This window comes from Bos mutus, chromosome 13 (assembly GCF_027580195.1).
Source record: "Bos mutus isolate GX-2022 chromosome 13, NWIPB_WYAK_1.1, whole genome shotgun sequence".
Taxonomy (NCBI): Eukaryota; Metazoa; Chordata; class Mammalia; order Artiodactyla; family Bovidae; genus Bos; species Bos mutus.
In genome coordinates, this window is record NC_091629.1 from 39185123 (window position 1) to 39254970 (window position 69848).

At 57.0% G+C, this 69848-nt stretch overlaps 4 long non-coding RNA genes across 5 annotated transcripts; 1 reads left to right on the top strand and 3 right to left on the bottom strand.

Moving 5' to 3' along the window:
- Nucleotides 1-1314: 1314 nt before the first annotated feature.
- Nucleotides 1315-6212, bottom strand: LOC138990530 (uncharacterized). Its single transcript, XR_011466667.1, has 3 exons — nt 5879-6212; nt 2050-2265; nt 1315-1520 (listed from the first exon to the last, which is right to left on the bottom strand). It is a non-coding gene; the product is annotated as an uncharacterized lncRNA (long non-coding RNA).
- Nucleotides 6213-6683: 471 nt separating this feature from the next.
- Nucleotides 6684-18954, bottom strand: LOC138990436 (uncharacterized). Of its 2 annotated transcripts, XR_011466541.1 has the most exons (4): nt 16160-18954; nt 11425-12519; nt 9149-9549; nt 6684-7174 (listed from the first exon to the last, which is right to left on the bottom strand). It is a non-coding gene; the product is annotated as an uncharacterized lncRNA (long non-coding RNA). The 2 variants fall into 2 exon arrangements; XR_011466540.1 differs by lacking the exon at nt 11425-12519 and having other exon boundaries at nt 6689-7174.
- A 17619-nt stretch (nt 18955-36573) lies between these two features.
- Nucleotides 36574-51698, bottom strand: LOC138990434 (uncharacterized). Its single transcript, XR_011466538.1, has 2 exons — nt 51489-51698; nt 36574-49260 (listed from the first exon to the last, which is right to left on the bottom strand). It is a non-coding gene; the product is annotated as an uncharacterized lncRNA (long non-coding RNA).
- LOC138990435 (uncharacterized) lies at nt 49481-56887 on the top strand. Its single transcript, XR_011466539.1, has 3 exons — nt 49481-49893; nt 51158-51448; nt 56001-56887. It is a non-coding gene; the product is annotated as an uncharacterized lncRNA (long non-coding RNA).
- The last annotated feature ends 12961 nt before the right edge of the window (nt 56888-69848 follow it).

Below are 69848 nucleotides of genomic sequence, written 5' to 3' on the forward strand. Positions count from 1 at the left end.
CTGGTGATGTCCCCAGGGCTAGTGGCTGCCTCCTAGCCTCCACTCCTGGAAGCCGGGGAAAGGTCCAGCTCCTCCTGGAACACTGGCCTCCATTCCTGGTGCTGCTCTTTAAGAGAAAAAACCACCAACTGTTGTTCCTGGGTGGCAAGGTTCCCTCCAAGAGGAAGTGGAACTGCTGCCCAGTTGGCTGTTTTACCTGGCAGAGCAGGCTGCGGGTGTAAACGAGTGCCCACTATACAGAGATGTCCCCGTGAGGATGGAGAGTCGAGTTGCCCTGTAGACCTGGGCTCAGCACTGCCCTGGAAAGCTAAATAGGGCTGCCTGCCTTTTGTATGTAGTGAGCTCCCCATCACAGGAGGTGTGTGAGCAGAACTAGCCCCTGTTCTGATGGGGATGCTATGAAAGCCTTTCAGATGTCAGAGGCAGGATCAGATTCAGTGTTTCCAAACTTCATTGTAGATTTTATTCCTTGAAACCATTATTTACACATTTTTTTTCTTTGAACAAGACATGTATTTTACTAAAAGAGTGAATTTATTTTTAAAAAGATAAATATGTGTCATTACCATGAAGAGGTTACCATAAAAAAATAGATAAAGACAGAAAATGGTATTAGATCATGGCCAGGAGTCATGTATGGATGTGAGATTTGAACCATGAAGAAGGCTGAGTGAAGAAGAATTGATGCTTTCGAACTGTGGTGCTGGAGAAGACTCCCGACAGTTCCTTGGACAGCAAGGAGATCAGACCAGTCAATCCTAAGGAAATCAACCCTGAATATTCATTGGAAGGACTGATACTGAAGTTCCAATACTTGGGCCACAGAGCTGACTCTTTGGAAAAGACCCTGATGCTAGGAAAGATTGAGAGCATGAGGAAAAGGGGATGACAGAGGATGAGATGGTTGGATGGCCTCACTGACTCAATGGACATGTGTTTGATTGAAATCAGGGAGATGGTGAAGGACAAGGTTAGCCTGAGCTCAGGCACCCCAAAGGCCCTGGGAGCACCTGCTTGTCCTGGGACCCTGTGCCATGCAGCCTGCCACAGGGCAGCAGCTGCCTGGGGTGTCAAGGGGTCCAAGATCTAGCTCAGATCCTGGCCACCAGCACTGGGGGGTCAGGTGACCCTATCTTCCCCTGGAAGAATTAGGAGGGGCTGGAGGAGGCCCAAAAGGTTGCCCACAGAGCCCAGCAACTTTTGAGAATAAGGGTAGCCTGGTAGAATGCCCTGGAACTTTCTGAACTTGGTAAGTTCTGTCCTGGTGGGGCTTTGTCTGCAGAGGAAGTCATTCAAAGTGAAAGAAAGCACAAACCAGGTTCCACTGCTATCTGGGCAGCTCTAGGAACTGCATAGATTTTCACATTTTTATGGTCAATCATTGTCCTCTGGCATTGTGTTTGGAGCACCACCCCTCGACAAGGAACTGAAATTGGGGTGCTGGTGTGGACACTCGCCTCTCTCTATGGACTTCAGCTGGCTTCAGCTGGACATCTCACTTCGGGGAAGTGTGTCTCCTCCTAAGATCGGAAGAAAAAGACAGAAATTTTCTCTGGGTCATGGAATGGGTTCATGGACAAACAGGAAGCCCCTCCTCCCCACTCCAAGAGTCTTGGCATCGGGGGTTCTGGCCTGGAAAAGGGAACACTAGGCGTGGTACCCAAAAATGAACTGGCACAGCTAGCACATTTTATTTGCAGAACACAAAATCCTACGTTAGTAGAGCGTTTTGTGGTCACTTGTGTTTGGGGGAACTTTGCATAATATAATTTGAATCATTAAAAACTGTCTTCTGTTCTTCCTTTTTGATTCCTAAGTTGTTCATTTCCATCTAGTGACAACTGACACCATGTCTCAGAAATGATGAGAACATGTTGAAACAAAGTGGGCTGATTTAACTGTGTTGCATGAAAAACAGTTTTGCTGAAGGTTAAGAGCGTTGGCTGTGTGACAGAGCAAGCCTGCATGAGCTGTTGTGATCTGTTAGATGTTGCGTCCAGGCGAGGGTTATTATTCAGTGCGATTCAGGTGTGGGCCAACAGTGCGTACCTGGCTTACCCATGAAGACGATCATGTGGTCAGGGGAAAAGAGTCAACCCAGAGTTGTCCAAACATCCTGAAAGGCAGAGCTTCATGGGGATTAAGTTTCTTTGGTGAGGGGAGGGCACAGGTCTCTGGAAGGATCTTTGGTAGCAAGAGTCCATGGATGGTAAAAAGTGTTTTATCTCCTCAAAGTTGTTATTCCAGCTTAGGCAGGGAGAGCACCTTTGGAACAGAGCAGACAGCTTTGGAGTCTGTGTGGCCACTTGCTGACCTCTCCCGGGGCCCTTTGTCAGCCTCCTGTCCCCCTCAACAGGGCTCAGCGCCTGCTGGGCATGCCCAGGCCCTCCAAGTGAGCTGCCATCATCATGGCAGGATCTCTGTGTTCCAGTCGCCCTGCTTTACTGACCTCTGATGTGAACTGAGATGTCGGCCTTGCTGGGCTGGGCTGCTGTCCAGCTCAGCGCAGATGCCTGCTGGCTGGTATGGACAAATTGAGAAGGGCTGACTCGGGGCCACAACACCCCTGCTCTTCCTCGCTCTTTGTGAGTCCCCAGCAAGGTGACTCTCCCAAGTCAGAGTTTCAGTTCCAACTCTGTCTTTTTTAGAGTATCTGTGGCCTTTGAAAGCAGCTGCCAGAGAATCTGATTTCCTTGCACAGGTCCTGGGCATTCTCCCAAAATGCTGGCAGACAGGGAGGCTCTCCCTAGGCTTATGAATGCGCAGATAAATCACATGGAGGAACGTGCTTTGGCCCTTCTAGCAGTGGTGATGGGAACAGAGATCCCTATTCACAAGCATTTTCTTGGGTCTGGCTTATTCTGCTGGTGATAGGCATCTGGGCTGGCAGATGCCATGGTGTCCAGTTCTCTTTAGAAGCCACCAGCTGGATATAGCTTAGAGAACCTGGGTGAGAGATTAGGTTTTGGGCAGAAGAAGATGGAGTCTGGATTCCCTGCCGTCCCTCTGAGCCCTGACATCTGAGGAAACCCCGGGCACCCTCCGTTCTAGGGAAGGCCGGCAGCAGAATGGGGAGAAGGCACCTCCATGCCAGCAGCTCCAGGACACAGGGGCTGCTGGAAGCTCAGGAAGAGACATGCCGGGCCCCCGGCGCCAGCAGAGCCCAGTGTTGTCCAGACCCCGGGCCTCGGCTGCCTGGCATCTGCCTGTAAAAACCATTTGAATTTCATTGTGAACCCACGTGTGCGATCTTTCTGCATCCGCCTCCATAAAGAGGCAAATGTCTTGACAGGCGGAGGACATGGGAGCCGCCCGGGCCTGCCCAGTGCCTGCCTGCCAGTCTGGGGGTGGATGAGGGGTCAGAAGGTCCACTTGGCAGAGACCTCTCATTCTTGAAAGCCCTTGCTTCAGGTGAGTCATTACGTCAGCTTCAACCACAGCTATGCCTGCACCGCAGGGTCCACTGACACGTGGAGAGAAACCCGCCAAGCCTCCCACCTGGCTTGCATGCCAGCCCGCCCACCTGTAATACCCGGTGTTAATCTTTAATCCTGTAACTGCCTGGTGACGAGGAAGAGTATGTTGCACGGAGGAGGTTTTGTGTTAAAGACGTGAAATGCAAACATTCAGTTACTAACTGCTCTTGGCAGCCTCTCTTCTTGTTGCATCTGATTGAGAATCTCAGCAAACTGAGGGGCTGGGACCTCTCCGTGCTGTGAGACCCTGCCCTTGGCATCTACACCGCCAAGCTTCTACCTCCTGGGAGCAAATGTCCTGCCACTCATGACCACCAACAAAAAGGAGCGATGGCCCAGGGATGGAGGGACAGAGTTAGGCCACCAAGGGACTGGAGCCTCTGCTTTTTCAGTGGATCAGGATGTGTCATCCTGCTCTCAGCCTCTGGATTCCCCTGTGCCTTTCCTTCCCTATCCTTCTCTTGTCCAGTGGCCTTGTCCTGTGTCCCCCACAGTCCTGCCTGCTCTTGGCTCCCTGTCCTGCCTGCCCACTGCCTCACCCTCCCAGGGCTCTACCCATCGTGTCCACTGCTTATTCCACAAATGCCTCATGAGCTGTTCCTCAACCCCCATTCCTCTCCCCTTTTAATGTTCTTTAAATTTCCTTCTTTGTTGACTATGCAAATCTCTATCTCACCTCCTCCAGGAAGTCCTCCAGAACCACACCTCCTGTCTTCCCTCTTCTTTACCCCTGGAAGCTGACGTATTGCTGGGTTCTGTTACAAGGCCCCCAGTGTCCTCTCTGCTCAGGATGGTCTTATCAGAGTCCCAGAACCATGACCAGAGATGGCCACTTCCTGCCAACTGCTCACTGAGTCACCAGGACTGGCCAAGCCAGGGCAAATAGTGGCCTGAGCCCTTGACACATCTTCCTCCCCAATCTAGGACCTTTCCAACCATCAGAGGATCAGCTGCAGCCAGATATCCTAGATTGCCCTGCTGCATCTGACTGACAGGTGCCAAGGCCTGACAGTCACCCCTCCCATCACCAGAAGATGAGAGACCAATTACCCCCTGAGAAGCCCACCACCCTGGGCTCCAGCTCAGCGATGGAGCTGAGACAGTGCAGTAGCCAATGCCCTGCAGCCATTCTCAGGGTGCTGGGGGGTTGCTGGGTGGGAGACGCCCCCTCCGGGAGGACTGCCTCCAGGGTCCTGACAAGTCCGTGGGTTGTGGCCTTGAAGAGGACGTGACATGGCTCTGCAGCCGCCAGAAAGGAGGGCCAACCGTGGCTCTGGGACAGCAGGGGCAGATGAGTCTGCCGGTGGAGGTGGAGAGCCGGGCGGGTGCTGTGGATGCCACAGCAGGTCTGCCAGGCCCTGGTGGGGTCTGACTCCTTGGAGGGGCCAAGGTGCACTGGAGGAGAGAAGGGTCTGACTGCCATCAGGGAGGAGACCCTTGGACCTGTGAGTGTGATCCTCCTGGCAACCAGATGGGACTCTGGGGTTTGCCTGAGGTGTGTGGGGTCCCTGAGGAGCCTCACTTGGGGGTAGAGTGACCAGCCCGGCCCTCTCCAAGCTCCTGGGGCCTGGCTGAGGCCACTGAAAGGGCTACTGGGGGGTGTGGAATCAGGAGACAGTGCCCTGGGCATACAAGGGGGATGCCTCCTGGTCCTGAGCTTCCTTCCGGGGAGGTGTCTGCCGTCTGTGGGGCCCAGGAAGCCTGGCAGCCACCTGGACCCTGTTCGGCTTGTACCGACTTGCTCAGATCTGAACGGCCCATCCAGTGGGCAGGCGGGTTCAAGTCAGTTCTCAGGGAGAGTGAACGACATCTAAAGCCCCTTAGTGGTGAGGTCTGTCCAACCCTCGGCAGCTGTGTGGCCCGTGGCCAATGCCCTGCAGAGGAGCTGGCCCTCTCCCACCTAGGAGAACGTTTTCTCCTTCCAGGGTACAAATGCGATTTTCTGGCTCACTGAGAGGCCTGAATGTTCTATTAAACCCCAGGAACACGGAGCCCCTCAGGGGATTCGAAGAGCCTGGTCAATTTCTGGATCCCAGATGGCCTGATCCACAGCAGGAAGTGGGGCGACTTGTGGCTCTGGGGGCCCCGGGGGCCCTATGGGTCTCCTCCAGGCTCAGCAAGGCCTGCAGAGGCACCCCTGCCTCCCACCTGTCTTCCCCCGCTGCAGCCTCCCCCTCCGCTCAGGTGGAGGCCAGGCCTGCCGGACCCCCCTCTGCAGCCACGCCTCTCAACCCCCCTAACCCTTCCAGCTGCTCCTGGCTGGGCTAATGAGGTTACCTCTGAACCTGAACACCTCGGCGACTGTGGCTGGGTCACCCCATCCTCCTCCTGTGCAGACCCCTCCCCGACACTGCCCCTGCTGCCCTCAGCTCCATCCAGCCCCCCAGCCCCCAACCACTCACCTGGTTCCGGCGAGGCCCCTCTGGCAGCATCTCTGGGGAACGCGTCCCCCGCCCTACAAGGCCTCACCACTGGGTGTCCTCTGTCGTACCTCTCTGCCTCAGGCCCTGGCACTACCAGGGCTTCTTCCCTCTGTCCCCCTGCTCCAACCCCGTTTCCCCACCAGGCTTCCTCCAGCTTCTCCCCACGAGCCCTGTGGTCCTGGGAGGCATCCTCGTGGGCCTCTCCCATTGTTCCCCAGACAGGGTCATGGCCCAGGACCCCCTCCTGGGGCCCTCACCTGCTCCCTCCCCGAGTCCTCATCTCACTCAGTGAATCTGCTCGAGACAGCTGAGCCCCTCTGCCCACACCCACTTCTCAGAACCATTTCTTGAGTCACTCTCTCTTCCTGTTCCCTGTTCTGCACCTGGCCCGTCATCTCTGCCGCTGTCCCCATGGGTCCCTGGGCCAGGCCGGTGTGTCTTTGTGAGGTGCCAGCTCAGGGGCCGTGCCGGGCACCAGTGCACACGGGCCCCTGCGTTTCATCAAGATTATCCACTGCCGCTTCTGCTCGCTGTCTACACCCTGTGCATTGTCCTGCCCTGTCCTTCCCAGCGTCCAACTGCCAGGGCTCCCAGGGACCCCAGACCCTGGGCCAGGATGTCCCGTGTCCCTTCTGAGGCCCAACTCCTTTTGCTCCCTCCCCAGCCTCACTGACTTTCTGCCCCTACCCCCCAGGCTTTATTCCCGCCTCAGCTCTCTGGGTCTCTGTGTCTATCGCTCCCTCTGCCTCCTCTGTTTGTCACAGGAATTTTATTTATTGCAAGATTGACATTATAACAATATCAAAGGATGTTTAAGACATGTATTTATTGGCTGTGGTGGGTCTTTGTTGCTTCGCGTGGGCTCTTCTCTCGTTGTGGTGCGCAGGCCTCTCAGCGGTGGCTTCTCTTGTTGCAGAGCACTGGCTCTTAGGGCGCACAGGCTTCAGTAGTTGTGGCTCGCGGGCTTAGCTGCTCTGCCACATGTGGGATCTTCCCAGACCAGGGACTGAACCAGCGTCCTCTGCTTTGCAACGTGGACTCTTAACCATTGAACCACGAGGGAGCTCTGTTACAGGATATTTTTAAAAGAGAACCATTCGCTCTTGGCTTGAGCATGGTGGTATGTTCCTGCGTCCATGGTCTCTCCGGTCCTGGCTGGTGACGGCCACTTCCAGTGTCACATGGGGAGCGAGGTCCTCGTCACCAGACAACGTCCATGCTGCCCAGATGCCGCAGAGTGAGGTACCCGCTGGCTACACCGCTGCGGCCTAGCACCTGTTTTAGCAAAAGGTAGGGAAGGACACCCACTGTCAGCCCTGGGTGGTGGGGGCAAGGGGTGCTGACTTCCTAGACACCCCCACCCTCATCTACTGGGAGTGCTGGGTCCTCAGAGGGGGCCCAGGCACCTCCAGCTCAGCACTCAGGAAGCCACAGGGGAAAGGAGTCAGTGCAGGAGGGCTCCGCCCAGGCCCCGGACACCATGTTTTCGAGGTGGGGGTGTCTCCCCAAGGCAGTGCCAGCTCCCTGGATGGCCCCAGCTCCTCCCATGCAGGCCTCAGTCACAGGCGAGGTCCAGCTGTGGGCACAGTCAGTCCACACACCACCCACTGAGGCAGGAGCTGGGCTCCTTCCAGCCCTTGGTCCTCACACCCACAGCCCGTCTCCCCTGCCTCCCCATCCCTCCTTTGCTCTGGAAGGACCCTTTTTCTGGCTGCTCCCCTGTGCTGGGCTGAGGGTGCCTAGGCTGCTCTGAGGATGCAGCCCTGAGTCAGCCCTCCTCCCCCACCACTAGGCCAAGCCATTCTCTGCCCCTGGAAGCCCCCCACCCCCACCACCAGCTGTGAACTTGGTTCAGACTGTTTCCTGCTCCTGTCCCTTGCGTGTTTGCAAGCAACTTGGGACCCAGGCTCCCGTGTGGGTCGGGGCTGCAGGGGGAGGCCCCAGGACAGCATTTCCAGGGAATTCATGTCAGCTTTTCTCAAGAGCACACCCGCCTCCTTCTCTACCCTCCGGGGGCTTTTCAAAAAGTCCGAGGGCATGCATCACTGGTGGGAATGTAAAATGGTGCAGCTGTGAAAAACAGGCTGGCAATTGTGCAAAAAAAACCTCTTAAAACAGAATTACCATATGATCCTGCAATTCTCCTGGGGATATTATCCCCAAGAGAACTGAAAGCAGAGGTTGGAGAAGATATTTGTACACTCACATTCACAGCAGCACTGTTCACAACTGCAAGAGATGGAAGCAACCGAGTGCTCACCAGTGGGTGAAGCATAGACAACTGTGCCTGTCCATGGGATGGAGCCGGTGTGCGACAGCTGTGCAGGCCAGGGCCCCAGAGGGCAGGCTCCACAGTTGGCTGAGCGAGGTGGGGGCTGCCCAGTCTGATTAACTCAAATACGGATGACAAGTGACTCATAGCCGGTTGTCTCAAATCAGGGAAATGGAAAAAACCAAGTGTTCAATAAATATTTTCCTCATAACCTTCATTAATTATGCTTCTACATGGCCTGGGAGGTGTTAATTGCCTTCTGTCCAGGCTCTGCTTACAGTGACAGGAGCACTGTCTGGGGGTGTCCTTGCCTTCTGGGTCTCACTCCTAAGCAGACTCCCCCCGGCTCTGGCAAACTGTGGTGAGTGATATGTGGTCAATGGTGGTGTTGGTATTGCTCTGGGTTTCAGAAACAGTGAGGCCTGAATGCGAGAAATGGGCCCTCATTTGTGGAAATTAGGTGGCACGTATGTGGGGCCTGGGCCCCCTGGGCCCCCTCAGCTGGGAGGGGCCTGGGAGGGAGCTGCCAACAGAAGAGAGGGGCACAGAGGAGGAGGGGGCATCGAGAACCCCACGTGAAGGCCTCTGACCTCTCCCTACGTGTCCTTCTATCCAGAGAACCCTGCCCCTGGTCTGAGGCCTCAGTGGGCCCCGAGCTGACTTGAGCAAGGAGAGGAGGGCACCCAGAAAAGACCAGGCTGTAGGGAGCAGGGCCGCTTACTGCTCACTGAGTCACCTGCCATCCCATCCTCCCCTGGGCTCCTCATCCCACACCCTGGGCCCAGCTCTGAGCTGTACCCATGCCCCCCCAGCCCGGCCCCAGCCCCCACCCTGGCACATGAACTGCCTCACTGTGCAAAGCCCTGGGGGTATGAAGTGTGGGCTGTGGGGACCCAGCCCAGGGGGCAGCTAGGTACTTCCAGTGAAGCTCCACCACCTCCTGCAGGTGAGGTTGCTCCCATGTCATGGAGACCCACCTGTCTGTCTTCTGACCCTGGGTGGGCTTTGGGCCAGCCTATGGGCAGCCGGCCCCACTCCTGTCCTTGGCACTGCTCTCCCAAGCAGGAAATGGATCCCGGCAGCTGCGGTCCTACAGGGCAGGAAGGCGGCCTCGGGGAGGGCTTTTCCCTGTCCTACGTGTTCTGTCTTGTTCAGGGCAACATAATAACCGAAGGATGGAAAACAGTGGAAATTTCAGCCTGCGGGCCCGTGGAGCAGAGTTCTTCCTAGGGTGACGGTCAAGGAGAGTGCTCGCTCTCGGGTCCCAGCTGCTGCCCCTGCACGAGCTCGCAGTGTCCACCCCAGACAGTGACCCCAGGCTGAGGGTCCCCCTCTTAAGGCACTTTCTCAGCTTCTCTTCTACCTCATAGGCAGTTGCCTGGATGTGGAAAAAAAGTGTTAATTGCACAGTTATGTCTGATTCTTTGCAACCCCACGGACTGTAGCCCACCAGACTCCTCTGTCCAGGGGATTCTCCAGGCAAGAGTACTGGAGTGGGTTGCCATTCCCTTCTTCAGGGGATCTTCCCGACCCAGGGATCGAACCTGGGTCTCCTGTATTGCAGGCAGATTCTTTACCATCTGAGCCACCAGGGAGGGAGATGGTTTATTATGATAACTGAGCTTGTGAAATGGGGATTTGCATTTACATTTTCTTCACCCTCACTTCTGGGGAGTAAAGTGAAAGGGGGGCCTCCCCACAATGGATTCTGGGAGCACACCCAGGGCTCCGCTGACCTGCGTGGAGTTGATTGGCTTCGGCTTCTGTTCAGGCCAACCTGCAACTCCCGGTGGCCACAGGGACTGGGGGACTTGGGGACACAGTCTGTGTCATCCCCACTCGTCCCTTGCTGACACTTGAGAGTGGGAACAGTATGGCCCCTCTGAACACTGGAGGGTGTGATGCCCACTTCCTCTGTCTTGAGGGAAGCCTCGCTCCATCCTTTCATGCAATTTCCGGCTTTATCTGGTCTTTCTGGTAAAACTGGCAAAGTGTGGTTTGAATGGACATTTCCCTTTTTGGATAGTGACTACTTAGATAATAACAAAGAACTTCCCGTAGAGATATCCAAATACAGAACTGCAGAAGTTGTCTAGAAGTGGGGAGGGTCTGTTCCCAGTACTTCTGGGGCTGAGCTCAGGTCAAAAGTACATCAGTCAGCATGGTTATGCTGCCATGACCAGCAGACCCAAGGTCTGGGAGCTCCATCCCAAGTGGCCTCGGAGGGGGCAGTGCAGGGGCCCAGGTGGTCAGGGAAGGAGGGGCAGGTGAACCTTGTACCTGCTGAGTCCTGAGGGTGCCCACCTGAACATCACTTTCCGGGAGGGCCTCCACCCCCATCCTACCCCATGCCCTGAGGGCAGAGCAGGATTCCCGGACACAGGCTCAGCCTGACACGTGACTTCCTTTCTGCTTGGGTCTGGTTCAGGGGTCATCTAGGGGGAGCTGGGCAGAGTTCAGGCACACAGAGCTGTCCACCCGCATGGCAAGTGGGAGAAGCCTTCACTGGCGTACCCTCCTGTCACTCCCAGATGCTCCCACCATGGGAGCAGGAGATGGGAACAGGAGTAGTGACCTCCTCAGCCCCTCTCCTGCCTTTGGCCCTGTCCTGGGTCTTTGCTCACCTGAACCACCTCCTCCATACTGTTCTGTACCCATCAGGGCCCCTAAAGTGTGGCCAGAGAGCACATGGTTTGAAAAGTAGCGGGTGGCCAGGCCTCCCAGCTTCCATAGACCTGGGGGTGCCCCGCGGTCCCCAGGCTGCCTCCGGCCCTGCCCCCAACCCCCTTGTTCTGCTGAGTCATGTCCTGGCTCCACTCTGGGCAGTTGTGACTTCTGGTCGGTCGGAAATGTTTCTGGTTGAGCTGCCAGTGGCTTCATGTCCTTCCTGCCCCCTGAGAGGAAAGTTTCAGTTCTGGAAAATAACCAGGCCAAAAAGGGAGGCAAGTTTCTGCCCTGCGGCAGTTTGAGAAAGAAATTTCCTGACTGCCTGGCTCCCGGCAACCTCTGATAGCACCCTCTCCTGACCCTCGGGCAGTGGGACCACTGTGTCACAGACTGTCCTTGTGGACATGAGCCAGTGTGTCAGAGAAGCTGCTCGGCCCTCTGTGACGGGTACAGGGCGAAGCTGTGAGTTCAGGCACATGGACTCTTTCCAGAAAGCACAAAGCCCTGCAACTGCCCGGACTGACTGAGAGTTGCACAGGAGCCAGGCCCTCCCCCACCTCCCAGGGTAAGCTCCTTTTCAAAGCACCTGGAAGTCAGGTAAACACCAAAAGTGGGTTCAGTTCAGTTCAGTTCAGTTCAGTCGCTCAGTCGTGTCCGACTCTTTGCGACCCCATGAATCGCAGCATGCCAGGCCTCCCTGTCCATCACCAACTCCCGGAGTTCACCCAGACTCACGTCCATTGAGTCAGTGATGCCATCCAGCCATCTCATCCTCTGTCGACCCCTTCTCCTCCTGCCCCCAATCCCTCCCAGCATCAGACTCATTTCCAATGAGTCAACTCTTCACATGAGGTGGCCAAAGTACTGGAGCTTCAGCTTTAGCATCATTCCTTCCAAAGAAATCTCAGGGCTGATCTCCTTTAGAATAGACTGGTTGGATCTCCTTGCAGTCCAAGGGACTCTCAAGAGTCTTCTCCAACACCACAATTCAAAAGCATCAATTCTTCGGTGCTCAGCTTTCTTCATAGTCCAACTCTCACATCCATACATGACCACAGGAAAAACCATAGCCTTGACTAGACGGACCTTTGTTGGCAAAGTAATGTCTCTGCTTTTTAATATGCTATCTAGGTTGGTCATAACTTTCCTTCCAAGGAGTAAGCGTCTTTTAATTTCATGGCTGCAGTCACCATCTGCAGTGATTTTGGAGCCCCCAAAAAAACAAAGTCTGACACTGTTTCCACTGTTTCCCCATCTATTTCCCATGAGTGATGGGACAGGATGCCATGATCTTCGTTTTCTGAATGTGGAGCTTTAAGCCAACTTTTTCACTCTCCGCTTTCACTTTCATCAAGAGGCTTTTTAGTTCCTCTTCACTTTCTGCCATAAGGGTGGTGTCATCTGCATATCTGAGGTTATTGATATTTCTCCCGGCAATCTTGATTCCAGCTTGTGCTTCCTCCAGCCCAGTGTTTCCCATGGTGTACTCTGCATGTAAGTTAAATAAGCAGGGTGACAATATACAGCCTTGACGTACTCCTTTTCCTATTTGGAACCAGTCTGTTGTTCCATGTCCAGTTCTAACTGTTGCTTCCTGACCTGCATATAGGTTTCTCAAGAGGCAGGTCAGGTGGTCTGGTATTCCCGTCTCTTTCAGAATTTTCCACAGTAGCAATTAAATCTTTAGAACAAAAAAAAAAAAAAAACCAACCAGCTTGTGTAAGGCTGGAAGTCCCCCAGGGTGGGGTCAGGTACAGATCTCTCTGAGTGCCTCCCTGCACCGCCCTGCTGGCACAAGTGATGCTATTCAGGTTCATAGACATCACTGATCTGAATATTCATGCCACCCTCTTCCTCTTCTCTGGTCGAAGAGGAAACGTGGCTCCTTGTCTCAGCTCCCTCTGTCTCTGACTGCGACATCTGTCCCCATGAGTGGGTGTCACTCCAGTACACAGAGGTGAGCCCCATCATCCCACGGAAACTCCTAAATGCTCCAGGGGGGAAGCCTTGGGAAGTTTTACACAGCACAGTAGGTCCGTCCAGGGAACCAAGGACAGACCTGACCAGCCTGACCCTAACCCTAGGCACGTTACAATATTGCCCCATCTGGGCTTCTCCGTGGTCCATGCCCACGAGGCTGGCACGTGGGCTGCGCCATGGGCCTCAGTCTGTCCATATGTGCAGTGGGGCAGTAAGTGGGGCTGTAGGAGAGCTCAGGGGACAAGACTACAAGCTGCCCAGAAGCGTGTGGCCTTGGGGTCACTGTCCCATCATGCACTAATATTTAAGAAGCATGGATCAAACCTTCTAAAGCAGCCATGGCTTCTGGCAACCTCATGGTGCTGGCAGCACCCAGCTCCTCCCAGGGAGGTGGCGAGTCTTGGCTACCGTGACATGTCCCTGAGCTGACCGAGAGTAGCACATGGCCAGCACCTTGCAGCTCTGGGGCCAGAGTCCTGGCCTCCTTGCCTCTGGTGTCTGCAGGATGGAGCTCCTCCCGGAGGCTTTTTCCTGTTCTGGCTTTCAGATGCGCCACGTCCCACGGTTCATGGCCCTTTCCCCACATTGCTCCCACCTCTGCTTCCATCGCACGTCTCCTCTGGCTCTGAGCCTCCAGCCTCACTGCTCTCAACCCCAGAGACTACCAGGCTCATCTCCCATCTCACAGCTCATACCCCTTTGCCAAGCAAGGTTCACAGATTTAGGGTTAGGATGAAGGTATTGTTAGGGACCACTCTCCGCCCACAAACCAGCATCTCAGCTGCTACTCAGGCACCCTCCCTCCCCAGGTCCCCTTGCTGTCCTTTCTCCTCTTTGTGCCTGCTCCAAGGGCTTTCAATCCCTTGGCCTGGGATCTGAGCTGGCATCTCTCTGCAGGGGTGGGGTTGGCCCCCCAGGTCACCCAGCTAGTGCCTGGTAACTGAGACTTTTCTGCTCTTGGTTCTATGCCGGCAGGGCATGCATCTGCTCCCGCCCCACCTTGCTTGTCCTTTAGAACACCGGTAACGTCATTCATCTCACGGCTGTTAACCCAGGTGGGCTACCTGAAGGTGGGGGCTGGAGACACTGCCTCTGATACCCAGTCCCAGCCACCTAGCACATTAAGCTGATTTTGTTACCTTTAAAAATTTAAACTGATACTTGTGCAGTTTTTGAAAGCTTTTAAGTATGTTTAAAACAACTGAGGTAAATGAGTGTCCTTTTTGACTATAGATCTTATGAAATTTAAGTATAAGCAATGATTTCTGGTAAGGATTTAGGTTCTGAACTTAGATGCACTGTAAGCATAAAACATCTGGGAACTTTGAAGACTCAGCAGAAAAAAAGGAAAGTAAAATACTTCATTAATAACCCCTGATGTTGATTATATGTTGAAATGATAATTTGGGGGCTATTTCAGGGTAAATCAAAGATTTATTAAAATTAATTTTAACTGTTTCATGTAATAATCTAGATGCACGAGTTTAACAAACAAAACCTGAAGGTTTAATGGGCCACCTAGTGGTGAGTGATGCTGGAGGCTGTGAGTCTCTGGGTGGCAGAAGAGTGTGCACTGTGTATGTCTGTGTGTGTGTGTGTGTCTATGTGTGTGTGTCTATGTGTGCGTCTATGCATGGCTCTGTGTGTGTCTATATGTCTCTGTGTGTCTTTGTGTGTCTCTGTGTGTGTGTCTCTGTGTCTCTGTGTGTGTGTCTCTGTGTGTCTGTGTGTGTATCTGTGTGTGTATTTATGTGTGTGTGTGTGTCTGTGTGTGTATCTATATGCGTCTCTGAGTGTCTATGCGTGTCTCTGTGTGTGTGTCTATGTGTAACTGTGTGTGTGTCTGTATCTACGTGTCTGTGTCTCTGTGTGTGTATCTATATGTGTCTGTGTGTGTTTACGGTTGTCTGTACATCTGTGTATGTCTGTGTGTGTGTGTCTATGTCTATGTGTATGTCTATGTTTGTGTGTCTCTGTGTGTGTGTGTGTCTACATCTATGTGTGTGTCTGTGTCTCTGTGTTTGTGTGTGCATCTACATGAGGTGGGTGTGGTGCTGGACACAGTGCTGACTACACAGTGGTGTGAAGCCCATGGTCTCTGCCACAGAGGGGTCAGTCTGGGCCTCAGTCCCCAGCACAGTGGGCATAGTGGATGTCCCACTGACCCCTCCTTTGCAGAGGGGGCTCAGCTTACCAGCTAGGGCCCAGGGGAGAGGCTGGTCTCCACCCAGAAACAAGGCCCTGCCCTGGGCTCCCAGAAGGGTGTTCCAACCAGGAGCTTCCTCTCCCTCTTGCCGTTGGCTGGACCATGCAGAGGCTCTTGGGGCCTGGGGGGTGTCCTGGACCCCACTCACCACCTGTCAGAGGAGGCGGGTCCTGGAGGGCTTAGGCAGGAGGGCCAATCTGGGTGACAAATGATCCCCCTGCAAGGCAGCAGACTTCTCCTGGGGTGTTTCCAGCAATGGGCATTTCCAGAGAGAGCTCTGCTTTGCTGGTTACTAACTGCTCACGGGCAGTGGCCTCCTCACCCTTCCATCAAAGTCACCTCCTGGGGTACCGTGTCCCAGACTCATTCAGCCTCCACCCCACCCCATGCTCAGGAAGTGGATGTCACGTGGTGGATACCTGCCATCAGCAGCTGCAGTGGAGACATCTGACAGGTAGTGACTCTTTCTTTGGGAAGCTCTCCAGTCTTTGAGGGGCCATGAGTTCTCCAGGCAGGCCAGGGGACAGTGGGCTGGAGGCCCACAGCAGGGCCAGTGGGGAGTCGACCTGAGCCTGGCCCACCAAACTCTTGGGCTCCTGGGTGGCTGTGGGGCTGGTGGTGAGATTGACCCAGGTAGGGGTAGGAGTCTGGTGGCCCTGGTGGTGAATGTGTGTGTCGGGGGAGGTACATGGCAGCCTGATCCACTGGGCACCAGTAGGGAACCTGCACACCCAGAGTTCTGTGTTCATGGTGTTCTGGTCAGGGCCAGAACTGAGAAAGCCAGCACAGCCAGCCTGAGATGAGAAGCAGGGAGCCCAGTGGTGAGCAGGGTGGGGCTGTGGAACCCTCTAGAGCTGGGCCACAGTGAGGGGTCCCTGATGGGACATGGGTCCTCCAGCCCTGGGTCTGCCGAGCTGGCTGTGGCTTTGTCCCAGCGACGCTGTCCCGTGTCCCCTGAGGCCCTCCCGCCTTGTGAAAGCTGGGAGGTGGTGGCAGCCTTCTCCAGCCGTTGTGGGTGAGCAACAGCACTAGAAGACAGATGTGAAGCAGGGCGGTCTGACACCCACTCTCCTGGCACCTCCCTTGGGCAGCAGGTGCAGTGAAAACCCTGTGGGCACGGAGGGTGGCTGCTTACCGGTCACACAGAGCTGGATGCCGCCATGGTCTCCACCCCTCACCTGTGTTTCCTACTTGTTCTTCCTCTGTGTTTTGATAGAACCCTTGGGCAGCGCCTCCCTGGGATGCATGTCTGAGAAGGTGATGACGCCCAGAAGGTGATAAGTCAGCCGGCTGCTTCGGGACCTTGGAGCCACCAGGAACACAGGCAGGCTGGCAGAGGTGCCCGGTCACCACCCTCTCCTGCCCTTTTGGGCCCCTAAAAAGCTGCGGCTGTGCAAGAAACCTGCCCTTGGAGGAAGGGCTCCACGCGGAAGGAACAGGTAGACAGGAGGGACAGGAACTGGCTCCTCCATGCTCTGAGCTCAGAGCACATCAGCAGCCCTGGGCCCCCGGGCCCTGGGTCTGCCCAGCTACCCCAACTCCAGCAGCCACAGGACAGCGGGTATCTTTGCCAGTGTCTGCAGGCAGGAGGGGAGGGACGTCTGGCCGGCTGCCGGTCCTGCTGAGTGAGAACCTTGGGTGCGTGAGGGACTCAGCTTTCCCAGGAGGGAGGGGAGTGAATCAGCTTCATGGAGGAAGGTGACCTTGCTGGTGACTTTAGGAGCACTGCCTCTGAGCCAGATTCTCGCTCTTGGCTGTGTGTCCAGGCAGGTGTGGTTCTTCCATGCCTGGTAGTCCCCGTCTTCGTTACAGCAGAAAAGGAAGTTACAGGATCCCCCAGCAGGCTTGCTTCTCCCATCCCTGTGTATCCGGGCACCTGAGGCCTCAGGTGTCCCCTCGGATCATCTTGGGAGGGGGTGTCCTTGACCATGTCCTCTGGACTCAGCTGCCGAGTGAGCCGATCTGAGCCTTGCCTCAAATCATCAAGGCCTCGGCTCCTCCAGGCCTGGGCTCGACGTCCCCCTAAACAGAAAGCAGAGGGTGCCACTGGCCCTGGGTTGTTTCTGCCTTTTGGTGATGCTGTTATGAAGAACTCTGTGAACATCTCCTCAAGATCCTACCTTTATTCCTTCCGGTAAATACCCAGAGGCAGAGATGCTGGGTCAGACAACAATTCTAGGCTCACTTTCTTGAGAGGCTGTGTCCTCTTTTCTAGCTTCCTGTCTTTTACTTCAGTGGAGTCATTCAGTGTGTGTGGCTGGCTTCTTTCATGTAGATTATATTTGCAAGACTCATCCTGGTTGTCTCATTCAGTGGTAGCCTCTTTCTTTGTGTTGTTGTGTTGTGTGCCATTGTACGAACATGCAACAGTTTATCCAATAAACAGCACTTAGAGTGACTTCCCTGGTGATCCAGTGACCGGGACTCAGAGGTCCCAGGGCACGCCACCCAGGTTTGATCGCTGGTCGGGGACTAGATCCCACATGCCACAGCTAAGGTCCTGCATGCCGCAACTAGGATCCAGAGCAGCCAAATATATAAATAAAAATATCTTTTTAAAATGGCACATAGACACTGGGCTGTCTCCAGCTTGGGGCTGTCGTGAATGGTACTGCCTGGGCAGTCTGTGCAGAGCTGATGGGTTCAGGGTATGCGTGAGCCTTAACTGGATTTCTGTAAGTTTAGCCAAGCAAAATTCCAGTGGAAAGGAGTTGTGTCATGCTTAAATACCTGACGTACCTTAACACACCTGACAATAGCCACACACACTTACCAGATACTTTCGAAGAGGAGTCTAACCCTGTGACAACCTCTCTGCAGGGCAGACAGGCTCATCCCCCCCACCCCGATGTTACAGGTCAAGATAAAGCCTTGAGGTTAAGCAGCTTGCCCGGCTGCCACTGCTGGTGAGCGGAGAGCTGGAATGCAGGTCCTGTTTCCCACGGTCCGCCTTTATTCACCTCTGAAAGGCAGGCACTGATTTTTCCTCTCCACCACTCACGTTACCTTTTAAAAATTCTGTTTTAATTGCAAGGAAAATATTATGACAGTGGGCCTGCCCCGGCCGCCCTGCCGCTTCCTCTTCTGTTATTACAGTAATCGACTCACTGAATCGGTTGAGAGGAGGGGCCCGTCTTCCTCGTCTGTGTTTGCCGGTCTCGTTCAAGTACGTGCCTCTTTGCATTATGATTCCAGATAATTCAATTGGAAGTGATTTATAGAACAAAATCGATGGGAACGGAAAGCTGATTAGTCAGCAGTGGAGCTAGGAAACCCATCGTCTTGTCATTTCTCCTGGTTGGTAGTGAGAAAGTTCCCGACAGTTGCTTGGTCACCTGAGAGCAGTGACCAGGGTCAAGGTGCCCTTGACCATCTATTTATTTACTCATTCCTTTCCTATAAGACAGTGCGCACATGTTGCCACCCAGATTTCTCAGCCCCTTCACTCCACTTCACAGTGTACAATGGATACCATTCCATGCCCGTAAATATTCTTCTACAGCTTTCTTGGTGGCTACCTCCTGTTCCACCATAATTTACCTAACTTACACGGACTGTTTCCAGCTTTGGGGATTATGTAGGATGACTATCCTTGCATGAAAATCTTCTGGCAGAAACTTATTTCCTACGGACATATTTCCATGAATTTTACTGGGATTTTGGTCTGTCTTTGCACTTTTCAAAAACGACACACCCATTTCTACTCCTCCTGGCAGAGCATCAGTTCAGTTCAGTTCAGTTCAGTCACTCAGTCATGTCCAACTCTTAGCGACCCCATGAATTACAGCACACCAGGCCTCCCTGTCCATCACCAACTCCTGGAGTTTACCCAAACTCATGTCTATCGAGTCGGTGATGCCATCCAGCCATCTCATCCTCTGTCATCCCCTTCTCCTCCTGCCCCCAATCCCTCCCAGCATCAGGGTCTTTTTCAATGAGTCAACTCTTCACATGAGGTGGCCAAAGTACTGGAGTTTCAGCTTTAGCATCAGTCCTTCCAATGAACACCAAGGGCTGACCTCCTTTAGAATAGACTGGTTGGATCTCCTTGCAGTTCAAGGGACTCTCCAACACCACAGTTCAAAACCATCAATTCTTTGGTGCTCAGTTTTCTTCACAGTCCAACTCTCACATCCATACATGACCACTGGAAAAACCATAGCCTTGACTAGACAGACCTTTGTTGGCAAAGTAATGTCTCTGCTTTTTAATATGCTGTCTAGGTTGGTCATAACTTTCCTTCCAAGGAGTAAGCGTCTTTTAATTTCATGGCTGCAGTCACCACCTGCAGTGATTTTGGAGCCCCCAAAAATAAAGTCTGACACTGTTTCCACTGTTTCCCCATCTATCTCCCATGAAGTGATGGGACCGGATGCCATGATCTTCGTTTTCTGAATGTGGAGCTTTAAGCCAACTTTTTCACTCTCCACTTTCGCTTTCATCAAGAGGCTTTTGAGTTCCTCTTCACTTTCTGCCATAAGGGTGGTGTCATCTGCATATCTGAGGTTATTGATATTTCTCCCAGCAATCTTGATTCCAGCTTGTTCTTCTCCCAGCCCAGCATTTCCCATGGTGTACTCTGCATGTAAGTTAAATAAGCAGGGTGACAATATACAGCCTTGACGTACTCCTTTTCCTATTTGGAACCAGTCTGGCAGAGCATAAGAATGCCTTTTCTCTGTCCTTTGGCCAGAATTGGCTTGACAATGTAAATCATCATTTGCCAGTTTGGCAGAAGATGAATTGAATGTCATTGGCTCTTTCACTGTGTATCTTTGATTCGGGCAAAGTCAGGCATTTGACGTGAGTTTCTCGGTGTAGTTGGTGAAATGCCTGTTCAAGTCTTCTGCCCATTTTCTGTGGATGTGCCAGTGCTCCAATACTTCAGCTACATTTTCAGAACACTGTTGACTGTCCATCTGTAACATGGATTGAAACACTTATTCTTGGTTTGCCATTTGCTTTTAATTTTGGTTTATGGTATCTCTAACCATACAGGCATTTTAAATTTTCACAAGGTCAAATACATCAGTCTTTTCCTCAGTGGTGCTTGTTTCATCATCCCAGAATAATAAAATGATTCATCTGTGTGCCCACTACTTTATCTGTCTGGCAGACTGGGGTATGTGGTGACTCAAGGCTTCTAAACGATGCTTCAAGTACTTTACTTACATAATTAGCTGAGGGTCTTGCATTAGTGACCAGAAATTGCAGACAGAATATAATTATATGGTTTTTAAATGGGCTGAAGTTGATAGATCTTCATCAACCCCCATGAATACAAAGTTTTCCTGGTGGGTGGACTTGGAAAGGGTTGTCTTCCGTTAATTCATCATCTTTCATCTTCTGGGTGGTGACCCCTGAGGTCAGGGTCAGTTTCAGAACCACTGCTGACCCCAGCAAGTGCAAACAAGGTCTCAGAGAGGGGAGCCTGTGAAAGCCATGGAAACATAGGAACAGGGTCCTGCAGATACAGCCTGTGTGGGTATGGTTGGGCTCCTTGGGAGATGTGAACACTTGAGTTGCTTCTGCTATGTCTGGAGGTGCGAGGCACGGGGCACAGTTGGTGCTGGGTGGGTCTCAGATGGACCTGTCTGAGGTCACCCTTGTGCCCGACAGGCCTGCCTGGGAGAACGCCATTGTTTCTAATGCCGGGTGACATAGGGAAGAATCAACTTGTGGAATTTCATAAATCAAGACTATTTTCATTCCAGGGATTGAAAATTGATCACGGTCTAAGCCATCACGTGTCAAGCAGATCCGGGAGGCCCGGCTCCCTCAAGCTCTCTCTCTGCCAGAGAGCCCCGCGCGTCAGCAGTTTTCCCGGAAAGCAAGCGTTTTATGTTTAGCATCCTTGCAGCCGATGACTGTAATGTTGCCGCCTGGCCAGACAGGGGATGCGGAGGGCGGGCGCTCCACTCCTAAAACTCCTGGTCCTTGGATGACCCCTCGGGGGGAAAGCTGAGGCCTCTGGGCTGGAAGCCGCTCAGCCCTCCGGCCCCTCCAGCTGCCCTCACCCGTATTTCTTCCTTCATTTGGCACGGGCTTGTGGCTCCACTGGACATACCTGGAGGAGGAGATTTTTAAAATGGCTTATGCTCCTAATATGGAGAAGGGCGGGTTTCCCAGGTGGCTCAGTGGGTAAAGAACCCATCTGCAATGCAGGAGCCATAGGAGATGTGGGTTGGAGATGTGGGTTTGATCCTTGGGTTGGGAAGGTCCCCTGGAGGAGGGCATGGCTACCCACTCAAGCATTCTTGCCTGGAGAATCCCATGGACAGAGGAGCCTGGTGTGCTACAGTCCATGGGGTCGCCGAGAGTCAGAGTGACTGAAGCAACTGAGCATGCATGCACATTGCTAGTCACCTCGGATGCTATTTAAAGAGGAAATCACATAACCTAAAATTAGCCTGCCCTTGGTGGACACACAGTGGCCCTCACACTCCTCCGTGTGTGGCCATCGAGCTGGAATGAGCTGGGGTTCCAGCTGGCCCACAGCTCAGAGAATCTGCTCGTGACAGGTGTGTAATTGAGAGGTTCCCCAGACCAAAGCCTCCATCACCCACAGTGGGGGACACACCTGGGTCCGCAATTAACGCACGGGGATTTTTGACATTTGAAGCTGTAACAAATATTCTTTATCTGCCTGTCATCCATCTGTCTGGGTTCTAAATTGTCAGAAAGTGGGAGCTGACAGCCAGGTTCCTTGGATGGGGCCTGCGGAGGGATGGTGAGCTTCAGGAGTACGAGTCTCTGGGACATGTCACCAAAGTGTAAGGAGAAGGATGCTGTTGGGGGGTTGTGAGGTGCACACTGCCCGGCCCTGGGGGATGTTTGCCCATAGTCCCACATCTCTGCAACCCTGGAGGCAGCCAGGGCTGTGTTGGGGCCTGGCCAGCCAGTTGAGTAAAACAGCTAATGAATAACACCAGTTAAATCTGGGCCTCTCTCAGCTCCGAGAGTGCTCCGTTGGCCCCCAGCCCAGCGCTTCCCGGCGCAGGGTCAGTGCGTGGGTCCTCGGAGAGCAGCGGGCAGGAAGTGCTGGCATCATTGGCTGGGAGTGTGGTCCATTTAGCTGAGCTGCTATTTTTACCCTTTGTTCTCCAGCAAGGGGTTTTTCTTCATCAGAAACCACCCCCCGCCCCCCACCTATCTGTCTCTCCAACCAGCAGCATCTTTCTCTCCTTTTGGAATCTCAGATACTGCCGCCTACCTGGGCAAAAGTCAAGCAGCTTGGTCCTCACAGGAAGAGGAGGGTGTCACCCACAAGCACTCTATTCCTTGTTAATGAAATTGTGCCCAACAGGCATGAGCGGCAATTTGAATGTTATAAAGCTGCTCAAACAGGTGTGAGGGAGAACTTTCGGAGGGGACTTCCCCTGCAGTTCCCAAGGGTGAAAAATTTAAATGTTCCAGGCTGCCCAGTCCAACTGTGCATCAGGCCACAGAGTGATTCAGAGAAGCATTTTGACAAATACAGGCCATGTGATTCCCAATGGCCAGTCTCCAACGGCGGCCTGTTCACCTGGACAGCGGCCACCGATGCTGGGTCCCCAGCCTGGGGCTTGATCCTGACACTGCTGTGAGCCATCCCTCAATTGGCCCCTGGAGGACGGGTGGGCTGCAGGGCACCCTCCTCCCACATCCCTGGTGTGGGCAGCTTTGGCAGAGAATGGCTGGCCGTCTCTGAGAAGCCAGCTCTCACAGGAGGGGCAGGGGCAGATGGCACCACGCCCCAAAAGGGGTCCCAGATGGGGGCTTGATGGGAGTTGCTGGAGGGCTGGGGCTGAGGGCTGGCCCGAGTGGCCCCACCTTCCCACTCAGGGCCCCTCCTACTTGGCCTCTGCCCCTCCCACCTGGCCATGCTGCTGCTGCCACAGGCACGGCTCCACAGCTCGAGGGGAGCGAGCACAGTGGGAGGGGGTGTAGAGGCCTTGTCCTCAGACCCCAGCAGGGCTGAGACCCCTGCCTGTCTTCACCCCTCCCAGCCCAGCTGATGGAGTGGTCTCAGCACAGAGCGTCCCTGAACTAACTTGTTCAGGGGCTGCTTTAACCAAAGGTCATTAAGCTGTCATGGCCCACATGTCTCACGTCCCCCTTCTTGCCCGTGACCGCGGGGCTGGGTGTGTGTGTGATACGCCTGCTTCCCATTTCCTTCTTCCCGCTGAGTCACTGCTGTTCGGCCAGATCGCCCCCGCCACCAGCTCTGAGCTCATCGGCTCTGCCACCAATTATTCACCCCCTGGAGCTGGTGTGTGGGGCGGGAAATTTGGGTCTGACTAGGTTTCTGCCGTCCCAAGCAGCCAGAGTGGCCCAGAGAATGGGAGGTAGGGGCCAGAATGGGCTCCAGCCCTCTGCTCCTAACTCCATGTGTGGCCTGGTGGTCCCCAGCTCAGACTGAGTCCAGCCCCGCCCTCCTTTCCCCATGGTGGAGGGGGGAGGGTGGGCAGCTGGTGCTGGTGATGAAGATGTTGGTCGGACTTTGATGCAGAAAAGGAATATGTTGCATCAAGCTGGCTTGACCCAGCTTCTGGCCGCACTCTGCCTCCCCCACCAGGCACAGGGCAGCTCAGGCCTGGTCCTCACTGCTCCCTGAGTTGTACTGAGCACCGAGCCAGCCACACACTGCAGGGCTAAGTCCATTTTGTTGTTGCGATTGTTCAGTTGCTAGGTTGTGTCCGATTCTTTGAGACCCCATGGACAGCAGCACTCCAGGCTTTCCTGTCCCTCATTATATCCTGGAGTTTGCTCAAGCTCATGTCCATTGAGTCAGTGATGCCATCCAACCATCTCATCCTCAGTCACCCCCTTCTCCTCCTACCCTCCAATTTCCCAGCATCAGGGTCTTTTCCAATGAGTCAGCTCTTCGCATCAGGCAGCCCAGATATTGGAGTTTCAGTCTCAGCTGACATTCACTTACTTATGACGTATTTATTACTCTTGCTTCATTTGATTTCTCAGTATCTGTTGAGGATTTCTGCATGTCCTGGACTGAGTGTACATCCTCCTAAAATTCCCCCAAATGCATGTGTTAAAGCCTTGCCTCCAATGTGATGGTGTTTGAAGCCAGGGCTGTGGGAGGCAGTTACGGTTACATTAGGTCATGAGGATTTGGCCCTCGTGGCAGGATTAGTGGTCCATAAGGTGAGTACTCTGTCTGCATGCACACCAAAAGCAGGCCCTGTGAGGACCCAGCAGGAAGGGAGCTGTCCACCAGCCAGAGAGGGAGCCAAGAACCAAACTGTGCTGGCCCTGATCTTGGACTCCCAGCCTCCAGACCCCTGAGAAAGTGAATTTCTGTAGTGTAAACTACCTAGTATGTGGTATTTTGCTGCAGCAGTCTGAGCTGGCTAAAGTAGCCTTGATGTTCATCAGGCCTGGCCTCCCTTGAGGCTGTCCAGGCGAGGCCCAGCACACCCTCCAATAACCAGGCCTGACCAGCACCAAGGCTGACATAGCCAGAGCCCCCAGCAACTGTGGGCATGTTGACATGAGCAAAGCACCCCCCACAGCCAATCCTTCCTTCCCGAGGCCACAGGGGGCTCATGGAGAACGGTGTCCCCAGCTAGATGCAGCTGATCTATGTCCCAGACCAGCCACTTGTCCTGACATGTTTCCCCTATTGGTGGTTGGAGGCTCATTGTCCTTGTTGCACGGAGGTGACTTCAGGGGCTCATCTCCATCAGATTTGGGCACTGGGAGCCATCAGGGCAGGGTTTTGTCCTACTGTGTGCTGGGACTCCACCTGTGGGGGCCTCAGTACTTTTTCCTGAACAATGGGCCTGCAACATCTGCCCTCTGGTCATGGCAAATATGGCTCCGGGTGGATGTCCATGGAAGACCCTTCCTCACCCTTGATGGAAGAGGATGCAGGAGGTGGGTAATGGCTTGCTTGGGTCCTGGCATAGCTAGCCCCCACACTCCTAGAAGCTTGTGTGACCCGAGCCTCACACAAGGAAGCGGAGGAGGGGAACCACAGCAACGTGGGCACATGGCCGAAGTGACAGCACCACACTGACCCTGGGGACCAGCTTGCTATCTGTCCATCTGGACTTGGGCAGGTGAGTCCCACAGTCTCTTGACCAGGGAGCTTTAAGCCAATAACTTACTGAAAACAGTGTAAGTGTTAGTTGCTCAGTCATGTCCGACTCTTTGCAAACCCATGGACTGTAGCCCACCAGGCTCCTCTGTGCTTGGAATTCTCCAGGCAAGAATACTGGAGTGGGTAGCCATTTTCTTCTCCAGGGGATCTTCCCAACCCAGGTATCGAAACCAGGTCTCCTGCATTGCAGGTAGATTCTTTACTGTCTGAGCCACCAAGGACTTTGTGTTTATTGAGCACTTACTGCACACACTGTATCCCCCAACTTCTCTCTCACACTCCCCATCCCAGCCTCCCCTCTTTCCTTCCCTTCCTGGGGCTGCAGGACTCAGGCTTCCTCTCCCCGCTGTCCACACTCCCAGTGACCTCAGCCAGTTCCAAGGCTTCAAGGTCACCCAGATATCGATGACCCCAAATTGACACCCACATTCCAGACCTTTGCCCTGACCTTGTGTTGACCCTGGATTCCTGCTCTTCAGTGGGAGGTCCAGCAGGAGTCCCGAGCCCGTGTGGCTAGGCAGTGCCCTCCTGCAAGCCTCTCCCTGGTGAGGCCAAGCATCAGCTCAGGCACAAATTGGGGACAGGGTGGGGAGCCCTCCATACCTCTGCTTCCCCACTGTTCTCTCCACGGGTGTGGGGATGACCCGGAACCCACTGCCAACCCTCGTCCTGCCTGCCCTTCACTGGCTGCTTGGAGCAGCCTTGCCCGCCTCCTGTCTCAGCCAGCCTGCTGAATTATTCACCTGGCACGAGGCTGTGTTCTCCTGGACCACATCCCATCCCTCTGGTGTTCTCTTAAGTCATCTCTGGCTCCAGCCCGGAGCCTCCATCCATGCTGTTAATGGACCTGCAGCGGAGGCGCCTCCCCCGTGGCTGGCACAGCCTGGCCCGCCCCTCCCTTTCCTGCAGCCCATCTCTGTGACCTGGCCCCGCACTGGCCCGAGCCCTTGCTCGGCTGCCTGCCTGGCACATTCACCATGCCAGGCCCAGCACTGCAAACACAGGCTCCAACCAGTCACTGAGCCCCACTCTTCACCATCAACCAGGCAAGGACTTGGGACAAAAATGGGCTCCAAGTCTCCCAGGGCTGGGACTGCGCATTTTCACCTGTTGTCTCTGAAAGTTCTTCCCAGGGGCAGAGGAAGGGTGGCGGCTGTGGGTGTGCTTTGGGTTGTGCTTGTGTGTACACACACGCATGAATGTGTGTATGACATGTTCACACGTGTCATGTGTGCAACACTTTGTATTCAACACAACTTCCATTGTGCTCTGACCTCTGTGCACATGCGTGCATACTTGCACACATGCACACATGTGCAAAGGCCCTGGCCATGCAGGATTTGGAGTTTAGGGCCTGTGTGCCCAGGGACTGGTCAGCCTGAGCACCCCAGATTTGGTTTCAGGGCTTAGCACTGCCATTTCCTGCTGGTTTGACCAGAATCACCCCCCAATATCTGGGTCCCTGTAAGACTTTCACACCAGCTCTGCTGAGATAAGGGCCCCATGCACCTGCAGGCCTGTGTCAGCCCTGTCTAATCCGGTAGGCAAGGAGATGTGCAGATGGATAGATGGATAAATGGATGGATAGGGAATGCCCAAGACATGGAAGCAATGTAAGGGTCTATTAATGGATGAATGGATAAAGAAGATATGGTACACGCACAAAGGAATATTACTCAGCCATAAAAAGAATGAAACCCTGCCATTTGTGACAACACAGATGGACCCTGAAGGTATTACACTAAGTGAAATACGTCAGACAGAGAAAGACAAATGCCATATGATTTCACTCACATGTGGAATCTAAAAATGCAAATTGAAACAAAAGCAAACTGATAGATACAGGGAGCAGATTACCAGCAGGGAGGGCTTTAGGGGTGGGTTGCAGCTGGCCTTGTGGGGGTGACCACTGTGTAGTGTATACTGATGTTGAGCCCTAGCACCGTGTACCTGAAACTTATATAATATTAATAGTAAAAGGCCAGGCAGAATGGTAGGAAGTTGGTTATTCATGTCCCAGATGAAAAAGGAAACCTTGTCTCGCACAAACTGCTGCCTGAGAAGCCATCACTCTTGACAATTGCAGCACTTTCTGCCCCAGCAGAAAACCATGTAAAATTCTGCCTTTGTGTGGTGTACAAACCTGACCTCAGCCTGCTGCCAACCCAGGCGTCACTGTCCCAGAGAACACAGACCTTGGTGTGGGGCCAGCATGGCCTGGCGGCTGCTCTCCTTGGTGCTGAAAGCAAGCTCACAAAGGGAGGTGGGGGGCTGTGGATGGTCCCGGGGCCACCTTGGACAGCTTTGGCTTCTGCCACCCACAGAGAACATCTGTGGCCTGAGTGAACAGTGCGCGGGGCAGGTGGAGAGCCTCCAGGAGAGAGGCCCCATCCCCAAGAGGCTGGTGGTAGACACCCAGTGTCCCACACTCAGGTCCTTCACTTGGGGCAACATCAGGGTCCTCGGTAGAACTGAGCCCCAAGGCTCAAGGCAGTCACCCCTCATCAGCTTTCCCTCATGGCCTCTCCTCCTCCTGCTCTCTCCTCCCAGCTCCTTGAGGCTTTGCTTGCATCACCTCCATACAGACTATGTACCTACTCCAAACCTCTGTCCAGTGCCTGCTTCAGGGACCCAGACAAAGATGCCAGTGTTCCCCACTGTGGCAGCCTAACCAGGGGCTGGCTCTGGGCAGTGTGTCCACCAAGTGTTCCTTGAGAGGGGGTCCCACTTCTGCCCGCCAGTCTCCCAGTCCTGGGATGAAGTTTACTGGAAGCTGCTCTTCCTACAATGGGTCCCAAGGACCGTCGGTCCCATAGTCGCTACATTAGCTGTGTGGTCAGAGCCTCAGCTCATGGTGTCCCAGAGATGGGCTGCAGGCTGGCAGGAGGGGCCATTTGACATTGGTGCCATGTGCTCCCAGGTGAACTCACTCAGGAAACCCTCCTCTCTACTGACACTTGTCCACCCCCATCCCGGAACCAGTGCTTCCAGGCAGCTTTCCACTCAGGGAGGCACTCATCAGATACTCTCTTGGAGCGGCTTTCTTTAGCGAGTATAAGCAGCATGAAGCCACCAAATTAGGTTTCCACACTCGCCCTCAGGAACACATAGTTCACACATCTGTGGAATCCTGGAGCGGCAGTGATGCGTCATCCACTTGTGCTCCTGTAGCCTCAAGGCAGCACCCAGGCAGCCCAGGAAGTGTCGGCTGCAGGGTGAGCCCTGGGGGGTGTCCAGTCTTGCTTGGGTGGCAGCCCCAGGGCGGGATCCCTGAAGTGCTTCCAGCCTTGGGCGCCTCTCCCTGTGGGTCTGGGTCTAAGCGCTTTCCCTCCGCAGTGTGCCCCAATGCATTGCTTCTCAGTCATCATCATGCTTTACAGATGAAACTGAGGCCCAGATGCAGCAACTTGCCCGGGTCACACAGGCCCTCAGTCCCTAGGCTCCAACCCATTCAGCTGTGGAAAAGTCCGGCTGATCTGGGCTGAGGAGTGTGGCTAGCAGGAAGGACACATGGCTCTGGGCAGGGCCATCTGCTGCCACCTTGGGCTAGGAATATTCTGGATGTCTTCTGGCCACGTGCACTGCTCCTAGACATGCCCACAGCCGACTCTGATGGGAGAGCCAGCTGCCTTGTCTGTGTGGTGACCTGTCACCTACAGGGGATGTGTGTGAGTGGCCTGTGTGTTTTGGGCACATGGTCTGTGTTTGTACAGCAGTGTCACACCTGACTGTAGGGCAGGTGGACCTTGCATTGCAGGTTGGGTCTGAGGGGGGTTCTGCTCACATGTTATGTGTTCAGCTCAGCCATGTGTGTCCAGGTGAGGGCGGGGCATGTGGGGTGAATTCACCGTGACTGCAAGCCCTGGAGTTGGTGTGGCTGCGACCTGCAGAAGCATGTTGCTGGTACTCAGAACACGGGTGCACACCTATCCCTATTCCCAGAGGGCACTCAAGGCCCAGGTGGCCAGCAGGCCTGGGGACAACTTGGGAGAAGTCACCTGCTCAGAACTCCTACCCATCATGTGGGTCTCATGATTCACATCTCTTCCCCCAGGAAGTCCTCCCTGATAACTCACCCAAAGCAGGTAAGGAGTGACTGCCTTGACCCCTCCCACCCCATGCGCCCTGCCTCTACTGGTCTCTGTTGAGCACAGCACAGAATCTTCTCAGGTGTTTCCTGAGTGGGTTAGGATGAAGATGAGCACAGAGCTCACAGGCCTGTAGGCTCCCTGGAGCCAGAAGCCATGAATCCTTCCGAGACTCTTGCCACTGCATCACAGGCCTCCTTTGGGAGAGCGGGTGGAAGATGTGACTTAATCCCAGAAATACCAGGCCTCCCCGCCTTCTGGCAGTGGGGTTGGGAAGACCCCCATCACACTGGGGAGGGAGGAGGTGACTTCACAGCTTCATCGGCTGGGCCTTGGTGCCCAATTCTTTGGTCAAACACCAGTTCAGGTGCTTAAATCAGACAACTTCAAGGAAAATTGTGATGTGGGTGGTACCTGTCCAAGCAGCTGAACAAAGATTGACATCTCCCCTCAAGGCATCCCCATCAGTGTGCACACGGAGTGGGGGACTTCAGCGGGAGATGCTAGCGCGGGCGTCCAGCCTGGCAGTGGCCCCACTGGTCGGGGGAGGGCACAGTTGACTGGTTTTGCTGTTTGTCCATTTCCCCCTCAGACCAGAGAGGCAGTGACAAGCCCCTCTCGGCAGCAAGGGGTTGTCTGCTGTCACCTAGCACACACATACCCAGGTTCCTGGACGAATATATTCCGAGCAGCCTGAGTCTATGGGTCTCAGTCACGGAAACTCACATGTAACAGTTAGGCTGGGCTGCAGACTCAGGGACAGGGTGGGGGTGCGGGGAGTGCTAAGTGCTTTCTTTCTAAACAGCTTGACGGGAGGAGCAAATAGAAGTGAAGTGAGAGACCTACAGGCCCTCGTGAAGTCCTCCCAGAGGAGGGGGCAGTGGGGAGGGGGTGAGTCAAACTGGGAGTCCTCTGCCCTGTTGGGGGCTTTGCAAAGAAGGGTACTGTGCATGGGGAGGAGGGCAGCTGCTCAAACCTGGTTTCTTAGGACCTGGGGTCCTCACCGCCCTGCTCTCTGAATGTTGTGTTCCGAAGCTTTCCAATGCTCGTTTTTGAGTGAAAGCAGCCATTGCCGCTGGTTTAACACCCAGACGGTGAGAAAAATGCCAGTTGCCCCTCTCGCCCCAGCCCCTTGCCTCTCCCCCAAGTTGTCCGCAGAGCAGTTTCTCCAAAGCCTTAGGAACAACTTCTTGATCAAACTCGCTTTAAAGCAAACCCCTCTCGCAACAGGACCATACAGCCTCTAGGGACCGCAGGTTCCCTGATGTGGGGTTTGGTGCTCGAAGACCCCCACAATCTATGCGGCTGCTACTGGGGCCTTGGTGTGGCTGCACCAAGACTCCAGATTCGTTCACCAGGTTCCCATTGCTGTGCAAGCCTGCAGGGCCTCCCCAACCTGGAGCTCCTCCCTCAAGGCCAAGATCAGGCAGGAACACACAGAAAAGGAGGGCAGGCCTGGGAAGGGTGGCTGCCCTCGAGAGGCACCCACAGGCCTCTGGGTCCAGGGTCCACTAGGGGCCAGGCTTTCTTGCCTGTTCGCCTGACTCTCCCCACCAGGAGCTGAGCAAAGTCTTCCCTTTGACCCTTGGGTGGTCATGAGGGTGCACGGCTGGCCCAGGACACTGACGTTGGGACATGTGGTCACTTGGCTGCGATCACCCAGCAGGCCCCGTGCCAGGCTGCTGGGGTGCTGCCCCCAGCCAGGTCACACCGTCTCTGCACCTTTGCTTCTCCTAGAAGGCCTCCTGCTCCTGAACCCATGGGCACTAAAGACCCCAATGCCCCCTGCCAACCGCAAACCCCATCTGCTCAATCCCCATTCCCTGCTTGGTTGCTGACCCATGTGGGGAGATGCTGTCCAAGAGGGACCTTGCCAGCCAGGCCTGTGTCCCCAAGTTGTCAGCATGACTTGAGGCTCAGGGAAGCCCTACGGTAGCACAGCCAGCCCTGGGGGGACAGACACTGCCTGGGAGCCTTCCCTGGCCCCCTGCTGGAGGCAAACCCCACTTTCTGGCAGGGATGAGAGCTAGCCTCCAAGAGGAACTCACAGTTCACTAGAAGCCCCATCCTACGTCCTCCCATCATCCCCTGTCCTTGATGACCACCCCTCCCACAGAGAGCACTGGGAAGTGGGCCCCACTGGGATCTCCCCGCGATGCCGAGGGTCTGCTCTGCTCAGGAGAGGCCTCTTCCGGGGTAAGTTGCCAAAAGGGCACAAAAGCAAGATCCACACCTTTATTCACTGTGACAGCTCCGTTCCGAGTCACGCACCCCAAGGAGCCAGCCCTCAAAAAGCCGAGGACAAGAGCCCGTGTGGGTAGGTGTGGAGCAGCCGAGGGTCCCAGTGTATCTGGGAGACCCCACAGGCCCCTATAAGGGACAGGCTTGCTATGCTCGGGGGCCCTCCAGATAATCATCCTGGAACCATCATTATTACATGGGGGAGAGAGACAGAGAGAAAGAAAGTGAAAAAAGCAGCAGAGAGAAAGCAGGGGAGGGGCTGCAGGACTGTGCTGGGGAAGGGGCCTGTCTACAAGGCTCAGGGTGCCACCTCTCCAACTGTTGGATGGGAGGAGGGGCACCTAGCGGCTTTGCTCTGTGGTTCTGGAAACTTCTGCCTGTATTTGAAGCCCAGTTCAGGTGTTCCATGGGCTGTGACCTTGGATGAGGCCCTTAACTTGCCAGAATGTCCTTTCCAATCTTTAAAATAGGGCTAATAACAGTGATCTGGGTGAAAGTGCCCCCATGAAGAGGGACTGGGAACCCAGAGGCAGGAGGGCTCCTGGCACCAGCCTCCGTGGGGTTCGCCAAACATCAGCTGCCAAACATCATTCCCTCCCGGCCCTGCAAAAGGGACAAGGGGCAGAGCACTGACTTGTTTTTATTTTATTTTTAAAACAAGCCTCCCCCAGCAGGAGGTCCCTCCTCAAGGCCAAGTGGAGCTTCAGGGGTGAAGAGACCCACCCGGGCCTGCTGACATGAGGAGAACAGCTGAGACTGGAGCCAGGCTGGCCCGGAGCCCACACACTTGACCCCCATGGGCCTACCCCGGCAGCACAGAGCTCCAGCCAACAGTTGGGAATAACTGACCAACCGGTAAAGACCCCCACCTGCCACTGCAGGAGACCTAAGAGATGCAGGTTCCATCCCTCGGTGGGGAAGATCCCCTGGAGGAGGGCATGGCAACCCACTCCAGTATTCTTGCATGGAGAATCCCATGGACAGAGGAGCCTGGTGGGCTATACTCCATGGGGTCACAAAAGAGTCAGACATGAATGAGGCGACTTAGCACATACACACAAGCAACTGGTCAGCTGAGGGACACACCTGACGATGCCCTTGGCCTCCCTCCTGGACACACCTGGGGAGGGACCCATGTCACCATGCCATTTGGTGCCACTTTTTCTGCACTTCCCTCTGGCAGGGTGGGGTATAGTCAGGCAATGTGCCCACTGCTCTCCGCTGCCCTTTGGCTAGGCTCTGGTCCCCCGAAGCTGTATGGTCCTCATCCCAGGGTGGACATCGTGGGGAGGGCTTGAGTAAGCAGCATAGACTAGCCACAGAAGTGGTTATTAGCATGTCGTTATTAATTATTGATAGATCAATACAATTAATACAGTGCCTCATGAATAATTCGTGTGTTGGCACTAGGTCCGTTGAGGGTATAGTAGAAGCTTGGCAGGCCTGTTTTCAGGCTAGGGAGTCCCCAAATATAGTGAGTCTCTGTGTTAACACCCTCATTCCGAGTTGCGCCTGGAACCATTAGCGAGCAAGCATTTTAATTAAGTTGCTGAGACTCAGATTAATGGCTCTCGTCTTCCAGCTCAAGGGTTCTTCCTTTGGCATCAGTACCTGGGGCTCAGAGACACACAGAGGGGAGGGCACGGGGTGGGGCTGGGCGCCTGCAAGCCCAGCTCCCCAGGATGCACCCATGGGCATCCCCACATGTCTCCTGCCCACCAGCCTAGGGCTCGCCTTGGGGCAGGCGGTGAGCTTGGCAGGGAGCTGTCCACAGGCAAGTTCTGAAAATGCTCTCCACTGGTTTCTCTACTGTTTAAGGAAGCACTATGCCCAAATCCCCATGCCTGATCCACTGGCCTGCTTGGGCAGGTTTTCCTCACGTGAAGAAGGCAAATTACTACCCAAGGTCCCTCCATGAACCACTGGCCAGTCCTGGAACTTTCTGTCCCCCAGCCTTCCTCTGTGCTCTGTCCAATCCCCCAATAGCCTCTTCCCAAGTAGGGAACTTCTGGTCGGTCAGGAGGACCTTCCGTTTGGGGGTGACAATGCACATGATGTGCAGGTGCTATTTTTGTTGTTATTATTAAAATAGGAATGACTGAAAATTGTGCCAAATCCAGAGCTGACATGTCCTTCATTGAGAGTGGCCAGAAGTTCAGTGCTGTGGATGGGGGAGGGACCACAGGGATGGATGAGGGTTGGGGAAGGGTCTTAGTAGGGGTACTCTGCTGACATAGAAGGAGAACAGGAGGGAGGCTCACAGGGAGACTAGGGCACCTTCCCGGAGTGAGAGACTCTGGATATTCCTGGAAGCATGTCCTGGATCCCAGGGTTTCCCCAGCTCTCTCTGCCCCCAGACACCACACATCAGGGCAAGGATGCCGATGGTGGTGTTTCCCTGGTGGGCTGTGAATCCCAGGCATGCCATCTTTGGTTCCTCACCCTCGCCATGAAGAGGAAAGCAGGGCAGCCCCAGCTTAGATGAGAGTAGGCTTGGGGATCTCCCATAAGGTCCCAGAACAGGACTTCGTGGAGGCCTCTGCACGTGGGCCTGGCAGCTGCAGGGCAGCACACGGCCTTCCCTGAGAATGGCTGGTGGGCTCACAGGCCGTCCTCCAGTGAAGTGGCTGACTCTGCCTTTAGGTTCACGTAAGAGGCCTCTCCTCGCCTCCCGGTGGTCTTGGCCCCTGCCCCTGCTCTGCTGACCCCCGGCTTCCCTCCCAGCTTCTCTTGTCTGAGGAGACAATGGCCACATGGACAGGGGTCCTACTTGCAACTGCCAGAGTGGGCAAGGTGGGCAGGGGGTGGCAGCCCCACCCATACAAGCTCACTCTGACTCTCAGACTCCAATCTGTCTGAGTCATGATGGAGTTAGGAGGATGGGGGAAACCTGCTCCTTGCAGCAACTTCCCTCATTCTTGGCTCCAGGAATTAAATCTCTGAGGCAATGCTGAGCTCCGCTGCCCGAGCAGACCTGCTAACAGAGAAGCATCTCTGACAAACCTGAGCAGGGACCCAAAGTCCTTCAGTTTCAAGATAATGATCGGGTGTTCCTGGCCCTGGTTTTTCTCAGCAGAAGCCAGTCACCCACCGGCCCTGCCACCTCTGCCAACGACCTCAGCTCACCTTTGTGTCTCTGGTATATCTGGGAATGTGGGGGCACAGGAAGGTCTGGGCTGGACCTGGGGTCCCCACCGGGCCCCCTTCCCCTCCGTGCTGGCCAGAGCCCCTCTCCCCTCCCTGATGGACTGAAGTGTCCACCCCATCCTCAGTGGGTCTTCAAGCAGAGCTGTGACCCCCCCAGCCTTGCTCCTCTTCCCCTGATGAGCAAACCAGCTGGAAGAATGTGGCCTCCTGCCCACCCCCAAAGCCCCTCTGCCAAGCTCAGGAGGAAGGGGGCCAGAAGGGGATACGCCAGGTGGAAAGAGTTACCTTGGAAATGGAACCACTATAAAACCTTCAAAGACAGGGACAACCCCAGAGGACTGCAGAAAGTTCAGTGCCCCCAAAGCTGCTCTCCAGGATTTTCCAAGTTCTGGGGTACACAGAACCCCTCCTCTTCAGCCCAGCCCCTGAGGCCCTCCGGAGAGACACCAGAGGGGTTGGGCAGGGGCTGTCCCAGGGAGTTACTGCAGCTGACACTGCCTGGGTCAGGCCCCAACACCCACAGGAGGGCAGGACAGGAGAAGCAGAAGGCCCACCCAGGGAGAAGCAGGTCATGGAAGCTGCATTTGGTTCATTCGAGAAGAGTGAATGTGTGGCTATTGATCTGATATTTTTATGCAGGACTGGGGCACTTAGCCAAAGCGAGGGATGAGCAGATTCATACACATCATCATTGGCGTCTCTGGAGCGATGATGGGCTTACATTTAAAGCTGTGACTATGGCACCCCACTCCAGTACTCTTGTCTGGAAAATCCCATGGATGGAGGAGCCTGGTAGGCTGCAGTCCATGGGGTCGCTAAGAGTCGGACATGACTGAGGGACTTCACTTTCACTTTCATGCATTGGAGAAGGAAATGGCAACCCTCTCTAGTGTTCTTGCCTGGAGAATCCCAGGGACGGGGGAGCCTGGTGGGCTGCCGTCTATGGAGTCACACAGAGTCGGACACGACTGAAGCGACTTAGCAGCAGCAGCAGCAGCAGGGCAAGTAGTCCCGTCAGTGACTGTGTCCCTGGTTGGTGCTAGAAGATGCCAAAAAAAGGCCTCCATAGGCTCTAGCCCTGCTCCCCTGAGAAAGCCGTTTCTGGCAGGAGAGCTGAGAACTACGGTTTAGCTTCACCTGGGGTCTGTTGGGTGTCATTTGCTTTTCACTCCGATCTTGACTGGGAGCACATGACCTGGCCATCTCCCAGTAGACAGACTTCACCCACAAGCTGGGAACCTCCCTCCCACCCTGGGTGCCTGTCAGGGCCCCACACTCCCACCCACCTCCTGGAAAGGGCCTGTTGTCTCCTGATGTTTGACCACCCTCAGAGGCACATGCCCTGGGGACCAGTCTATGTCCTCCTGTGAGCCTCTCACTGTGGACACAACAGTCCTGGAAAACACTAAGCATCTACTGAAACCAGCCCTTCAACGGCCCGGATGATACCCATCCGGGTTTCAGTTATATTAAGCCTACAAAACATGTGCTTCTTGTTGTTGACGTCTGCATTGTAACATTTCTACTTTTACTTATTTTTAGAAATAAAGTCAAAGCCCAGAAAAGAACTTGACAGCCCCCCACCACTATACATAGAAGGCTGAGCCCCCCACCACTGCACCTAGACCGCTGAGCTGTGGAAGTGATCAGCGGCCATCAGCCAGCCCTCCCGCACCCACAGCCCTCAGCACAGTGAGGGTAGCTCCAGGCGCAGGGAGCCTGGCTCCATCTGCCCGTGTCCTTCTCCCATGGTGCTAACACCTCCCTGGTTTTTCTCTGAAGAGCCTGGGCGATTCTGGTGGGGAGCCTCCTACCACCCCCAAGCAGTCAAGTGACCCAGGCCTGGCTCACGAGTAGCCGCCAGGGTGTCTGTTGGTTCTCTGTTCCTCCCACCCACTCTGCCCCTCTCCTTTCTCCCTTGGGTGTGACCAGACCAGAGACGTGACAGGAAGTCACACACAGGGACTCTGCTGACACTTGGCCCGACTGTCGTGTTTATTTGAAAGTCTGGTAGTGAGAGGGCTTCCCCAGAACTGGCAAGTAGAGGGAGATGACAAAGCAGGTTGAGCCCCCACCTCTGTCACGCAAACCTGGAAGCAGGTTCCTTCTGCAGAGGCTGTTAAAAAGACAGGGAGGGGCTTTCCAGTTGGTGGACCCTCAGCAAAGCCCCCCGACCCCACCCGTCCTCATAGGAAAGATCAGCCACCTTTCCTACCATCATCCCTCTCATCCTCCACCATCTAGGGTCAGTTACTAGGACACATCCATGTCATCAAGGAGAGAGAGAAAGACGAATCTCTTTCAAACAAGAATTTCCTTTTCTTTACTGTAATGTGAAGGGCATTTCAGGGCTATCTTGTAAGAAAGAAATGTCCAGGACAAAAGTGAGGACCAGGCTTCTGTCCAAAAGTTATAGGCCCTCAGCTACTGAGACCCAAACGTCTACTCAACACAGAAGTCGATCCACTGGAGCCGAGGGATACTATGTGAGAGAAACAGAGTCAGGAGGTGGGGGGGGGCAGTGTCCCCTCTATAAACTCGAGATTCAGGATGAAAGAGAAGTCCTCTCATCATCTCAGCTAAGCCTTTGTAGGGGGCAGCGGTGATGCTGCGTCCAGGCTCCGATGTGTCACTTTCCTTCTTCAAGGGCCTCCAAAGCTCCTGGATCACAGGTTCTCCCAGAACCCGGAAGGTGAGGTGCTGGGTCCACCCATCCCCAACTTCTGGGCAGGGCTCTGGAGGCACCTCCACCCTCACCTGGAGGACCATCCTGGCCAGGCACACGGAACGGGAGCCCAGCCAGCAAACTGGCCCCTGGTCTGGGCTCAGCATCTTCACAGAAGCCCCCCTCCCGAGGGTGGGTGCTCCTTTCCTGGGCTCTGGCAGCTCTGACCCCCATGGGAGACAGACATGAAGTGGATCCAATCCACTGAAAGCTAGCAGATCAGCTTCTGGGGCAACAGCCAGCTTTGTGGGGGAGGCGGGGTTGGCAGGCTGCAAGCCCAGAGTTTTCCCTTCCTGAGGTTGAGGGGCGGGTACCTGAGTCCTCAGTGGGTGCAGGACTCCACACCAAACTGATAGCTGCTTCAGCAGGAAGGAGACAAGACACCGGGAGTGGGGCTCCTCAGTGTGGGGGAGGTTTCTGGGATGGGCTCTGTCAGGAGCCAACTGATCAAGCAGCCAGCTATCCCAGGACCCAGGGTGGCCCAGGACATGTGGGAGCAGGGACTCAGTGGGCCTGCCCCCAATCACCACCCTCAGCACCCCTAAGGAAACCATGCAGCCCTCGATGACCTCCTGGACCAAGGCTGCTCTGAAGGGGAAAGCAGAGCAAGGCTGAGTGGGCATGATGTGGGTGCCAGACCCCACGTGGCACCGGCTCCTGGACACACGTGCTCGGTGATGCTACGGTGTGAAAGCAGACATTTATTTTCACAGTAAATTGGAAAGGGCAGTGGGGGTGGGGCAGCCAAGTTCTGCTGCCTCGTTGCTCGCCAGGGCAGGGTGTCCCCGAGGAACCCACCTCGAGGAGGGGCATCTGGGTCCCCTGGCCGAGCTGGCCTGAGTGGCCTCCATGTGGCCGTGTGTCCTCCCGCAGGGCCGAGGTGCCATCAATGCGCAGCTACAGCTGGTTGAAGGGGACCAAATCCATCGAACAGTTGATTTGGTTCCATTTTACCAGCTTTAGCAAAGCATTCGGTCCCAGGTCCGTGGGAAACAGCAGCGTCGACGATGAAGGCGGCTTCTGGGTGACGTCTGGATGAGATGGGGCCACGGGGTGTCCAGGCTCTGCGCCCCTACCCTTCCCTGAGACCACATGGGCTGGGGCCCCTGAGCTCTGTTGGGCTGGGGTGGATAGGCATGGGGGAGCGAGGGTGGGGGGCTGAGGGTCAGTCACATGACCAGACACAGACACACACGCCAGACACACAGTCGGACACAGACTTGCCCAGATATAGACACATACACATACACACTCACAAATTCATCTTTACACACCATTCACACACATTCACAGTCAGAAACACACATAAGTTCACAAACTCAAGGACACATACCACACACACACCACATACACACACATACCACACACACACACACACACACACACACACACACACACACACACACACACAGTGCTTGCCCGCCCACTGGGTCGACTGGAGGAGGCAGGGGTGGAGATGGAGGGTGGAGGGAGGCGGAAGGTCCTGCTGCTGCAGCTGACGCCCACGCCTCCAGCGTCTGCCTCCCACTCTTCCCACCACTGTCACTCACTGATTTCTCCAGCCATCCTACCTTATGTCCAAGGCCCTTGGCGCCACTACTACCTAGGCCCTGGGGCCCAGCAACCACCATCGGGACCTGCCCTCATGGGTGTACATCCTGGGGGCCGGCCAGAAGGGGTATTGGCCACCATCACAGCCTTAGCTGCAGCCAAGGCAGGACAGGCCCCAGATCCCACCTTGGGCCCCAGCTGACCATGAGCCCAGTTGACCTGGCTGCAGGTGGCCAGGGCCCGAGATTTCCGGGGAAGCCAGACCTGTGTGCCTGTAGGGGGAGAAGCAAGACAGAGACCCACATGAGGACCTTCTCTGGGGCCCAGGCTCCCAAACTGTGGACTGGCAGCCTGTCAGGTGTGTGAGGGTGGGCCCCCTGGTCAGCGTGAGGTTAGCACGGCCAGCCTGGGCCGAATTTGCCTGATCACCCTCAGTGATTCAAAGGGAGCAGATTCCTTTTTAGAAAATTAGTTTTCCTGCCAGCACTTGATCCATCAGGGGCAATGGCAGGGTGGGAGTACGGGGGGCGCAACGTCCTGTGTGTGGCCCTCCCTCTGAGCACAGACCAGCCTGGCCAGGAGATGTGACCACACATGCCTGCTGCCCCCACTCTACCTGCTGCTCTTCTCTGGGACCCTGTCTGCCCCTGTCTCCTGACGCCATGGCCACAGATGCTCAGGCAGTGGAGATGGGATGCAGGGCACCACGCCCTCCCTCCAGGGCCACTCCAGGACCCCCAAGACCCCGGCCCCCACCACGCAGGCTGCTGCCTTCCCCTATCCCTGTCTCGGCGCCCCTTCCTGAGAGCTGAGCCTGGCCGGGACCCCCTCTGTGGATGGCTCTGGCCTTTCACCTCAAGACCACCTCCCCAAAGTCCAGGGAGAGCCCAGGGATGGGTGTCAGGCCCTCCTAGACTCACACCTGTGACTAGATTGTCGGCCTTTATCAGAGCTCAGCCCTGGAGGCAGTGGGGCTGACAGGACTCAGCTCTGCAAACCCCCTTCTTCATTAAACTCCAGGAGCACAGGGCACAGGGGCAGATATGAGACTCCCCAGAGCAGTAGCCCCATCCCCGGTGAAGACACCATGCAGAGGAAGTAACCCGGCTGCGTTTATCACCCCTGTCGATATTCCTAATGAAGCCGGAGATTTAACAAGCAACAGAGCTGTCCTGTGGGCTCCATGCCCCGGCTGGCACAAGGGGACCAACGAAGAGAGCCAGGCACCCCATTACTGATGCCCAGTCCATCGTCAGGCAAGAACCCAGATCTCAGCACCAGGTGGGTGATCCCCCAAGGTGTGATCTGCGCTGGCACCTCCCTGCAGCCCACCTCTTCTCCTCGTTTCTCTCCACGCATCCCTGAGGCTGGAATTTCCCCAAATGACAGGCCTTTGCTTCTGCATCAAACACTCTATTCCTGACACGCCCCTTGCACATTTCGGTCCCCCTTCAGCCTGGCCAGCTCCCTGCTCAAGGCCATTTGGAAGCCAAAGCAGAAGAGAGCAGCCAGGGCAGGGGCTTGGTCCAGACCCCAGCTCTTTCCTACAGGGATCTGGCAGACTCTCTTTCACCAAGGAGCACAGCAAGCATTTCACCCATGGGCACCACGGCAAGGGTGTTGGCTGCAGAACGTTGCCTGACCTTGGACAATGGCTGATGGCTCTGTGGCTGGGTTGGTTAAGTGAGCTTGCCCTGAGCTGCTCAGAAGCCCTCAGGTTGTGAGCACCCAGGATGCCACCACCTGCAACCCTGTGGGGTCCCAGAGAGCAGGGCATGGGGACTTGAGTGGCATCGCCTGCTCCCAGACACAGCCCACCCATCTCTCCTCCCCAAGGGCCACTCTCCTGGGGGCCGTGGATGTCTAGCCTCTTACTCCCCTCACACCCCACATGCCCTTGTTCAGGGAATGTTCCAGCAAGCCTTTGCTGAATAAGTGATTACCACACTTGATTGTGCATCTGAAGGGCACGCAGGGCAGTGCCCACAGCAGGGTCCACTGTGAGGAGCCCCTGCAGCCCATGTGCCCAGCTGGCTGTTTCAGCTCACTTTGACAGACATTTCTGCACCTCTTCACTGCATCCTGGGGTCCCACCTACCAGCGGGGGTCCCACCTTCCTTCTTTTCTATCTAGAAAAGTCCAGATACTAATGGACTACAAGCCCCAAGTTCTTAAACACATCCATGGCTCAGAGACCAGAAACCCAACAAGTCCCCCCTCTACCTCGGAGGTCCCCACTCCTCTTCTCAGGCCCTGCACTCGCCTCCCCCAAATGACCTCAGGCAGACCACAGCCCCCTCCCCATGCGGCCGCACTGCTGCTCCAGGGCCTCTGACCCCAAGGTTAGAGGGAAGCACAAGGGGGCTAAGCCCCGAGGCCTCCCAAGGAAGCAGGTGGGGCTGCTGCCAAGTCCTTTGGTGACTTGCAGTCATGTCACAGACTCTGCATTTATGTGAGCAATGCCTCTGGCCCAGGGCATAGCCTGGCACGGGGATAGCCTGGGTTCTGGTGACTTTGCCATTTGCCAGAGAAGCGGGAGCTGCACCCGCCCTCTGCCTCTCTTTTGACCAGTGTGTGAAGGAACAAGGCTGCAGCTAATACAGTTTGTGCATTTTATGAACCAAACAATTAAATAGGTTTTAAAACATCTGCTGATGGAATCACCCCACATGGGGAAGTACACTCAGCATTTTTAAGCAGCAACTGATACGAGATGCGGGGAACCGCTGCCGAAAACACCAGTAGCCCCGTTAAAATCAATAGAAAATTAGATGCTATGAAAAATGTGATCTGTGTCCAATTAGCTCTAATTGGAGCAAACAGCGATGTGGACAAAGGCCAGCACTCTGTGTGTGCGCTGAGACTCGCGCCTGCAGCAGGCTCTGGGCCACACTGGTCAGCCTTGCCCAGTGGGCCGGTGACACGCTGACACCAGGGCCAGAAGGCTGTGGGGCTGCTGCTGCTGCTCCTGAACACCCTCAGGCCTAGAGCTGTGGTGACCACCTTATCCAGGAAGCCCCCCTGCACCGGATAAGGCCCCAGACCGAGAAAGCACAGTCTTATCAAGTGAATTCCACCTTGGCGCCCAGCAGCCCCAGCAGTCCCCAGGTCTGACCTTTGGTGGAGCAGAGAGCGACCCTGGGCTCTGGACCATACACATCAAGCTGGAGCTCCCGGGGCTTCCTTGGCCCCTCTGAGCCTCCATTTCCCTACATGGGGGTGCTGGATCCCAGTCACTGTCACTTCATGCCTGGTCACCACTGTCATAGCCCCAGGGGTGCCCCAGCCACTTGCCCCTCAAGGGCAGCGAGGCACCACTTCACCCATGCTGCTCCACAATCTCTGACCCAGGACCTCAGCAAACAGCGTCCACTGTGGGCAGAGAACACCCCAGGGACGTCACAGCCGACACTCTGGCCAATGTCCTCAGTTAAGATGTGGCACCAAATCCTGCTCATGGATGATCAACCGACCAGACCCACCTGAGATCAAAGATGCTGCCCTCAGAGCCCACTTCATGGGGTTGAAGCTGCACCCTCCTTGGGTCATCACAGAGACGGAAACCCCAAGACCAAGCCCCCTCCCCTCCAGCTCCATCCTCACACCCTCAGGCAGGGGCCAGCTCCTCCCTGCCAACTTCCCTCCCGTCCTGACCTGGGAGGTGCCACCCACTTGTATCTGGATCCGTTTTGTATTTTTCAGTATGGAGTTTTAAAAATTTAAACATCAATAACCTAATATTTCCTCAGTGCCAGCACTACCTATTAACATTAGGATTCACCACTAAATTAATTTTTAATTTCAGATTTTGGTTAATTATTAAAATCGATAGCAAAGAATGATGATCCTGGGAGTTTGAGTGGCCTGGCCAAAGGAGCCTTCCCGGGGTTCTGTTCGGGCTGCTGCGACTGTGCAGGGGGATCTCAAGGGAGACCCACGATTCAGAGGCAAAAGGGAACCACATCCCCAAAACAGCCCTGTTTCTCATTATCGCCAGCACTGACCCAGCCGGATGCTGATCAAGACCCATTCAACCCAGCTCTGTAACTTTTCGTCTATTCCAAAAAAAAAAAAGTATTATTTCTCAACACTGATAAAAGTTTAATACAGAGTTTCCCGGGTTTTTAATAAACTTGTCACAAAGAGCAGAGCAAATTGATGGTCCCTCCTAGAGATAAATTTCGCCTCAAACAGACCCAAAGAGCAGGGGGACAGGGTGACGGGAGGCAGCGACGGAAGGGGATGCACGAGGGTTTTGCTGTTCTTTGCAAAAACGCTAAGACAGATTTTTGTGTCTTGTTATCTCAGAGACAGACCAGAGTAAAAGCTGGTGTGATTTCAGGAGAGAGAGCTGCTAGCCTGAGACCAGATGGGTGAGCCCTGAGGTCTGGGGAGGGGTGGCAGCTTTGGAGCGAATTAATGGCTGATGTGTCCGGAGATAAGAAAAGCCCAGTGGGCACCACGGGGACTCCCGGAATCCACGCAGCCCATCCGCCCGTATAGCCAGATCCGGCACCGCAGGGCTCAGAGCACGGGACTAGCCTCGTCACCTCCAGATGGACTAGTGGGAGGGCCACTGCGGCCACCCACAGGCCAGGGATACCACCCACACCAAAGCCTGTGTGTTTCGTTCTCCCTCCAGCTTGGCCAGGCCTTCAGGATTGGGAGGCACGGAAGTGCACCCCAAGCCACAGGACTGGCACCTACACTTTGAGGGGGACTCAACAGGCCCTGTTCCTTCACCCAAGGACATCTGCTCCACCAGCCTTGGTAGGGGGGGTGAAATTCCAATGTTAGAGATTTCACTTCTTGGTTAGAATAGAGGGAGGCAAGGTCCCTGGGGACAGTGACAGGCTGCTGGCTGCGAGGCCTCTGGGGCATGTTGCCATGTCCAGCACAGGAGGGAATGGCCGGAGATGATGAGGAAAGACCACAGGGTGCGGGGCCTCGGGGGACCCAAAGCACGAGCGGGGCCTTGGGGGACCCCAGCACAAGTCCCCCAGCCTCCCACCTCCCCTCACCCCGGACACAAAGCTCCAGCCCCGGCTGAGCTCCTGGCCCTCTTCAGCCCTTGGATGTGGCTGACAGAGTTCTCCAGGTGCCGCTGGATTTGACACCCACCAAGGGGGCCGGCAGGGAGCAGGGAACACAACACGGCGGGGGGGGCAGAGCCCAGAGCCTCACCGCCCGTCCTGTCGTCGCCACTGCAGCTGCGGTCCCGGGCACTCCAGTGGCGGGCGGGGCGCAAGGGGGCCATCCCGGGTTCATCCAAGTTCAGCCTCTCCAATAGGACAGCTGAGAATGTGGACTAACTATTTATACCAGCCATGGTGGACGGGCGGCTGGGGGGACACGCAGCCTGGTCGCCATATGTGGGCATGACCCATGGCGTGCAGGCCTGCCAGGGGGACGGGCCCAGAGCTGCGTGTCTGTCCTGGGTGTCCTTCAGCCTCCCAAGTCCCCACGGGCACCCGTGAAGTTCTAGGGACAGCTGCCCTCACCGCCCTGCTGTTAAAAATACCTGGGTCACTCCACCTCCATCCCACATGTCCTCCTGCACTGGATCACGCTCATACCTGCCTCTGGCCCCGGCCGTCCTTGCTGGCTCCCTCCCCACGCTAGAGGCTTGACCCTCTGGGAGTCCCCAGACTCTCAACCACCAGGTCCTTTGGTGTCACCCTGGAGGGGAAGAAGCCAGTGACCCTCCTGCAACTTTTGTACAGTGCCCTTTTCGCTTTTGTTCTCTGCCTGGGCTAGATACAGGGGCCTGGGGGTGCCTCTGAGCCCAGTCTCTCTGGCCCCCACCGGCACCTGGTTGGACCACCCACTTAGCCCTGGAAGCAGAGCTGGCCTGAGACTTAGTGGGGCTCCCAAAGACTCAGGTGGGTCAGCCCAGGGAGCTGGTGCCTTTGCCAGACCTGCTGCCTGCGTCTCTCCACCTAAGGAGCAGCAGCGGCTGCAGCGGTGGCCCTCTCGTCCCTGCCCTTGAGACGCGCGGCCCTGCATGCAGCCCGTAGCCGCGCCTCCGCAATGCAGCGCCCTGGGGAGCAGCTCTGCAGCGGCTGCACTGCTCCCCCACCCCCAACAGCCCTCACTGCCGGCGGGCCGGGCCTCCCTGGTCAGAGAGACTTGGTACTTGGGCACTAAAGGGGGAGCCAGGAACACAGCCCGGAGCAACTCCAGCTGTGAATGCCTGGGACCTGGCCTTGTGGGGCCAGCTGAGAGAGGCCGGAGCTGGACATGGGCCGGAGCGAGCAGCACCAGTTTCTGAGGCTGTGTGGGGGCCCCTTCCCTTTCCGAGAGTTATATCTGCCTCTTCTCGTCCCCACGCCAGCTGCTGACAGGCCGAGGACCGTAGGCAAGGCCGAGGCCCCTCAGAAAGCCCCGGGGGCTCCAAGCCTGGAGACCCTAAGGAGCAGTGGGCATCAGAGACAGGGAACAGAGCTGCAGTGAGGCGAGAGGCCCTCTGCAGTCGGACGTGCAGCCAGCTGAGCTGGGCTGAGTCAGCACCGCTCAGACAGGACCACGGTTACCCTTTATGCTAAGGTGGCAGCAATTAATGCAACGGACTGGCCCCGCCTCTAGCCACACCTACTGACCCGCTGGCCCCGCCCCCCTGCCGCCAAAGGGCTCCAGGGCCATCTTTCCCACCTGGCGCTCATCCCCAGATTACTCGGATTCCCTCATTTCTTATTTGGGACATTTAAGGGCGAGGGTTGCAATTCAAGCAGTGTTCACTTTCATGGACCCAGGGCTGTGGCAGCTCAGGTGTTTGTTCTGCAGGTCAGTCTCATCACCTCACAAGCAATTTGTTCTTCAGTTGACATTTTTCACGTGGGACTGTCAGTTTTAAGAGAGATCTCTGATACCTGCTCACAGAGGCTTTCCCATGGCCACCCCAGCCCCTCTTTGAAAGCCTTGTGCAATCTAGTTTCTTGCTCTTGATGAACCCTCAAACAGAGCCACACAGCCCCTCTTTGGAAACTGTGCCTCAAGGTATGTGGCACCTGGCTGCAGAAAGGAAAGACAACTTGCCCTCCATGCACAGCACACCTGAGCCCACCTGAGCACACTTGAGCACACCCATGCAGAACCTGACCCTGATTCAGAGCTGCTCTTGTCCGGTGTGGAAGCTTCAGTTGGAGCATGGCTAGAGTTAGTGAGCCATAGCATAGAAAATTTCAATTAATTTCCCCATGAATTGATGAGCCCTACAATCCTTGGACCTACTGTTTCCACCAGCAGAACCTGGACCACCCTAGGACTGCTGTGGGCCAGATTCTGCATTCTCAGATGCCTCCCCGGGGACCTGCCCTCTCTGAGCTCTGGGAAAGGGGCATTGGCCACCCCACCCAACCTGGACCTCTCCCTGCAGCCACACAGGGCCATCGGTATCCCCAGGTTGGCGGGTGAGCCCCTGAGTGTGGGCTGTCCTACTCTCACCCTCTTGGCTTACTCCAGGCTCCTCTCCCCTCCCTGGAGCCCCAGAGCCCCTGTGGCAGCGTGTCAGGGTTGGGGGGCACTGTCCAGCAAAAGCCCCTCTGGACAGAGCACAGGCACTGCTCCCACAGGTCTCCCCCATCCTTCGTACAGAAAGGCCCAAAGACTCCACCCGGAAGAATGCCAGCCTTGCTTGAGGGTCCATCCCCAGCTCCTCCCCTGGAAAACGAAGAGATGGAGCTTATACAGAAAATCCAGCCTTATCACCGTGGCTGAGGGCAGCAGGACTGGGCAAGGAGCTCTCACAGGGAGGGCCCTCTGGTACCCCTTTCTAATTCTGCAGGTAAGAGACCCACCACAATTTACAGCTGAGAAGGCCAAGGCTCTCTCTGCCTGCAAACTCTCTAGTTTTACTGCTCAGTCAAACCTAATTCCAAAACACTAATGCTTTTATTTAAACACCACATCCTGCAATAAAGGCTTAATGTGCAGCGGGACGCATGGAGGGGAAGAGAGCGTGTGTCTGCGGCCGGCCTCAGGGGCCGCACCCGGCTGCTTCCCTCCCTGCGGCCGGAGCTGGAAGCCGCAGGCAGAGATGACCTTCCCAGGATTCTGGGCACTGACCCCTTCTGGCAAGGACATCTTTCTTCTGGCCTGGAGGCCAGAAGGAAGGCAGTGCCCAAGGACAGTCCCACCTCCCATAGTGGGTGCCAGCAGAGTCAGAAGTGAGGAGACTTGAAAACTGGGAAGGGACCCTGAACCCTCAAATGCAGTCAGCTCCCGGGAGGTGGTGGCCACAGGTGAGCTTAGAACTGCCCATGCCTCCTTGTATCCAGCTCCTTGAGGAGCCTGACCGGCTCACAAACCAGGCTGCCCTCAGACCTTTACAGCAGCTGGAGAAGGAGGCCAGCTCACTCCTCCTCCCTGCTCCATGCCCCACCCAAGGGCCAAACTCCTGCCAAAGGTCAGGGTGCAGGAGGGGCAGGGGCACCTGCCATGGGCCTGGGCAGCAGTGCCAGGGAGGGCAGGAAAGACAGAGGTGACGCACGCTTTGGAAAAATAGCCCCGAGGCTGTGGAGGACGTGCCCTGGGCAGGCTGCAGACGCCACCACTCCAAGAGCCAGAAACTGACAGGGACACCCCTCCTCCCACAGCAGCCCGGCCCAACCACCTGCCCCCAGAGCCTGCTGCCCTTTGCCTCGCCAGAGAAGTTTCTGCACTGCAGAGACAGCCTTCAGAACTGGACACAGCATGCCCCTAGTGCCTGGGGGCTCACGGTCCAGCCATGGGACCCAGAGGACATCACTCCAGCCCCTGTCCTGCCTGGGACCTGGCTGGTGCAGGACAGGTGGGTTGGGTCCTGGCCCCCACCACACTGGCCAGCGTGACCCCACCGTCCTTCACACAGCAAAGCGCTTTCAGCCAGAGTCGCTGAAAATCAGAGCAGTGTGGGGTCTGGGGGGCAGAGTGGGACGAGGGGCTCAAGTTGCCTGGCTTAGGCCCTGGTCTCCTGTCTTATGCATCACAGGTGCCCCAGAAATGCTGGGCCCAGGGTGTCTCAGAGGGTGTCTCAGGGTGTCTTAGAGTGTGGCGTGGAGCTAGGGAGGCTGAGCCGCATGGTGCTCTCACCGTTGCCTCACAGACGGCCTGACAGCAAAGACCAAGTGTCTCTCCCTCAAAAAGCCCCTTGCACGTGGCCACCCAACCCCTTCCCTCCTAGGCAGCTGGCCCATCCTTCCTGGTTACTCTGCTTCTCCTCTGAGCAGTTTCCTGCCTGTATCTCACAAACAGCCCCTTCTGCTGGCAAAGGCACCTTCCAGGGTGGCAACAAGTGATGCCCCAGAGCCACCAGTGCCCCTGCACCCCCAGCCCCTACATGCCCCCCCGGTGGACCCCATGCCTGCCACAGGCCGCCTCCCCTCTGCCGCAGTCAGCACGTTGAATATTTAATGTCTGGTGAACGCTTCCACCTGCTGACACAGGCAAAGTGACAGAACAATACCGGCCGGGGACAGGCCGGCCACCGACGACCAGGCAGCCTGCCACAGAGGCCCGGCCGGCCACAGCTGCCCGTCTGTCTGTCCCCTGGGCGGCCCCGTGGGCGTGCTGCCCCCTTCCTCCAGCGAGAGAGTTCCCGACCTGAAATACATACTTCTTTACATTCCATAGCTTAGCAGGTCCATATGGGCACATAAAGAAGTATGTTTCCCAAGCAGGTAGTCCAGCGGGCATGGCTGTGGGTGCGGGAAGGGCCCCCTGAGAAGCTGCCCTGGACCCTGGAGTCAGCACACCCCACCCTGCATCCCCACGGCCCCCCTGGCCCGGCCCTCCCCTTTCTGCCCTGCTCTCTCTCACACTCTCTCTCTCTCTCTCTCTCACACACACACACACACACACAGTCAGGAAGGGCAGATGTAGACAACATATCTCTAAAGTCTCAGGACTCCCTCGATCACCACACATCTGTTTAGTTTTGCATCAGTGACACAAGAAAGGACCCAGGATGCCACCTCCCACCCGTGGCCCAGGAAGGATAAGCCACTCCCTCCTCCTGACGGCACCTCCCCTCCACCTAAGCACCGCCATCCTGGCCAAGTGCGCGTGGCGGGGGACTGCATGAAGGGACAGCACTCGGGAGGACGCTGCCACGGGCGGCCAGGGAGCAGGGTAGTCAGAGCCAGCAGAGAGCCAGAACGCCTGGCCGCAGGCACAGATGACTGAGAAGCAGGCAGGCCTTACCTGGGCAGCAGCTGGGCGGCTTCCTGGGCGGGTCTCTGGTGATTCGGCCTCCCAAGAGCCAGGGCCCGAGGGCAGGGCTCAGGCCCCGTCTCTGAAGATGTGCATGAGAAAGACAGTTGCAGGTGGATCTTGCATCCCCAGAGGGTGACTGGAAGCTGCTAGGAAGGGGCCCGGGCCGTGGCCAGCTCCCTCGGCACCTGGGCCTGGCCACAGAGCAGACGCCCAGCCCGGTGAGGGACTGGCGCCGGCTCGGCCTCCCTGCGCTGACCGCCGCCTCGGCCGACACCCTTCCTCGTCCCTCGCTCTCTTCTTCACCCGTCCTCCCTCCTCCCACTCCTGGCGCATCACCACCTAAAGCGCTGCTTGTGCCGGCGGCGGGTGGCTCCCACGGGCGCCCAGGGTGGCCGGCCCTCACCTGGCTCTTTGTGGCCTGCGCCCAGCCTCCGCCAGGCCTGATCAATACCAATTTACAGTCAAACGCAGGGGCCGCCTTCCTGTTAATGAATTTCCCCAGTGCTCACCGCTTCTAATGAACCCGTTAAACAGGGTTTAAGTAAACTTAGCAAGCGGCCAACTAAGCACTTTGGAATACTTAATTGTATCGATATTGTTTTCCACAGCATTTCAAAATTTCTCTGTGATGGAGAGCAGAGGCCCCTCCTCCCCACCACCTTCCATGGCCACCACAAAGCCAGGAGTCAGAAAACCATGAGAGTCTGAGGCAGAGTAATGGGACCTTGGGGCCAGTCCCCATGCAGGAAGGGGAGCTACCCCATCCCAAGCCGGCACTGGGAGGACAAAGGAGCAGCACAGGACAGAGGCCCCGCTGTGGCCAGGTAAGGCCCATGGGTGAAAAGCAGAACTTGGAAGGAGGGTGTCACTGACTGCTGAACACTCACTTGGGGTGGGGAGACAGGCCAGGTGCAGACACACAGAGTCTGCCCATTGGGCCCAGGTCCTGTGCGGCCAGGAACTGATCCCGACCTGAGGACAAGGCCCTGGACGTGAGTGGGCTTCTTATTCTCCCTTCATTAGCAAGGCAAGGTCCAGGGTTACCCCGCCCGCCCTTCCCCATGGGGCAGCCTGGCCATCCCCATGTGGATGGGTGCAGAGAGGGCTCCAGTGCTGCTGCTACCCGGGGCAGGACTGTGTCTGCAGAGCCTGCATCGTGAAGAAGAATCTGCGCGATTTCTCAAGTCCCTGAGCTTGGCAGCAGCACTGGGCACAGCAGAACTGGAGTTCGTGGGGGTGGGGGTGTGATCAGGGCTCCGAGGGGCACCCCACTAAAAGCAGAGAGCTACCCGGCAGAAAGACACGGAGGAACAACGTCCCACTTCTGTGCGCTGCTGCCATTTGTCATCCTCAGGGAACCGAGGATAGAAAAGGACAGCCCAGACCGCTGCTCCAGCTCCCACTTCTCTTTAAGCCCCTCCAGGGTGGAGGGCGCCCTTGAGAGAAGCCCAAATGATGCCTGAAGTCCAAGTTTCTAGGCTACCGTCTGACAAATGAGGCCTCAGAGACTGGGAGGTGTGGCCAAGGCTCAGGTCTAGGATCGCCTCTCCGACCCCCATTCCCAGGCATTCGTACGGATGGTGTCTGGAGGTCAGGGGAAAGCTGGGGGTCCCAAGGGTCAGGAGAGTCACCCTAGGTCCAGCCAGAGCCCTGGCGAGCTTCTATCCACTGAGAAATGAACCACAGCCACTTTTCAAGAAGTTACCTGTCTCAACAGAAAAGGACCACCAGCCACCTCCCAGGGGACCACGGAGGGCAGTGGGCTGGCCCAGCCCAGTGCCAAGTCCAGCCCTTCAGCTGTGAATGCTCCCAGCCCCCAGCCAGGTGGAGGTCTCTCTCTCTCCCAGAGACCACCGGCTGCTCCCCTCCAGCCCCGTCTCCGCCCACGCGTGCCCCTGCTGTACACGCCCAGCACAGGGACCCTCCCTACCCTGACCCTGGCTATGAGAGCCGCCAAAGTCCAGAGTCCCCTCCTGGGGCAGCCTCACCACAGGCCTGGCTCCGCGACCCCTGCCCCCAGCATCTCCACGGCCGCAAGTTCCGAGGGAAGTTTCGCCACATTCCCACCTGAGCCACGCTTTGTTGCAGGTCAGTCACGCCTTCCCCCCAGACCCCGCGGCCCCCACCGCAGCACCTCGACCCTCTGCACCCCGGCAGTGACTGCAGGCACCGCTTCCTTGCAAAACGCCCGCATGTCAAAGTTCTCGCATCGCGGTTGGACGCGCCCTCCCGGCCCTGCTGTCTGCTGGCTCTGCAGTTTTCCAAATGCGGACGATGCCACGAGCCAAGAGAAAACTCCGAAGCACCCCCGGCTGGAGCCACGCGGCGCCGGCACCATGGCTCCCCCTCGCCGCGGGCACACCCCCACCGCGGCCGCCGGCAAGTTTGCAGGGGGCCGGGCGGGCTGAGTGGGACTCACCGCGGAGCCCCTCCGGCCGGGCTGGCGACGGCGGCCGTGGGCGCAGGGTCGCGGCTCCCGGGTACGGTGCGCCCCGTGCGGCTCCCAGAGAGATGGTGCTGCAGCCGCGGCAGCCCATCCTTCTCCCCGAGCCAATCGCGAGCGCAGGGGTGGGGGAGGCCCGGCTCCCGACTCGTCCGCACTTGGGGGGCGGGGGTGGGGGGAACGGAGAGAAAGAAGACACCAGGCACCCCCTCTCCGCACCCTTGCCCTTCCCCCAGCCCTCCTGCAGCAGCGAAGACTTAGCAGGGAGGGAGATCTTGAGAGAGAGAGAGAGAAGGGAGGCGCAGGGTGGCAGGCTCTGCGGAGTTAGGGAGCGACCTCTCAGCCCGCACACCTTGAGCCGCCCTGCCTGGGCTGTGTCTGCAGGACGCTTCCGCACCCCGGGCCGGGGTCAGCGCAAGGTAGAGGTCAGGTGAACAAAAGGGGCCGGTCTGGCGGGTGTGCAGGCTCACGCAGGCAAAGCCGGCCGCACGCGAGACCCACACGGGCAGGGGGAGGGGAGGGAAGGGGAGGGGAGGGGAGGGCTGACCCGAGGGGCCAGACCGGGCGTGGGCCCCCCCCTCGGATCAGGAGCCGGCCTCACCTTTGCAGTCCTTATATACCCAGCCAAGCATCCCAAACACGCGCCCCGGCCAAGTGGCCCCTCGGGCTGTGCTCTCTGACCATATTTAGTCAAGCAGGGGAAAAAATAGCCTGTCAGCTGGGCCGCGGCTGGCCGGCCACCGGGAGCAGGATGGGAGCGCCAGCGCCATTGACTGCCGGTCCCGGGCCCAGGCTGCCGGCCGCCGCCCCTACCGGCCCCTCCCCACGGGCCTCCCACCGGCGGTCCCTGCCCTGCCATCCCCCCTGCTATTTTTAGCCCAGCCCAGTGCAGAGGCGCCTGGCGGCAGCGGGCAACCACACAGCCCGCCCCAAGGGGTGCCCTGGGGAGACCCCAGCGGCCCCAGGGCACAGGCGGGCAGCAGGCTTGCCACCTCCTCCCATCCTGGACTCCAGGGGGCTGTACCCACCTGTGCCCCCTCCACTTGACCCTGTTGCCCAGAGTTGGGACCCACATCAGGTGGTAAGGGAGCCGCTGGGTTTCCAGAGGCTCGTAGGCCAACCCCATGAGACGACAGGTCACCTTGGACAGCGAGCAGGCGATGTGCTTGCACACTGCATCCCAGGCCGCAGCCAAGGGTGCATGTGAGCGGGGCACCCCAGGTCCGTCCACACACCGTTACGTGCCGGCACCCCCACCCTGGGCACAGTGAGCTGGCTGTGTGCCGGGCACAGCCTGCAGGCACCATCCTCTCAGGGCCCGACACAGAGGCCAACTGTCCCCTGCCATGTGTGGGCCGGGCAGGTCTCCGCGCATCCTGGCATCTCCCAGGACCAGGAGAGCAGACGGCATTAACGGGGTGGACCCACTTCCCCAAAGGTCAGGTGTAGGATTCACACGGGAGGGGGAGGGGCAGTCAGCATCACTGTCCCTGGAGTCCTGACCAGGGCATGGGCAGCAAGAGGACCCTGCCTGTGAAAACCCATGTCCCCTGCACCTGGCAGGCCTGGCCCAGCCAGGGACGTGGGGGTGTCTGTGCCCCTCAAAGTAGGCTCCCCTGTGCCCATCCCCCATGATACCCCAGGCCAGGACTCAGAGCGCCCAGTCCAGTCTTGGGCCCAGGGTGTGGTGAAGATGTTCTTTGTGGATCACCTGGGGATCCATGGAGCGGCCCGGGCAGGGAAGACGTGGCTGCATACCCCAACAGTGCCTCAGAGGAACCTGTAGCAAGAGCAGGGCTAGGGAGAAGCAGGGGCAGGGCAGGGGGACCTCACTCCTAGGGAGGGCCCAGCCAAGGGCCCTCTGTTAGCTCAGAGCAGGGTGGGGGTGGGGGATCACAGAGGTTGAGCAGGAGCATCAGGCAGCCAGGGACTCCTGACTGGGCCTGACTGGGTGTGGGGTGAGGCAGGCCTATCCCCAAGGCGGCCCTGTGAGTGATGCTTCAAGCAGTGAGAGCAGGAGAGGGTGTGGAGCAGGCGCTGCTAGTCACCTAACCAACCCTAATCACCTCCTCGTGGCAGCTGGCCCTACCGGGACAGAGCACGGGCTCCCCTCCCAGGAGAAGGGCTACATGTGGGTAGCCGGTCCCAGGGGCCCCCAGACGGTAGAGCACTCTGTTCACTTAACCACATCCCAGCATCCACGGCTGTTCCAGAAGCTTCTCTGGGGATTATCTCCTAATCTTCAAAGTACCCCCAAGAGGCAAGCATTCTGTTGTCCCCACTCTGCTGGGCAGGGACAGGGCTCAGAGCGGGAGCTGACTTGCCCGGGGACACACAGCAGGGGGCAGAGCTGGGCAGTGCTCTGCAGACTGCCCTGCAGTCTGGTTGCTCTGCGGCCCTGGGCCTTCCAGAGGCCCCTCGCTGGGGCAGTAAAGACAGACCCAGCCTGCCTTGGGTGCCAAGCATGGAAGACACGTGGAAGGCCTCCCTCCTAGTGGTCTTCAGGAAGGCAGCAGATGACACGATGGCATTTTCCATGTGAGGATGGATAAACAGTGGCTAGAGAGTCCGGAGGCCCACCTCCCACCCTCATTCGTTCCCCTACAAGGATGTGCGGCTCACCCGCTGTGGCCACCTGGGCTGGCCGTGCATGTCCAGTGGAAATTCTGCCGAGGCCGGACGTGCTGTGCTCACCCATGGGACCATGTGTGGCTGCCGAGATCTTGTAGCAGGGCTGGTGTGGCTGCAGAGCTGAGTCTTAGATTTGATGTCATTTAATTAACTTTAGTTTCAGTAGCCGCCTGTGAGCATCAGCTGCTGTGCTGAGAGGCAGGTAGGAGAGAAGATGGAGCAGGAAGTGGGGGTTCTAGGATGCACAGAGGAAGCAGTTTGGGGAATGGATGGGTTCGTAAATCAGAGGTCAGGGGAGGCCTCTGTGGGTGATGGACAGGAGCCCGTGGATGTGAGAAGTGTCTAGGTGGGAGCACCCACGCAGAGGGCATCAGGAGGGCAGAGGACAGTGGCGAGGGTGAAGGGACCCGTGGCGGGGCTGGGCAGAGGCTGGTGCTCACATGAGAGTGCTGCAGGGGTCAGGGTTGAGCTGCCAGGAGACCCAGGCCACCAGGATGGATGCTCCCCAGCGAGGCTGAGGTCCAGCAGGGAGAGGTACTCAGGTTGTGGCCAGACCTTGAGTTTGTCCACAAGACCTGCTGACAAGAGGAGGTGAACAGTCCCTGGGGAGTAGGGTGCTTCTCCCCGGAAGGTGGGAGGAGAAGAAAGAGTGGGCGGGGCCTCTGCCTGGTGGGAGGGGCCTCTACCCCAGCGACTTGGAATCCCACTCCCTCCCCTCCCCCACCCCCCTTCCTCCACAACCTCCCACTGCCTCCTCCCATGCCCGGTGAGGCAGCAGGCACCTGAGTGGCCGTGAGGGGTTGGGGGGTTTCCTTCTCAGAGCCTGTTGTACATCTCAGAGGGGTCCCTGGGATTGGTCTGGGGGGGCATCTCCTGGTGAGGAGCTCCTGGAATCCGGGTAACTAGAGGCAGGGTCAGTTTCTGGGTCCCTTGCCCCTCACCCCTGGAGCTGGGCGAGGAGGGGAGTGGTGGGTAGCAGCTGCTGGAAAGCAGTGATTTCCTGGAAGCACGAGGACAGTAATGGAGCTTGAGCGGCCCCCGGGAGCAGTGGCTGCTGCCTGAGAGTGTTTCCTGAAGCTCTGTCCCTGGGGGCGTGGGGCTGGAGTAGGGGTGTGGGGCAGAGCTGGGGCTAGGGGTGTGGGGTGAGGGGCCTCAGGGCCAGGGCCTGGGCAGGCAGCCCTTGTTTGCATCCCTCCATCTGCCAGCCTGGAAAAAGAGGGGGTGCTGAACCCAGGAGAGCCCACCAGAGCTGCCGGAGCCTGATTCCAGCCTCACTGAGAGACCCTTGGGTGCCTGGGCAGGATGGGGCAAAGAGAGACGACTCTGACCTCCAAGTCTCAGCTTCCTGGTCTGTGAAGTGGGGCCATGGCCGCTCCTGGGCAGTGGTGAGGCTGGTGTGGACAGAGCCCCTGGCCGAGGCCCAGCCAGGGAGGCCCCCCCAGACAGCAGTCTCCCTCACCAGCGGAACAGATGGATGGATGAGTGAATGACCCATTCAGGGGTCAATCGACACCTCGACCACTAGGCAGCATGTGGGGGGGAGTGGGGCAGATGGCTGGACACAGGTCAGTGTGCATTCAGCTTTGGGGTGGAGGTGAGGCTGGGGTCTTATTTGGAGTGGCGGGGGACAAGGTCGAGCCAGTGCCCTTGAAGACACAGTTAGAGGGGGGAAGACCCTCACCCGTGTCTGGGAACCTACCTCCCCAGGAGGCGTCCAGAGCCATTCCAAGCATCAATCCTCAGTCAACCGTGTTCCCTCTGACGAGACCCTGCTCCTGCTCACTCGCTCTTCCCCGAATCTTTAAACAGAACAAAATAAAACCTAGATTTTATTTTAAAATTTCATTGTACTTTCAGACAACAGCAAACACATCCTCTGCAAAAGCTTCTCCACTAAGATGAGCCTAGCTTACCCATCAGAGCCCCTGAGCCATTGACATCCTCCTGCGGAAGATGGTCAGCATCACCGGTCACCAGAAGAGTGACCGCAGCAGGACACTGCCTCACACCACCGGGAGGGCTGGAAACGACAGGAGCCCCAAACTGGAAAGTAACAAGTGTTGCTGTTTTTGGTGAGGATATAGCGAAATTTGAACCTCCAGTGTTGCTGATGAGACAGTAACACAGTATGGCTGCCGTGGAGAATGGTCAGGGAGCTCCTCAAAAATTAAACCATCAAGCCAGCAACCATGCTCCTCGGAGCGTGCCCCCACCTCGCCCGATGACAGGGACCTAAGCAGACACTCGCACTGGAGCACTCACAGTAGCCGAAGGGGACCCAGAACCGGCTGCCCATGGATGGACAAACCCACGTAGGCCACACCACACACACACCTGGGAGATGCGATGCTGACTGAACGACACAAGCCACCTGGGCAGGAGGAGCCACAGAGATGGAGCAGAAGGAGGCTTCTGGGGCCAGGGCACAGGAGAGCAACCACCTGATGGGAACCCAGCCCTCTTCCCAGGGAGGGAACGTTCTGGAACCAGAGAGAGGTGGTGGTGACTGTGCTAAATGCCAGGGAATTGTTCACTATAAAATAGCTCATTTTATGTTTGTGGATTTCACCCCAATTAAAAAACAACAAAAAGATAAGTGGAGCTCAGGGTCCAGCCACACCTCCTCTCCCCACTGACCCCACCACCTGGACACGGGCAAACCCCCAGGCTGTGAAGACCACGTTCCTGCTCTCCTGGGGATCTGAATGATGGAGAGGGTATCCCCAGCTTCACCTCTCTCAACACCCCAGCACCTGCCTCCACTTGGGCGGGGGCCAGGAATGGGCAGGGGAGGAGGGAAGGGGGAGGGGAGGAGGGGGAGGGGCAGAGGGGAAGGAGTGGGGAGGGGAGGAAGGGCACAGCTGCTGCCCTTCGGGCTAAGGATGGCCGCAGTAGCAGACTTTGGAGGGATGTCATGTTGCCCAGTCCTGTCTGCTGCTGAAATAGTCCCTGTGGGGTAGACAGGATAAAAACCCTGCCCAAAGAGGCCCACATCCCATCCCCAGACCTGTGGATGCAGCTGTCCCCCTGCCTGGGTGCAGGACCAGAGGGGCACAGAGGGGACCCGGAGTCACAGAGGGGCCCCTAAAGTAGCTAGGATGTCTGCCCTCAGTGCATGTCAGGACTTCTCAGAGCCTTTCTGAGGCCAGGGCCAGTGTGCACCATGAGTCCCAGAGCCCAGCCTCTGCTCACCCACACCTCACCACCCTGGCACACACGGGCTCACGGCATCTGTAGGGAGAGCTTGGAGGAGAGGGTGAATGGAAGGGAGGCGCATGAAGCAGAACCTGGTGTGAAATGCCCATGGTAGGGGTGAGGACCGTGAGGTCACCTGGTGCCAGACCTCAGTCACCAGGCCCTCAAATGTCCACATGCGCACAGGCCAATGCGCCCACACACACATGCATGCACATGAGCACGCACGCCCAGCAAAGCAAATGTGCATACATGCCCACGACGGCGGTGGGAAAACCACCTGACAGCTCGTAGAGAAAGTGACGTTTCACTGCCGTGATGTCAGCAGAGAGCAGTTTGTTTCCAGAGACATCCTCCCAAGAATGGTGACAGCCTCACCGTCATGGAGACGCAAGGTGCTTTGGGGACCTGGCCGCGGCACCATCGCAGGTCCCCAAAGGTTAGTGCAGCTTTGGGTCAGAAGGGCCTGTCCCACCACGAACCCCGACTAGATCAGAGCTCCAGGGAGAGGTAAAGGAGGGCCCTAAGGGCAAGCGGCATTGGAAGGGAGGGGTGTTGGGGGTCCAGGCCGAGCTCCGAGCCCTCAGGGGTCACCCCAGTCCTGAGGGCAGAGACTGGCTTCTTACTCCACCTCCCTCTCCTCTCTGTCCCCCCATCTCAGTGTGTGTTCCAGAGGTGACAAGGGCTTCTCCACACACAGAAGCCTCCCCCTGGGGAGGACTCACACAGACTCGTCCTAGAAGAAAATGGGCTATCAGTAAGTAGACACCATGGAAGATGGGCCAGGCTGGGTGGCTGTGGGTCCCACACCCAAGTCCTGACCCTGTACTCCACTCCTTCTTCCCAGATGCACCCACAGAGGGGTCCTCACCACCCGGTTGCCCTCAGCATTGCTCCTGAGGGCAGAGCTGATCTGCTTCCATCCCTATCTAGTCTTGCAGGGAATGGGGGGCAGGAAGCCATGGAAGGCGGCTGTCGGGTCCCTTCACACACATCCAGTGGCCCTTGGGAAGGTGTTTTTCTGGGTCAAGAGACAGACTCCTATTTCCAGGGAGAAGGAAGCCCCTGATCATAAAGATGGGGCAGGGGTGGGGAGGTCCAGGGGCCATTTCTGGCTGCGTTTGAAGTCCTGCCTTAAATGTGGGTGCTCATCACAGCAGAAAGCTTTCCTGGGGCTCTTGCTCAGATGCAGCCGTCAGAACAAGCTGTGAAACAAAGGGATCACAGCTCTGCAGGTGGGTCCCAGCACCCCACAGAGGAACCGGCAGCTAGCCACCTTCCTTCCACGGGCCACCTGCCCTTTCTGGGGGCTCCTGCCTCATCATGGTCATCTCACAGTTGTCCCAGTCACTTCAGCCACTGCTGAGGGCTGTGGTAGGCCAGACAGGAGGGCTCAGAGAGTTCCAGAATGACATGGCCTTGGTGGCCAAGGGACCCAGGAAATTGGGGGTGGGCTGTGCACAGGAGGGCTCTGGGGAGGAGGGGAAGGATCCCAGATGACCATGCCCATCATCTATCCTGTGCTTGCAAGCAGAGCCAACTCAGTTTCCAACCCCTGCCCCCCACCACTGCCTCTCCCCTCCGAGGGGCTTGAGCTGCTGTGGACACACAGAGTGGGTCGGGCAGGAATGCCCTGGTCCAGCTCTCTGCTGAGGAAGCCCTTCTCACTGCACTTGACACCTCCCTCCTGCTTCTGAGCCAAGCAGAGTTTCCGGTCCTCCACATGACAGAGGAGCCGGCTTCAGACCTACCAGGTGTGGGAATTGATAGAAACAGGTATTTAGACCACTGACTTGCAAACCCTTTTAGCTCCCAAATCGTTTCCCCTTGATAATGTTGGACAAGGGGACAGAATGTCCATCAGGTGGGTGAGTGTCACTACCTGTGCACGGGCTCCAGTCCGCATTAGGTGCCTGGACACTCCCTCCCCACTGTCCCTTCCCGCCACCCTGGACAAACACAGGGTGATGGCTGGGGGGCACCTGTCCCTTGCCCCTCCCTCTTCCAGGGCTCAGAGAACTTCTCCTCCCCAGGTAGACCGCAGGGCTCTGGCACTGCCCTGGAGAGGTCCAGGGATGTCATTGCTCAGCGCATGCAGGCAGGGCCTCCCCAGGGGTCCTGAGAACATCCACAGAGCCCCTAGCACCCATTCACACCAGATCGGCTAAGGCTTCTGGGGGAGGGGTTACCTCCTGCCACTGGCTGCCCGTCCCAGGAACCCTGCGACAAAGGGTGTCCAGGAGTGTTGACCCAAGAAGATCTCAGCCACAATTAGCTGGGCCCCTTGTCACTGCCCCCTAAATGTTCATTCTATGACTGTTATGAAAGTGCTTAAAAAAAGACAAGCCAAGCCTAACTCCAGGGACTGAGCAGCTGCCCGCACGCGGGCCGCCATGCCAATCGCACTGCTGATGGGGTGACACAGTTGCCACCCAGTGGCTTCTCAGGTCCGCATGGGTAGGCGCTCTCCTGGTTTTTGCTTAATTTGGGACTTTTTTGTTTTCATTCCCTGCGTGTAACATTTATAAATGTCACAGTGTGCCCGGGATGTGCTGTACCGGAGGCGTGTCCTCCGTGAGGGTGGTGGGCCCTGCTCCTGCCTGCTTGCCCAGGTTGTTACTGCCCATTTTGACTCACCAGGGCTGCTGGAAAAAAGGGGTTCCAGCCCGGCCCCAGCACCCCCGAGCCACTCAGATCTGTGTCACACGGGGCACCCCAGTAACGGCGAGCTTCTCAGCCTGGCTGACAGCTAGTCCCATGGTGCTGGTTACGGTGACAGGCCTTCCCTATCTGCCCTGCTCCAACCCCGGCCCCAGGCCCAGCTCCTCATTAACACAGCCCCCTCCTGGCCCTGCAGGCTGGCCTCGCACGAGCCCCGGGCCAGCCTTAGGGGGAGGCAGACATTCCCGGGCGGGCAAGGGCCACAGCCTGGCCTAGAGAGGGGGTGGAGTGACCCACCTACACTGCCAGGGTCAGGGCTCCCACTGACCGAACCCCCAGAAGAGGACTACTGCGTGCACCCACTGTGTGTGCGCTCACGTGGCGGCATTGGCCGGGACGTTCTCTCATGGAATTCTCTCTCCTTCTTCACCCTAAGTGTCAGATGCCAGACCCACCGGCTGTGTCCTGGCAATGTTCCTAAGCCTCCGTAGTGACAGAAGCTCACGGGCTGGGGGGGGGACGGCCACGCTCAGGGTCCCTGGTTAGGGGGCAGGGGGCTTTTGCTTCTTTCTTTGTTTCTTTACTTACTTTTGGCTGCGCTGGGTCTTCATTGCTGCACACAGGCTTTCTCTGGTTGGGGCAAGTGGGGACCACTCTTCGTTGAGGTGCGAGGGTTTCTCACTCTGGTGGCTTCTGTTGTTGCAGAGCAGGGTCTCCAGGGCGCATGGGCCCTATAGTTGTGGCGCACGGGCTCAGGTGCTCTGCAGCATTTGGGATCTTCCCAGACCGGGGATGGAACCCGTGTCCCCTGCATTGACATGAGGACTCTTAACCGTTGGACCACCAGGGAAGCTCCCTGGCTTTTTCTTTCTTGATAGAGCAGTTTCCCTGTAGCAGGTGAGTTGATGGTGAGAAGCAGGGCCCTGACGGGAGCCGTCCACTTAACAAATGGAACTCGCTCAGCCCTGATGGATGGCTTTGCCGGCTCGTAAAACTCCAGAGGAAGTCGAATTCGGGTTCTCAAAACCTTGGAGATACTCCTTGAATTTATTACGTGATCTGATAAATTATTGAATCCCAGTCCTCATGGATCTGGAACAGGCCTGTCAGGCACGGGTGACACTCTTGAGTCCTGAGGGTCCAGGGGACTCACCTGCTGAGAGTTACGGTTCCCTGAGAAATGCTCTTCCGGTAAATTGGGCTGGAAATCCCAAATCCCAGGGAAGCTTTCCCGAGGTCACAGGGAAGCCAAGCCTGAGCACCCCTCAGGGTGGTCTTTGGGACTCTTGGTGACTCTCAGCCTGGGGTCTCAGGTATTTGACTGGCCAGCCCTTCTTGGAGAACTTCTCCAATTTCTTTCGAAAATGAGCCTGTGGGAGGCAGCATCCTTGCCACATGGTCCCCCCACCCCTTGCATGTGAATAGGACCAGCCACTGTGATGGGGATTCATTCCCAAGATTAGGCTGTTACTCTTTCAAATGCAAGTTTATCAGAAGGAATATTCTGCAGGGTGGGTCAGGCCTAATCAGGTGAGCCCTGTAAAAGGAGAAGCATCAGAAAGATGCTGTCCTGCTGGCCTCAGAGAAGGAACCAACAGCCAGGTCTTGGCCTGCCCTTGTGGGGGCCACATGGCAAGAGTCTGTAGGCAGCCCTTGGCCGACAGCCACAGACAACTTGGAACTGGCAGGAATGAATCCTGCCACAATTTCAAGGAGCCTAGAAGTGACCTCAGCCCCAGCCACACCTGCTTTCAGTCCAGGGAGACCCTGAGCAGAGGAACCACACTGGGCTTCTGAGCCTCAGGGACTGTGCAATGATAACTGGGTGGTCATCTGTCCCGCAGAGCAGAAAATGGAAACAAAACCAAATCTTAAACTGTAAAATGTAGGGGACAGTTCAAGTCGCATCCATGGGAGAACGTGCACAGCTGGTCTCTGCGTCCTCAGACCCTTCCATCTCCCTGAGGCTACTGGCCGTGTTGAGAAGGATGCCGAGGTGCACCGGGCTCCGTGGAAAGGGCATAGCTTGGCAGGGATGCCCTGTGGGTGGTGGCACATGGATATCCAGGCTTGGCTGGACTGAAGGCTCACTGTTTGTGGGGTTGTATGGGAGTCTGCTGCAGAGATTTTCCCAGCAGGTGCTTCCTGCCACCCCCACCCCAGGACGGGAAGAGAACAGCAGATCCCAGGTGTCTCTGGATCTGGCTCTGTCACTGAGGTGATGGATAGTCAGTTCTGTGTCCTGCCCCAAGCTGGGAACCACCGGGGCTGCTGGCCCTGTCCAGGGTGTGAGGAGCCCCCGTTACCTTCCCATCCCCCCATTTATGATGTGGTGTAGGTCCCCCTGGTCCACCGCCCCTCCTCCCCCAAGATCTGTCATTATCCCCATCTCCTCCCGGACAATGACACCCCACCCCCGGCTCCGCACTGAGCTGACCTCACCTAGTTTTTGAGATTGTCAATCAACTAGCTGGTGCTGGGCTGGGGTCACTGTCTAATGGGACAGGATCCCTGCAGCCACTGGGCTGAGGAGGGGTCAACCCAAATGCCCACTGCAGTGCAGGGAGTGGTTTCTGCAGTGCACTCCACCCAGGACTAGCTGCAGTCCCCCTCTGGGGCCTGCCCCTGTGTGGGGAGCCCCGGGCCTGCCACCCCCGAGGCAGCGTCTCTGAGCCCCAGGAGTGACCTTCGCCAAGGCTGCGAAGCCCGCAGCCAGCTTTGCTGAAGCACCATGCGTTCACAGTTATGAGCTATTTTATTGCCCAGTCAGTAAAAAACCTTCTGATTATGTCATTGCAGAGGCAGGCGAATGCCAAAAAATATAAATTTTCTTCTGTCCACCACTGACCCCTCCGCCTTCACGGCGGCCTCGGTTCTGGTTCCTTCCCTGGGTTTTCTTTAATTAGTGAGATGCAGGACTGTGCCTGGCTGCCCCCACGGCTCCTTTCTGGAGGCCAGGGACAGGGGCAGGGCGGGACAGGGAAGGGGTTGGGGGTGTGAGGGTGGGGACTCGAGGGTGGTCTCCTCAGCTCTGTGCTGGAGAAGCTGCCTATGGGCCCATGCCTCTGAGTCTGGCCCTTTCAACCAAGGATGCGGGCACAGAGGTGGCCTCAGGCTGAAGGCTGTGCTCACAGGAGACTGGACCCCTCCCTAGGAACCAGGGCTTCCAAGGAGTAGCACAAACCCCCTTTAGACAGATGCACTGAGGTGGGGCACATCCATTCACACATTCACTTGGAAGACACTTGCTGGGCCCACACCATGCACCCTGCTCTGCTGGTCCGGGCTCTGGACCCCGCCCCTGGGGAGGGAGCCCAGCATGGGGAATGATGGAGATTCAGACCCCAACGGCCAGCTCAGACACAGCCCAGGCCTCCATGCCAGAGAGCCTGGCTTAGAATCAGCAGCAGTGTGGGTAACAAGAGGGGAGGGGGCAGGGAGGACTTCCTGGAAGGGGTGGCACCCACCCATCTCGGGACTCAGGCCCGCTCTCCAGCCCCTGGGTGAGGCCTGGAGCCCCCCTGCAGAGCCAGCTGGGGGCACTTGGCCAGTCAGAGCAGAGGTGCCAAGCAGCACACTTCGGGAAGCTGACATCACCGCAGAGTCAAGCCCCACCGGCACCTGTTGGGTAAACCCAGAATAGCCGCTCCCAAGAAGCCAAGCTGGGTTGGATGATCAGAGGACTGGGGGCGGGGCTCTGGGGGATGTGGGTCTGGGGGAGCTGCTGCAGTCACTTTCCCCTTTAGGCCCGCCGGCCAGCCCACCCCCACCCCACAACTGAGCAGTGAGAGTCCAGCAGACAAGAAGGACGGAGTCTGAAAGGCATGTGATGTGGGTGCCTTCAACCACCCCCATCACAGCCTGTCCTCTGGTTGACGACCCCCGAGCCCCAAGAGCCCTGGCTGATTCCTGGTGTGTTCCGGACTTGCTGAGGATGGGACCAGCACACAGTAGGTGCTCAACAAACCTTCACAGGCCCCATGGCAAACGTTGGGACAGCACAGTCCATGATGCCTCGGACACCATCTCCCGACCCAGCTCCCCTGCAGGGGCTTTTCTCTCCGCACTTTCTTCCCCAGACCCCCTCCCTGGGGCCCAGCTCCCACAACTTCCCTTGGCCCCCTCTCAGGATTGAGACAAAGATGAGGAAGAGCCTTCTCAAGGCTGGAGGCCCACTGAGGAGGCTGGTCCTCCCTCGGAGTGACAGTCTGGTGAGCCTGGGGGCCTGGTGTTGCTGTGAGGGAGTTGGGGTTCACCCTGTGCCCCAGCCGAAGACCCCACCACCCCTGGCATCACCCTTTCTCCGATAAGTTCTCATGGTGAGCTCACGCCTTCCATAGGTGTAATTAAATATGACAACCTCGCTGCTTCTCCCAGCCCCCGAGTCAGGTCAGGCTTTTTAATTAGCCCCACCAATAAATGTGTCAGAGGTTCCCTTAAAAATATGTCTCTCTCCCAGGGCCACGCTGAGTGACAGCGTAAATGGGGCTTAGACACCAGGCACGGTTGTTTCAAGCTCCTCATGCGGTGGCGTCGCCTGAGAACAGGGGAGCCCCCCCCACCTGCCCAGGGATCTGAACGCTCAGCCCTGCCAGGCCCCTGACCATGTGGGCCATCCCCTGAGGCCCCAACTTCACCAGGGATGGTAGGGAAAGAGGCGGCTGTGGTTGGTGGACTGGAGGCACCCACAGCAGCTCAAGCCCAGCCCTTTTGGGCTGTGCCGGGCGGCAGGTTTTGTCTTTGGCCTCCACCCATGTCTTAGGGGGTATCCTGGTGTTCTGGGAGGGGTTTCTTTCCAAAGACGGTGGCCCCAGGGGCCATGGGGAGGGTGTCCACCCCCTTGGTGCTGGTAACCAGCTTTGTGCACACCACTCCAGCCCCCATTGTCGGGGGCCACCAGCTCCAGAGCACCTCGGGGGTCAGAGAGAAGACGAGATGGAGAAGTTCACGTTTGGAATGTGACCATGGGTCTTGGCTCCCAGCCCCACTGCCCGGGGAAATGGGGGTGGGGTAGGCAAAGAGGATGCTTACCTTGGGGACGAGGTAATTTCAAGAACCTTTACCTCCAAGGAGGGTCCAGAGCCTCCCCTGTTCTCCCTACTGCCTCACCTGGGTCCAAGTCCCAGTCCAGTGGGTGCCCCCCACCCTCTCCAGGTGGCACTGTCCCCAGGAGGTGGCTGCTCGAAGCCCAGGTGCCCACATGCAGGGTCACAAGTGGCTCAGCCAGTGTGAGTGTGACCCTGGGACGGAAAGGATGTGTGTGGAGGTTGTGGCCTGCCCTGGGCGGGGCCTCAACGAGGCACGACGCTTTCCACCTGCCCTCGGCTCCTTGTGAGCATCTCCCAGACAAGGAGGAGAAAGAGGCAGAGGAGGCTATGTGCCCTGAGCCGGGCTGCAGGACCAGCGGGTGGCAGGACAGCCCTCTCCCCTCCCCATACAGCCCTGGGGAAGGGCCAGGCCCAAGAGCCACCAGGGCATGCAGACCATGCCCCCCCTTGCGTGGAGGAAGGCGGAGGCTCTCGTGACGGGTACAGCCAGCATTCGCTGAGCGCCTGCTGAATGCCTGCACTTTGCATTCCCCACTCAGCTTCTCTACAAGCCCACCACCCGGTTCTTGCTTTAGGTCGAGAGGGGGACCTGGGGACTAAGGCCCAGTGGGCAGGGCCACATGCCGACTCCCAACAAGAACTGAGGGGCCCCAGGCTCACCACCCCTGCCACCCCCTCTTGGACCCCTGGATGGGTGGGCCCTCCCTCGGCTGGTGTCCTGACCAGAGAGCTGGGTATTGACCGAGTGCAGACTGGGCATCGATTGGCTGAAAGGTGAAACCTGAAATAGTCCCCGCTGCCAGTAAACAGGATTTTTAATTGTTTAGGCAGCTAATCTCTGGTTGTCTCCCAGGAAGCTGGGGGGCAGGGGGCGGGCACGGAGGCTTTGATTGTCCACAACCACAGGGCAGGCCTGGTGGGGACCCATACCACCCACCCTGTGCAGGGCCCAGCAGGAGGTCTGTCCCCCTGGGAGCCCAGGGCCCCTGGGCTGCTGGTCTGTGCAGCAGCCTGAGACAAGGCTGCAGGAAATGGCACCACCTCTGAGACCTAGGGTCGGTCCTGGCGCAGCTGCCTTCTGTTGAGATCGGGCGCGTTCGGGGTGATATGGCCATAGACCACAGCTGCCTTCTGGACCAGAGTCCCCAGGCAAGTCCCATCCATGCCTTCACTTCCTCTTTGCTAAAATAAAACACTGACCACAGATGATGCTTGCCCGCCTGAGCCAACGTGGGCACCGCCCAGAGGAGCGTCTGGCTTGGGAGGGGGAGGTTGTTCAGTTAAGGGCAATCATCACTGTGAAAGTAAACCTCTAACAAAACTGGTGAAAGTCACTAAGGATGTTCTGAATGCTTGACTACACGTGCTGAGAGGCCTGGGCAGGTGCTCTTGGAGAAGCAGGTGCTCTTGTGATGCAGGGGGTCATTGAAATACAGGCCCTGCACCTCGGAGGGCATCAGAGTCCTCATAGATCAGCGTGTGCACCTTCTGCCATCCCTGACGATTCCAAAAGTGATGCTCCCGGGGTGTGGTGGGCTGGGCTCGAGGATCCAGCCCCGGGGGCTACAGAGACCCCCGTGAACAACAATACAACATGAAGACAGCAGAGGCTGGGAGAGCAAAGATGGGGGTCATGTGGGGTTGCAGGGCAGGATGGGAACTTTGATTTTATTCTAAGGGCAGGGGACCCCCAGGGAGTATTGAGAGGGGAGAATGGTGGGTCCAGGACAGGAGGCTAGGGTGGGGGCTGTGATGAACCAGGAAGAAGGTGGGCACAGCAGGGAAGCCTTCACAATGACTTATTTCTGGGCCTGGGGCCCTTTGCACTCTGACCCCGGGGCAGTGACCTCCCCCTCCTGCACTCATCCCCACTCACCAAGGCCACCAAGGCCTGGAGCCAGGGCTTCAAACACCCACACGCCCCACAGAGGTGCCAGGTCTGAACAAGGGCGCCTCCCCCAAACCCTGTGACCAGTGCCCCCTGGACCCCAGACCCCAGCACTGAGCTTGCTAAACGGCAGCTCTGCCTACACAGCTCCAAGTCATTAGGGCCTGGCTGACATTTCTCCCAGAAATAATTAAGTTTGACATCACAAAGGGCATTTCCCGCAGCCAAGGTCATTTCAGGGCTGGCCACGGCCTCTCTGTCCGCAGTCCCTCCCCAGCCTGCAGCTCTGACGAACGGAGTTTCAGAGACCTGGCTGCACAATCGAAGAGTCAGGAAAGCTAAGGCCGCTTCTCTTGCAGGAATAACTGCTGCCTCGTCAGCTGCAAACCACCGGGCTGGGGTGGGGGTGGGGGGCCGGCAGTGCCGCCTCAGACTCAATCCCCAAGGAACCTTAGGGCTGTGGGCGGCTCAGGGTCCCCGCACTCACTGTCAGCTTCCGACTCTTTGGACACAAAATTCTCTGGCTCCCCATCACCTGAGCTGGGGCTGTGGGGAGCCAGCTGGGAGGCAGGTGATGGGGGCCACCTGCCCCCACCTGCAAACCAGTGATAGCAGCTCGAGCCCGGCGTCCGAGGTGAGTGAGACGTATGCAGGCTGTGTGTGCTGCCCAGCACATGTGTGTGTGACTGTACAGGGGCCCCTGTAACAAGGCCCCACGGACCAGTCCTGTTCCCAAGGCTGGCTCTTCCCCAGGGAGGCCCTACCCCTGGCCCCTCTCCAGCTCTGCTGACTGTGGGCATCTTTGGCATTCCTGGGCCTGTAGAAGCATCTTCCTGGCCTCGGCCTTCATCTGCACATGGTGCCTCCCTGTGAGCGTGTCTGTCCCAAAGACCCCTTTTCATAAGGTCACTTGGATTAGGGCCACACTTCTCCAGTGACCGCGTCTGAGCTAATTACACCTGCAACAACCCTATTCCCAAATAAGGGCACCTTCTGAGGTCCTGAGAGTGAGGACTCCAACAGACAGGTTTTCAGGGGATGCAGTTCATCCCACAGCACTAGAGGCTTTAGGAAAGAAAAACCCTCTGCACACAGAAACTTGCATGTAGGGGTTGACAGCAACTGTATTCATAGTTGCCAAACTTGAATGCAGCCAGGATGTCCTTCAGCAGGTGACAGATAAATAAACTGTGGTGTACCCAGACAGTGGTATATTATTCAGCACTAATTAAAACACGCCAACAAGCAATGAAAAGACATGGAAGAACCTTAAGTGCATTTAACTATGTAAAAGGAGCCAATCAGAAAAAGCTACAGACTTTGTTCTTCCAACTCTCTGACACTCTGGAAAAGGCAGAACTATGGAGACAGTAAAAAGATTAGGGGTTGGCAGAGGGTAGGGGAAGGGAGGGATGAACAGGTGGAGCGCAGAGGATTTTCAGGGCAGTGAAAATACTCTGTGTGATGCTATAATGGTGGATACACGTCATCATGAAAGTGAAGTGACAGTGTTAGTATCTCAGTCGTGTCTGACTCTTTGCAACCCCATGAACTGTAGCCCACCAGGCTCCTCTGTCCATGGGATTTCCCAGGCAAGAATACTGGAGTGGGTAGCCATTCCCTTCTCCAGGGAATCTTCCTGACCCAGGGATCAAATCCAAATCTCTTGCATCTCCTGCATTGCAGGCGGATTCTTTACCGTCTGAGCCGCCACGGAAGCCCACATGTTATTGGACATTTGTCCAAGCCCACAGAATGTACAACAGTCTGCCCAGCTGTAAACTGTGGACCCTGAGTGGTGATGACGTGTCAGTGCAGGTTCACCAGTTCTAACAAATGCCCCATCTGGTGGGGGGTGTGGGTGATGGGGGAGACGGTGCATCTGCACGTGGAGGGGGCGGGAACATAAGGGAGTCTCTGTGCTTCCTGCATGATTCTTCCGTAGAACTAAAACTGCTGTTTAAGATAGAGTCTATTACTTAAAAAAAAAAAAAAAAAACTACCAGAGGGACCCTGAAAAAAGGGTCAGGTTTCTGTGAGGGTCGTAACCGTGTGCCCTGTACCTTTAATCCATAACCAGGATGGCAGTGCCGGTCTTTACTCTGCCCCCTCCCTGCCCCGGAGCCACCTTGGCTGACCTGGAAGGGCCGGCAGTGAGCTGACCCTGAGCTCAGAGCCCCCAGGAAGCAGGATGGGATACCAGACACAGCCATGGTCAGCGGTTGCCCCAGGGAGAAGAAGTCAGGCCCAAGCCTCGGCTGGAAAGCTCTGGAAGGGCGGGGAGGAGGGTGAGGGCACGCTTGGCTGCTGAGGGCGGATGGTTTGTGAGAATCAGGCCTGCAACAGCCACCCTCACAGCGCCCCTCGCCTGCACCTTCTCCCCAGCATGCTGGGCAGGGGGCGGGGGAGGGGTGGCGCTGAGCACACAGACTCAGCCTCCGTCCCAGGACAGCCCACCCACCCCGCCGTCTCCAGCATCTCCCTCCCTGTCTGCTTCCCCTCGGTGTCGCTTCCTAATCCAGCCCCGCAGTGACCTTTGGCCCAGCGAAGTGATCTGATTAGAAGGCATTCCGAGGGGGCATGGCTGTCACTCTGTCCTCTGGGAGGGTCAACACAGAGCCCTGTCGAGGTTTGACGGAAGCCAGGCTGAGGCTTGGAGAAGCACAGTGAGGTGTGGTGAGCACAGCACTCAGGCGGGGCCGGTCCACCCGCACGTCCCAGGTCACTGCGTCCCTGTGTGGGAGGCAGAACCACAGCCCCTGAAGACACGGTGTCCTGACCCTCAGGACAGCAGGGACTCTGCACGTGTAGTGCTGCTAAGGACCACGATGGGGAGACTCTCCTGGGTCCCCCAGTGCATTTGAACACTGGACCACAGACGTTTAACACAGCTGTAGGAGGAGACGTGATGTG